Raw genomic sequence first — 72,089 nt, 5'->3', positions numbered from 1 at the left:
GGCGAACTATCACCAACAAATAATTTCAAAGCGGGATAATGCATTTCAGTCCAAACCACGACCAAAAAACTATGAAAACCTGAGATCCGTGCACTAATGTGAGGAGATAACATGGGTTCACCTGCAGGAACGATCTCCACTGGAGACCAGTTGCTCCACAGCGGGTCTTTGACCTTAGTGGACCGTTGTCTGATCTGAACCCAGTGGGTTGAATGCTGTGAGAGATTCTTCACCGTCACCTGGTCTGTGCAGATAAAAAAACAAAGGAGACATTTAAAATGTTCTAATATAAAGTCTTCATATCTAATAAATGATCAAACGACTCTGATCTGCCACCTCACAGTGTTAGGTAGTCCAAGGTTAGCCAAAAGTGTGTTAAAGCAACACTAAGCTATTTTTTAACTTTAAAATAGAACCTTCAAAATAAGCTTGACTTGGAATAAGGGGAATGGTTCCTCTTTTATTCCCACTTTTCACCCTCAGCATCTGTTCTCGCTCTATGTAACTTTGGCGAGTGGATACGATCCCTGTGAGAAGTGTGGAACTGAAACAGAGTCGCGGCTTCAATTGCCAGAATGAGACTCAGCAAGTTCAAGAGGAATGTTGAACTGTTGATCAGTTAAAAAGACTTAGAAATCAGTCAAAACACTTTTTTATCTCCAATATTCAGCGAGGAAACTTATAATAATGGTAATATCCACCATCGCAGTTATTCTAAGCTTGTTTTTTTTCTACATGAAAACAACTTTGTGCTTGTAATTGATCATCCATGTCGTGTTCTAGTTACTTTCTTCCAGAGGGTGGTCATGTGATAGGAGTCTGACGCTGTTATTACTCAGTAGCAGCTACATAGTGTTGCTTCAAACACTTTCAGCCAGGGGGGAAATGTGACTCGAGGGAATTCCAAAGTTGTCTTTAAAAAGTGTGTGTGTTCTTGGATAGTTTGAAAACAGAACTTACATTCAGAAGTTGCCGTTTTTTTCAGAGTTGGACAGTGTGAAGTCGGTATCTTTCCCAAATTGTGTGCAGTCACTGAGGAAAGGAGAAATCAAATTTTGCAAACTTTCAGTTAGTGGGATAAAACAGACAAAAACAGCAGCGTGGCCCTTCAGTGTGTTTCTAGAGGTATATCCACATCAGGTAAATAAATATATCACCCAGAGAAAACATGAAATAACACTGATCTAACATTTCATTCAAAAGATGTTGATTACAAGGACATGCGGACACTTACCCATGTATGTTGTGTTAAACAGCTGTAACAACATTGAAGGATAAATGGTTATATAGAAAAGCAAAAATATAAATGAGCAAATAGATTTGGTGACCAAACATAAATGTGCCTCACTTTTTTCCACGATTCTGCGGGCTGTCCATCTCCCCGCAGCCAGACCTCGGCTAAAGCTGGATGCTTCACTGGAGCCTCCCACATTAAGCTCAGGCTGTTTTTTGACCAGGACATTGAAATATTTTGTGGTGCATCATACTTTACTGTTGAGGAGAAGCGAAAAAAAAACCTTTTATATGTCATAGGATTTAGAACACGATATATTTTGTATTATTTACCATTTTTTTCTCCTTATTTGACAAAGTATTATGAACCCTCAAAATAAATGAGCACTGCCTAAACACATCAATTCATACCCATTATTTGGAAACCATTACATCCAATAATCATTGATTGATTAAGCTACTAATAAATCCAAAATATAGGTCTATTCCAGGTCTAATGTTCTGGTTCAGATCAGATAATTCAGGGGAAGCCTAACCCCTTCTTGTGTTCAGCCAGTCTTTTTCTGTTTGGCCAAACTTTTTTCTGGATACAGTTTTCACTGAATGAGCAATAGTCTCCCTTGCATCTTGTTATTTTATATCTGCTGCTGATGTGATTAAATGTCAGAACTCCTAAAGCTTGTCCTTCATTGGGAGTCCGGTCTTCCTCTGTCTGTAGATTGTTTGTCAGGACTTCTCTTTTCTCGGTGTGTGTGATTTCTGTGGCTGCACGTCTCCTGCAGTCACCTGCCATTTCATGGGGACTGGCAGGCCGTCTACCAATTCTAGGAACTAGGAACTTTCAATTTACTAGAACAATGACTGTCATCTTAACACGCGTGTCAACAATTCTGCGGCTTGAGAACATGTCACCAATCGGATGTAGAGATTTACAATTTCAGAGGATATTAGAGAATGAGGCCAAAGGTATTTCTCCCATTCTTCAAGCTGAAATAAGAGAATGAGCAGTTACCTATGTCTTTGAGCACCACAGACCTCCTGGGCGATGAGCAGCTGGAGTTTCCCACATGAGCTTCCACCCAAATGTAAACCTGTTTGTATTGGTACAGATCTTCCTCAAGGACCTCATGACAGGTCTTGTTAATGACCTCAAACTTTGTTTTACTGCGGATAAATATTCACATATGAGTTGTAAAAGTGACAGCAACTGAAAGACATCATCATTAGACCTGATGTTTACAATTAGCAGACTTGACACTACTATACCTCTATTACTAAATTTACATATTTGACACATTAACCTAAAATCTAGTCAGACTTATATGGTGTCTTAGGGAACTTTGCGATATAGATTTTAAAGTCAAGTTAGAACCTAAAGTATGACTTAAAGGGGAAATCACCATGTGTAAATTGTTAGTTGAGGGGATTTTTACACTTAAATAATACTCACTTAAAGTAAAGAGTGAACGTCACAATGCCATCAGTCGGGCTCATGCTCCATTCACAATTGTAAACCGATTCGCTTGCATCTTTCCTGAAGCACTCCGGACTTGTAGGAGCTTCACATGCAAAACCTTCAGAGAAACATGTTTCATTAAAATGATCAAAGTCATATAAAACTACTTTTCTACCTATTTTTACTGAAGAAATAAAGAAGTATTTTCTCTATAGGTAAACAAGAACAAATAACCAACCAGCAGCAGCAGTGTTCTCATTTTATCTAACTTTTTGTTAATGGTTATTCCGCTTTCAAATATACCTCTCCTTGTTAAATTGATGTTTGCAAAGAACTTGAAAATGCATTATGTATTAAATCAGTGTTGCCATTCTGAAGAGGGTAAAGTTACATAGTGAAATACAAATGCATCCAATCTATAAAGTAATAATTTGACAGTGTGTAAAGTAGCAGTTAGTGGAAACTACAGGCTGACACCTGAGAAAAGCTGAACAATGCCGTGCATCTGTTAGTGGAAACTACATGATGCCGATAGACCAACATTTTGTGGCTGATGTACTAGTTTAAATGCGGAAGTCCAGTATCATGCATCATGACATATGTTTAATATGTGTTTGATATTAAAAGTGAATGATAAACCAGATTAATAACACATAAGTAGTGAAATAGTAAAAAAGTTAAGATATATTTCATATTCCTTTACCTTTGCTAACTGTTGTGAGGAAGATAAACAAAAAATATCCACATAGCGAACTCCAGTTTCTCAAAGTCTCCATGAAGTGTAGAGGAAAGTAGAAAGAGAAGATCCTCCTCCGGTGCCTGAGAGCTGATTGTCTGCTTTCACGGAACTGTTTCTTTTTCAGAAATGTCACAGCGGTTTCAAGTTCAGGTTTAAGTACGTTGCAGCAAAACCACAAAGTCGGGGTGTAGGGGGGGGGGATGCTTTCGTCACATACACAACATCCGTTCTGGAGGTGACTGAACTTTGAAGTCCCTCTCTCATTTCTTTCTTATGTTTTATTTTCCCCCAACAATTGCTTTGAGTGGTCATCAAGACTAGAAAAGCAGTCAGTAAAAAGTCCTAAGAAACCACCTTTAAATCCACTAGATCCAGATTTTTATTTGACTGTAGCATTACTGCCATGTATTCCAGCATCGAACCAACCTAAAGAATGATATAGAAACAGACCATCCTGTACCCTGGATAACAATGGATGTAACGGATAGATTAGAGATTTCATGGAACGGTTAATTCAGGTATTTCTGCATGCGATGAACCCATAATCTCACATTTTGTGTTACTCTATACAAATGTAGGATTAGTGCTTTTAATCTGTCACTTATCGTGATACACTACTGAACTGTGATGTCTAAAAGCCAACCACCTCCTGGCATGTGTTGTGGTCTTCATCCACTTCATCTTACATCCTCATTCCCCCCCCCCCAATTCCCATTTATGCAAGTGACAGTTTCGTACTGGGATCACTTGCACTTTCATTTTGTAAAGGTGACTCCTGTTCACACTTTGTAAGATGTTCTCACATCTGCTCTTTTGAAGCCTAGACTTACTTGAACTTGTTTAACTACAGATTTTCATTGGTAATTTAAAAATAATTCAAAAAACTGATTAGTGTTATTGGGACACTTTCCATACTTTAAGCTATTTGATTTCTCAACATAATTATTCAACAGCCACTAGAGAGGCTCTCGTCGTGGTGCAACTCGTCATCATTAAATGAAAGTATAAGGCAGATTTTCTAAGCAGTATATTGTAGAAGTACAAAATATAAAAGTAAAATGGAAAACAAACAGAAAGATATAGCATTTCCTGATTACACGATTATTTATACCTGACACTCAAGGAGCATAACATGGGCCCAGATCTGCACCACTATAAGCACAATGTCAGCTTCACACTTTTTGCAAAACAAAGACACAGTGCTTTGCATGACACTAATCACACTTGTATGCATTAGACACAGAAGTATATGAAGATGTCACTTCCTTGCAATTCCTAAGCACTGACTGTCAAATGACCACCCTATGAGCCAATTGGTTAAACACAGCCATCGGGTGCGCAAACACAGGATTTCTTAATTGTAGACATACCAATCAGGTTTAAACACTATAGAAATGCAGCAGCTGAGTTCACCTGACTTCAAACAAAATTGAGCTTGTGCTCAAAAAAGAAGAAGAGTTAGTGTGAAAGGGGGAATCCACGGAGGAGGAGAAGGCTGCGGCTGCAGCATGGGTATGTTGAGGTGTGCATTGTTCTCTTTAGCACTGTGATGTTGCATACTGCACGGGTAACCTTTATCATGTAAATGAGCTGTATACCAGACCTTTGCTGAACTACACAATCTTGTCTTTCACTGTATTTCGGAGAATTTTACAGATGGATGCTGAGGAAATCCCGCATGAATTCATATATAGATGAGGCAGGGTTCAACCTGACAAAAGCAAGAAGGAGAGGCAGAAATATCAATGGCCACGGCACGGGGCTATAATCAATGCGCTGCCATTACACAGAATGGAGTCCTCCTCCGTCACACCAGTAGGGGCCCTTACAACACACCTCACATTCTCACATTTTTTAACCAATTGCACAACATCGTCACAGCAGTAAACCACATCCACCAGATGCAATACAGTGTCATCTGGGGCAATGTGTCATTCCATCTCTCTGCTCTAGTCCAGAACTGGTTTCAACACCATCCACAGTTCACAGTACTATACCTTCCAGCATACTCTCCGTTTCTAAACCCAATCAAAGAGTTTTTCTCTGCATGGGGGTGGGGGGTTTACGATCTCCGGCCCCAGGCTCAGGTACCCGGTTTCAATGAGGGGTACTGAATTTTCTGCTTGTCTGACAATTGATCAAAAGTTAATTGAAAGAGCAATTAGATTCTACTTTGACAATCGCATGAAGCATTTGAGTCAAATAATCGAGCAAAAAACTTGATTTTGACAAAAGGGCAGTTTAAAGATTATCTGAGAAACTGAGAATAATAGCTGTTCGGGATAATTGATTAAACAATATTAATAATCATTAGTTGCAGTCTAACTTGGTTTATTGTTTCATTAAAAAGGAGAATTCATCTTTACAGTAACAGGTACAGCAGTTTGGTTGCATCAACATTGCCAACAAATACTTTGAGGATTGTTTATTCATGTTTGTTTTCACAGCGATGAAACACTAAACCTTTACATACAGAACTTCAACATGTGTATAAACACACGTGTGTAGGGGACAGGTGATATAACATAATTCACCAAAGACGTAACACTAATGGGGTTTGCACACTTACTGTGGGGTTACCAAGGTAACGAGTGCACTGGCGGTGGTTAAAAGCGGATGTTTGTGTGGCACCCGGAAGTCGCTATGTTTTGATTTGTTTGTAAAATAAACGCTGGCCGCGAGGCACACAAACACAAGAAGATCTCAGGATTACGTGATTCCCTCGACTCCTACATTGGTGACCTTGACAACTCTGGACGTATCCAGAGACGGACATGGCGATAAACGCAGTCGCGCTTAAGCTCCCGGAGTTTTGGGAATCGCAACCAGCTGCCTGGTTTGCTCAGACGGAGGCGCAGTTTGAACTGAGAGACATTACAGCGGATACCACTAAGTATTATTATATTGTCGCGGGTCTCAATAGCGAAACAGCGGGCAGAGTGGTGAGCTTATTGGAACATCCTCCAGAGCACGATAAATATGGTGCGCTGAAGGATCACCTGTTGAAGGCTTTCGGGCTCTCCGACTCCGAGCGCGCCCGCCAGCTTCTGTCACTTGCCGGCCTCGGTGACTCCAAGCCTTCCGAGTTAATGGATACGATGCTGTCTCTCCTGGGAAACCACAAACCGGAGCTTCTGTTCAAGGAGCTTTTCCTGCAGAAGCTGCCGACTCAGGTGCGGTCTGCTTTGGCCAACACGAGCATCACGGATTGCCGGGCACTGGCTGAGGAAGCCGACAAGTTTTTCCTTGCGGGACAGCAGAGCTGCGCGGCAGCCTGGGACTCACCCGGGGACGGTCCATGGCGCCACGGGGACACGGCCGTGGTCAGCGCTGCAGCTGTGAGGCGGCAACAGAGCTCACAGCTGTGTTTTTACCATGCACGGTATGGTTCTAAAGCTAAACGGTGTTGCCCACCATGCAGTTACAGCAGGATGGGAAACGGCTTGGCCGGCGCCCACTAGCTGCCATGAGCGCCGGCAGGACATGCAGGTTGCTGTTTATTCAGGATTCCATTTCTGGGCGGCGTTTTCTGTGCGACACGGGAGCGCAGAAGAGCGTCTTGCCCGCATCACAAGTGGACATGCTGAGCGACAGGCACGGCCCCCCGCTGCAAGCTGCCAACGGCACCCCCATCCGCACCTACGGGATAAGGTACGTGGAGCTTTGTTTTGGGGACCAACATTTCAGCTGGGACTTTATAACAGCCAAAGTTACTGTTCCCCTGCTAGGGGCAGATTTCCTGTGCGCTTATGGGCTGTTAGTAGATATCAAGGGCCACCGCTTAATTGATGCAGTGACTTTTTGTTCTTATACCTGCTCAATCGGAGTATCAGACTTTGTGGGGTTGTCCAGCATTATACCAACCACGGATGAGTTCCACAGCCTCCTGATACAGTTTCCAAGCTTAACAAAGCCCACGTTCTCATCCAACAGCACCAAACATGGCGTGGAACATCATATGTCTACAGCAGGCCCGCCAGTTCATGCCCGTAGCCGGCGCCTAGACCCGATAAAGCTGCTTATTACTAAAGCTGAGTTTGAGAACATGGAGCGCCTCGGGATTATTCGTCGTTCCAGTAGCCCTTGGTCTTCACCGCTGCATATTGTGGCAAAGAAAGGCGGTGGCTGGCGCCCGTGCGGCGATTACCGCCGGCTCAATGACTCAACAACACCCGATCGTTATCCTATCCCGCACATCCAGGATTTTTCTGCCCGTTTGGCGGATAAAGTCATATTTTCCAAGGTGGACCTAGTCCGTGGCTATCACCAGGTGCCGGTGCACCCACTGGATGTACCCAAGACAGCGGTTATCAAACCATTTGGCCTCTTCGAATTCCTTCGGATGCCGTTCGGTCTTAAAAATGCAGCTCAGACTTTCCAGCGAGTGATGGATACAGTACTGAGGGACCTTCCTTTTTTATTTGTTTATCTGGATGATATACTGGTGGCTAGTGCTTTGGCTAAGGCGACGATGCTGGCACACCCCGCACCCATTGTACCGATATCCATCACGAGCGATGCTTCGGACTATGCAGTTGGAGCGGTGCATGAGCAGTGGGTCAAGGGGGCCTGGCAGCCGCTCGCCTTTTTCAGCAGGCAACTGCGCCCCAATGAGCGGATTTACAGTGCATTCGATAGGGAGCTGCTAGGCCTCCATCTTGCCGTCCGACACTTTCGTTTCCTGCTAGAGGGCCGAAGTTTCACAGCTTACGTGGACCACAAGCCTTTGACGTTCGCGATGGTTAAAAGTGGCAGAGCCATGGTCTGCTCGCCAGCAGCGCCAGCTTTCCTTCATATCGGAGTTTACAACAGATATACAACATGTGGCAGGCAAGCACAACCCGGTGGCTGACTGCCTCTCCCGAGCGATCACTGTCCAGCTAAGTGTGGACTATGATTGCATGGCAGCAGATCAAGTTTCGGATCCAGATGTTCAGGCACTGAGGACGGCTGAGACAGGACTGAGGTTGGAGGATGTTGCTTTTGGTGCTGCTGGCACTACACTCTTATGTGATGTTTCCACAGGCCAGACACGACCAGTCGTTCCCACAGGATGGAGACGACAGATTTTCGACGCTGTCCATGGCCTGTCTCGTGATACATGAAGCCAAAGTAAACAAGAGCATTAATAAAAGGAAACTATTTTACTACATAATAAAAGCATGAAGTTAAATGAAGCTGTTAACAACACAACACACAGAGTTTGTTGTTTTGTGACAGCTGATCAGGCAGTGCTGATGCCCGGAGGCCCGGACAGCGCCTCTGTGTTTCCTGAATGTCAAGCCCGGGCGCATGGGCTCTCCGGCCGGCAGGGACCGGGCTGCAGTGCCCGGAGCCTGCGGAGATTTCCGGCTAAAAGGGACCAGTCCCCAGCAGCGAGGACACAACACGTCCTTCCTCCGCGACACTCACCTGCTCTGCGAATGTTTCGAAGCAAAGTCCCCCCCGTCCGACTCCGCCATGTTGTAGCACACAGCAGCCCGCATGGGGCATCTTCACCAGCGGGGAGACGAGGTCAGCAGCTCGGCTGATCCGGTCATGGTGCTGGGAAAGTGTGGAGCTCGCCTGTGGTTCCAGGCAGCTAGGGACAGCAGCAGCCTGAGGTCCAGAGAAGACCTGCCTACCTGTCCTCCCCCTGCACTGAGGGCTGCTCACCACTGAGAGGCGCCACTGGGCCATAAACACACCAAGAGGCCTGAACTGGTTCCCATCACGGATGTATTGGTTCCCAAACAAACCGATAGAAGTTGAACAATGGGTCCCCCCAAACAGAAATAGGGCTCAAAACAACGTGAGGCTCCGTAGACAGGGTGCACTTGTGTGTGTCCGATTGGTCGGCGTTGCCAGATAGGAAATGTGGAAGTATCGTACCAGAAGATAAAAATCATCTTAAAATAGATTAAGATACATTTATTTGTCCCAAACACATGCACAGACATGCAGAAGCACACTCATGCAATTGTAGGGAAATGTAACCTCTGCTTTTAACCCATCTGGTGCAGGACACACAGAGCAGTGGGCAGCCATGTACGGCACCCAGGGAGCAGATGTTGGGGGAGTAGGGTGCCTTGCTCAGGGGCACTAGACAGGGTAGGGAGAATCCTCTTGGATTTTTGGACAGATCAATCCAGGTTCGTCTTTTTGTTGTTTCTCCGTGGAGTCGAACCAGAGACCTTTTCTGCCCATAGTCCAAGTTTCTGCCACTAGTCCACCGCCTCTTATTTTTGAGGAATGCACACGGCCACAGTATCAAGGCTACAGCTCCAGATTACAACTTATAATAAGTGTCACAAAATGAACAAGTTATCGTACATCATGTTTTATTAATCGTTTAGAGGCCAAAATAATTGTACAAATACGATAACTATCGTACATCTGTCAACACTGGTTTTTAAAGATGCGCTGAACTATGGATTAATCTCCTGACATTCTTCACAGGGGCTGTATGTGCAAATGCAAACATCCGAGTGAGAGTGTCCTGACATTTTGCGGACTTTCTCTGTGTCCAGTCCACAAGTATAAAGTCTGCAGAAAGTCCAGAGGAGACGATGGGAGAACACAGCAGGAGATACTACCCAGGTTAAAAACAAAAACATGGGATCTCTGCAGCAGAATTCATGAGTGACGTCCTGACTGTGTCTGCAGCAGCAGCTTCACCTGAACAGTTTCTGTGTCGTGAACGCGTCTGAGAGGCAACTTCTGCAGAAAGTCCGGACCCAAATTCTCTGCACAATCCGTTTTTTTGTGGGCAAAATTACACAAAAACTTCTGGACGGATTTCCACAAAACTGCATGGTATATGGGTCAGGGAACAACGAGATCAGATCGTCATGTGCATAAAGTACAATTCATCTCCATTTCTGCACGTTGTATATTGAAAGGTGTCATAATTGCCCTAATTCATTGTCTTTCGTCTGCAGATACAAATGAATGTTGATGTATGTGATCTTACAAAAGTGTCCCATCCAAACCAGACCTACACACACATGAGTTCTAGCACTGTTGTTAAAATAAGCTCGAGTCCAAAGGTGCGGAAGAAACATATGTGTACTGTATTTATAGACACGGACAACGCAATGTGGTGTCGCTAGATAGTATTCTAACCACAAATTGCATTCGTAAGATGTTAATCTGTCGTCTGTGGTTGGGACACATGATATTGATCTCACTGTGGTGAGAGATAAAGTGTGTGAACCTACAAAGGGACATACTTGCTGAATTGAAATCTTAACCAAAAACAGGAATGAGTTTTTCTGCTGAGAACATGTGAGTCGGTCGTCACTTATAATAAATCAGCCTGACATGCTCTAGTTGGAAACCCACAGAGCTCTCACTGGTTATGACTAATCTAAGTTTATTCACCTTGCATAAGACACTTTTTGGAAAGGCCATGGTCTCTCTGTCCTGACCACTTCCTGTCACAGGGTTACCTCTTCACAATCACTTTGTGCGTTGCTCAGCCCTCACACGCATTGCTTCTGCACCTTATGTTTCGTTTTATACTGACAATGGGACACAGTCTTTACAGTAAATAATAATAATAGTAAAACATTTTATTTGTATGCCCCTTTCACACCGGTCACCTTACAAGGCAGAGATGAAAACAGAAACAAACAAAAAGGGTTTCTGTCATTGTAGATGATTTATGCCCCAATGTGTATTTTCAACTTAGTTTGGTTTTAATTAGATATTTAATTCTACAAAACAACAGAGTGAAGGTCTGAACAATACCTTACCACAAAAATTGTGTATTGACAACCTGCAGTGACAAAGCCTGTGTGTGATCAACTCTGCTGCTTATATCATTATGCTGTTCTCCTTATGAAAAACATCACTGACAAAATACTTGCTACAGGAAAAGATTAAATTCTTCAAATATTGTTGTTTAAAAAGATACAACTTTCAAAATAGACTTCATTTATCCACTATTGGTGAACAAATATTGTAAAGATTTAGTCTTTACGGTGAATCTGTCTTTAGATCGAAGACCAAACCATTCCTGTATATCAGCAAGGCGATCTCGCTTTCCACCTGCTCCTGATCGGTTAGTTCTTTGACTCTGGACCTCTTCTGCTGCTGATCTGTGGATCCCGGACTCTCATCACCGCTCCCCTCTGACATCCTCGAATCCCCCTCCCTCTCATTGTCCACGTCCTCGTCGCTCCCAGCGTCCCACTCTCCTCGGAGGACGGTGGTTTCCTCTGCTTCCTGAGGGACAGTCTTGTGCTCTGGGTGCAGCTGCAGCAGTAGCAGGTCGTGCACCTCCTCTTTCCCCTCCAGCATCTCCTGATGGAGGTCACGTTGAAACATGACAGTAAGACTCAGGGGTGAGAACTCAACAAACTGTGCTGAGCTATTGAATAGGTCACTGTTTTGGTTTCTTGCTCAGGAATCACGCAAATGTCTCAGAAAATCTAATAACGCATAGAAGAAGTTCACTTTACTCAACTTGTGCCTGTAATTGATTGTAACATGTCATGATTTAAAGATCAAGATAAGCTTGAGTTAGGTTTTCATGAGCCGTATCATAGAAAAGGGGAATTACATTATCTTCAATGAGGTGAGTATTTTTTTAAACATTGCTGACACTTCCTTTGAGTAGTTATACAGTGTACTGTATATAGACTGCACTGATTTACTGTACACACTTTTTACTATGTCTGAGGGAATTAGTTCTGCTGTTTGATTAAAATATAGTTTTTAAATGAGAAAAATAAACCGCCATGTTTTCAGAAAGAGCAAAAACTTTGATATAAACAGTTCTGCAGCCTGTTTGTGGGATTTACCTGACCAAGGTGATTGGGTGAGAAATCTGGAATAAAAGGCTTCGGCACAGGAGGAAAGATCTTGTTTTGGATTCTGAGCAACAGAACAGAGTAGAAACAGTTAGGAATAGATAAATCCTGGGGGAACTAGAACACTCAGTAGATCATATATCTCCTCCAAGGCCCAACAGTTCTATTAAAGTCATTCGAGCTTCACCAAATTTCACACACTCATCAGCCCCCTGAATATATCCGATTTTTAAAATGAAATAATTTTTAATAAAAGTCACGTGGTTTGATTAAAAAAAACAAAAAACATAAATTCTCCTCTAAGGCCCAACAGTTCTATTAAAGTCATTCGAGCTTCACCAAATTTCACACACTCATCAGCCCCCTGAATATATCCGATTTTTAAAATGAAATAATTTTTAATAAAAGTCACGTGGTTTGATTAAAAAAAACAAAAAACATAAATTCTCCTCCAAGGCCCAACAGTTCTATTAAAGTCATTCGAGCTTCACCAAATTTCACACACTCATCAGCCCCCTGAATATATCCGATTTTTAAAATGAAATAATTTTTAATAAAAGTCACGTGGTTTGATTAAAAAAAACAAAAAACATAAATTCTCCTTCCCTACAAAGCGAGTTCACACTGTAGTTTATGTGTTTGTTCACATTACACACCAAAGTTTTGAGTCTTTAAAGTATGGAGGTCACCTACCTCTTCAAGATGACGGTGCACATTGTCGAGATGAAGAAGAACCCGATCAGCAGGCCCAAACTCAACCACACTGATTTGGGTGGAGAAGAAGGAAGACAGGGAAAATGAGTTTGCATCCGCATGTGGAAAAACTGCAAAGCTGCTTCAACGTGGGAGCTGGTTCTGTAGGTCGGATACCATTCACATGTTTCTCCTGCAGCGTGTTAATAGTGACTGTAGCTGCGGGTCCTGCTCCCGCTCGGTTCACTACGGCCAGGCTGATGTTGTATTTTGTTCCCGGTGTCAACTTTTCCAGACTGAATTTTCTCAATGAGGCTGATATGTTGTGGCACTCTGATGAAACAAGACGTTGAGAAATATCACAGTTAAATTCACATATCTGGTGTCATTTGGAGAGCTTCCGTGAAAGTTTGTCCTTTCATAGTTCAAAAGTTGTTCACAAATAATTCATCTGTGAAAAACCCTTTGAACAAACTGCTTCAGATGATGTAGTAAAGTGGCTCTCACACCTCTCATCTCATCCTTCGAACCCATTTCCACACTGCACAGGCTGTAGTGGGTGAGGAAACCTCGCTGGTCCTTGGAGGGGATCGCTTTCCAGGAGAGGTTCGCAGAATTGTGCGTTTGACCAAAAACTGTTATATCCTGAGGTTCTCTAAGTGGTGCTGACAAGGAAAAGAAAGACAGAAGGGTTAAATTACTTCTCTCTCATCTTGCGGTACAGGATACATGTTCTCTCACTGAGATGCACCGATTGGGGTCATCTCCTCAACAACCATCTCGTTACTGGGTTCCACAGGAAATCTTTCTCGTCTTTAACCTCCTTCGAATCTCTATTAAGACACATTTTCTGTGCTTTAATAGCATTTACCTTTTTCAAAGCATCGAGTAACAAATTATAACCTAATTTAACTGACAATTGTCATCAGAATGTTATTTTGTGCACTTTTACTTTTTTGGTTTCGTCCGTGTCCCATCTACTTACATGCAGGAGGTGTGGCTTATGACTGACACTGCAACCAGCCACTAGAGGGCAATCAAGATTAAATCTGGGTTCTGTCCCACGCCTGGCACCAAGCGTTTTAGGCGGACGCATTCCGGTCCGGAGTGTGCATCCAGTGCACACATCATGCAGGGAGATCTAATTCAAAGACACGTACCTCCCTCTTTCTTGTAGTAGAGGCACATCTTAACTGTCCGCGGCTTCCCAGCATCACAGATGTGTTCAAAGTAAAGGTAGCCAACGTAATCCTGTAACCAAGTTACGTCTGGAAGTGAAACAGGAAGTGTGTGGATCAGGTGTAAGGTACAGAAAATGTTTCCAGTGCAAGTGTGACACAACAAGAGACAATTAAAGTGGTATTTCTACACAGTGGAAAGTCCCCTGAGTTTAAACATTTTTTTTTAAATTGTGACCTATTTTTCAGTGAAATGATGCAAAAATGTTCTTTAAAATGCATGTTTTGAAATTGTCATTAGTTGGTAAACTACACAAAACCCTCTGCAGTTGTGTGTCAAAGTTAGAGTTGTGTGATTTAAAGTACTCACTCTTTGTTTCTTGCTCCCTTACTAGTTTTTTCTTTCTTTCTAAAGTTATCACATGGTTTGGCTTCAAACCTCCATCTTGAAGCTCGTACCATTGCTTGCAAGTTTTCTTATTCAATTTATCATCCACCGTTTTGTCACAAACTGTTGGGGAAAGAATGACAGAAAGAACATCCCACAGTGAAATTCTGCCTAACGATTAATACTCTTGAAATTTGAAACACACACACTTGGTCCTACTTTTTAAATCCGCAGTAGGTTCGGCTGGCACATAAACGGTTGCTGAAGGAGAACACCCTGCTGTGTTTCTGGCGGTGACAGAGATGTCGACGGGAGAGTATGACACATGAATGGTGAAGTTATTGGTTTTGAGGTGTTGTCACCTCTTCTCTGTCCTTGCACAAGGACAACCCAGAGAAGACTGTGTGTCCTCCAGTCGGTAGGTCACTCCTGCTGCTGCTGCTGCGTGGGACCTCAGCTGAAGTGAAACACAAAGTGAAGACAAAACCCTCGAATGATTGAAACAGCAAGTAGTCATTTTAAAATGGTCGGATTAGTTGATGCTCTGGTGTCGTTTTTCCTGTAACTGGTTTACCTTCCAAGTCACCGTCACCTCTCTGGTGCCATTCAAATGTTTGGTTGTCTTGTTGACTTCAGGCTCGTGTGCAAGCTCTGCAATAAAAAGAAAAAAAGAAACCAGAAATTCAGTTTCGTTTTTACAACTAAAAACTGTTTTGAAAGCACAATATAACTTCAGCCATGAGCGTCTCGGAATCAAAACATAATAAAAGACCCAGTTTGATGGTGACCTGAAGTAGGGTGGAATTATGGGAATTGCGGATGAAAATCTACCTGACCCGACTCGAATGTATTGAAGTTTTTATAATGTTACGCAATAAAACGCTAAATAATCGTGAGAAAAAACAAACCGTTGACAGAGAAAACGCTGACTGGCTAGCAGCACGTTTCTCCTTCGTCACAGGTTGATTGAAAGGCGATCAAAACTAAACATCCTAATACCTTAAATAAAATATTGAAGGTTGAAGTTTGAAACTTGTTGGAAACATTTTGGATAATATAAATGCACAAGTCAACAAAATGAGCTTGAGTCATTTTTCTGTCATTTTAATGAAGAAGTGTTACATCTTATATGTTTAAACATCTCAGCAATCCATCAGTTCATAGTTTTCAATCTCCACAGGTAGAGAAGAGGCCTCTGCGTGAACTTCAAGGAATTAAAACCTTGATGATTTAAAAAAATGATGGAAGGTGTTGGGGTGAGGGTGGTGACACATATTTAATCGCCCCTGAAACGGTCTGGGGATTTCATGTACGTCACTGTGTCCCTTTGTGATTCATGTATGTGAATTGATTTGACTCCTCTATTTCATCTAGAGCCACTTCATGATGACTGATCACTCGTTTTCTTGTGGCGAACTATCACCAACAAATAATTTCAAAGCGGGATAATGCATTTCAGTCCAAACCACGACCAAAAAACTATAAAAACCTGAGATCCATGCACTAATGTGAGGAGGTAACATGGGTTCACCTGCAGGAACGATCACCACTGGAGACCAGTTGCTCCACAGCGGGTCTTTGACCTGAGTGGACCGTTGTCTGATCTGAACCCAGTGGGTTGAATGCTGTGAGAGATTCTTCACCGTCACCTGGTCTGTGCAGAAAAAAAAACAAAGGAGACATTTCAAATGTCCTAATATAAAGTCCTCATATCTAATAAATGACAAAACCACTCTGATCTGCCACCTCACAGTGTTAGGTAGTCCAAGGTCAGTCACGAGTGTGTTAAAGCAACACTATGCAATTTTTTAACTTTAAAATAGAACCTTCAAAATAAGCTTGACTTGGAATAAGGAGAATGGTTCCTCTTTTATTCCTACTTTTCACCCTCAGCATCTGTTCTCGCTCTATGTAACTTTGGCGAGTGGGTACGATCCCTGTGAGAAGTGTGGAACTGAAACAGAGTCGCGGCTTCAATTGCCAGAATGAGACTCAGCAAGTTCAAGAGGAATGTTGAACTGTTGATCAGTTAAAAATACTTAGAAATCAGTCAAAACACTTTTTTATCTCCAATATACAGCGAGGAAACTTATAATAATGGTAATATCCACCATCGCAGTTATTCTAAGCTTGTTTTTTTTCTACATGAAAACAACTTTGTGCTTGTAATTGATCATCCATGTCGTGTTCTAGTTACTTTCTTCCAGAGGGTGGTCATGTGATAGGAGTCTGAAGCTGTTATTACTCAGTAGCAGCTACGTAGTGTTGCTTCAAACATTTTCAGCCAGGGGGGAAATCTGACTCCAGAGAATTCCAAAGTTGTCTTCTCAAAAGTGTGTGTGTTCTTGGATAGTTTGAAAACAGAACGTACATTCAGAAGTTGCCGTTTTTTTTCAGAGTTGGACAGTGTGAAGTCGGTATCTTTCCCAAATTGTGTGCAGTCACTGAGAAAAGGAGAAATCAAATTTTGCAAACTTTCAGTTAGTGGGATAAAACAGACAAAAACAGCAGCGTGGCCCTTTAGTGTTTTTTTTCTAGAGCAGGGGTGTCCAAACTACGGCCCGCGGGCCAATTGCGGCCCGCCATCCACTTTTAATTGGCCCGCATCAATGTCTAAAAATATAATGTATAAAAAAAAAAATTTAAATTTTTTTTTTTTTTGAAACTCAAAATTTAGTAGCGCTCAAATGGCACTTACTTACTTAAAGCACTTTGTTTTGCTTTATGGGGCCAGGCTTCTTCGACAGGGGAGAGGCCGGTGCATGCTTCTGCGTTTTCAGAGACACTTCTTTCGTGCTTGTGTGCATTCACCAATTTTTGTAACTATACGACAAAGCTATGCAGCGCGCAAGGCTGTGATTGGTCCGCTAACTACATCCTTTCCAGAGTCATATATCCGGTTTCATGCCCCTTAATACCGGCAGAAACCAAGGAAGATTTATTAGAACGGATATGGACCAAATAGAAGAGCACTTGGCAGAAGAGATCTGAAAGTATGACCACTTGTTTAACCCGACACTGACTAAATACAAGGACATGCAGATGACCTGCAATTCCTGGAAGATCTCGGCTGACGTCGGTTTGCAGGTCGACGAGTGTACGAAGCTGTGTAGAAAGATCAGGGACAAATTTGTCCTCCAGAAAAAGTAATAAACCGTCGACAAAGACTGCCACACAAAGAAGGTGTCTCTAAGGTTGTCTTCGACAAAAAACGTTACTACACCTAGTGGTCTGGCGGTGAATTGCTTTGCTGACTTGCTAGCTGTCCCTCAGAACGCCGCCACGCCCCCCCACCCTGAGCGACGCGACTGTCAGGGCAGGGGGGCGTGGCGGCGTGAGTGGCCCAGTCCTTGGTATTTTTTTCTGTATGTGGCCCTCGGGACAAAAAGTTTGGACACCCCTGTTCTAGAGGTATATCCACATCAGGTAAATAAATATATCACCCAGAGAAAACATGAAACAACACTGATCTAACATTTCATTCAAAAGATGTTGATTACAAGGACATGCGGACACTTACCCATGTATGTTGTGTTAAACAGCTGTAACAACATTGAAGGATAAATGGTTATGTAGAAAAGCAAAAATGTAAATGAGCAAATAGATTTGGTGACCAAGCATAAATGTGCCTCACTTTTTTCCACGATTCTGCGGGCTGTCCATCTCCTTGCAGCCAGACCTCGGCTAAAGCTGGATGCTTCTCTGGAGACTCCCACATTAAGCTGAGGCTGTTTTTTGACCAGGACATCGAAATATTTTGTGGTGCATCATACTTTACTGTTGAGGAGAAGCAGAACAACCAACTTTTATATTTCATAGGATTTAAAACACGATATATTTTGTATTATTTACCATTTTTACCTCCTTATTTTACAAAGTATTACGAACTCTCAAAATAAATGAGCACAACCTTAACACATCAATTCATATCCATTATTTGGAAACCATTACATCCATAATCATTGATTGATTAAGCTACTAATAAATCCAAAATATAGGTCTATTCCAGGTCTAATGTTCTGGTTCAGATCAGATAATTCAGGGGAAGCCTAACCCCTTCTTGTGTTCAGCCAGTCTTTTTCTGTTTGGCCAAACTTTTTTCTGGATACAGTTTTCACTGAATGAGCAATAGTCTCCCATGCATCTTGTTATTTTATATCCGCTGCTGATGCGATTAAATGTCAGAACTCCTAAAGCTTGTCCTTCATTGGGAGTCTGGTCTTCCTCTGTCTGTAGATTGTTTGTCAGGACTTCTCTTTTCTCTGTGTGAGTGATTTCTGTGGCTGCACGTCTCCTGCAGTCACTTGCCATTTCATGGGGACTGGCAGGCCATCTACCAATGCTAGGAACTAGGAACTTTCAATTTACAAGAACAATGACTTTCATCTTAACAAGCGTGTCAACAAGTCTGCGGCTTGAGTACATGTCACAAATCGGATGTAGAGATTTACAATTTCAGAGGATATTAGAGAATGAGGCCAAAGGTATTTCTCCCATTCTGCAAGCTGAAATCAGAGAATGAGCAGTTACCTATGTCTTTGAGCACCACAGACCTCCTGGGCGATGAGCAGCTGGAGTTTCCCACATGAGCTTCCACCCAAATGTAAACCTCTCTGCGTTGGATCAGCAGTTCCTCACGGACCGTATGCCAGGTCTTGTTAATGACCTCAAACTTTGTTTTACTGCGGATAAATATTCACATATGAGTTGTAAAAGTGACAGCAACTAAAAGACATCATCATTAGACCTGATGTTTATAATTAGCAGACTTGACACTACTATACTACTATTTCTAAATTTACATATTTGACACATTAACCTAAAATCTAGTCAGACTTATGCGGTGTCTTAGGGAACTTTGCGATAAAGATTTTAAGGTCAAGTTAGAACTTAAAGTAAGACTTAAAGGGGAAATCACCATGTGTAAATTGTTTGTTGAGGGGATTTTTACACTTGAATAATACTCACTTAAAGTAAAGGTGGAACGTCACAATGCCATCAGTCGGGCTCATGCTCCATTCACAATTGTAAACCGATTTGCTTGCATCTTTCTTGAAGCACTCAGGACTTGTAGGAGTTTCACATGCAAACCCTTCAGAGAAACATGTGTCTTTAAAATGATCAAATTCATATAAAACTACTTTTCTACCTATTTTTACTAAAGAAATAAACAAGGTAAAGGTAAACAAGAACAAATAACCAACCAGCAGCAGCAGGGTTCTCATTTTATATAACTTTTTGTTTATGGTTATTCCGCTTTCAAATATACCTCTCCTTTTCAATTTGATGTTTTACTGCAAAGCACTTGAAAATGCATTATGTATTAAATCAGTGTTGCCATTCTGAAGAGGGTAGAGTCACATGTGAAATACAAATGCATCCAATCTATAAAGTAATAATTTGACATTGTGTAAAGTAGCAGTTAGTGGAAACTACAGGCTGACATCTGAGAAAAGCTGCACAATGCCGTGCATCTGTTAGTGGAAACTACATGATGTGGATAGACCAACATTTTGTGGCTGATGTATTAGTTTAACTGCGGAAGTCTAGTATCATGCATCATGACATATGTTTAATATGTGTTTGATATTAAAAGTGAATGATAAACCAGATTAATAACACATAAGTAGTGAAAAAGTAAAAAAGTAAAGATATATTTCATATTCCTTTACCTTTGCCTACTGTTGTGAGGAAGATAAACACAAAATATCCACGAAGCGAACTCCAGTTTCTCAAAGTTTCCATGAAGTGTAAAGGAAAGTAGAAAGAGAAGATCCTCCTCCGGTGCCTGAGAGCTGATTGTCTGCTTTCACTGTACTGTTTCTTTTTCACAAATGTCACACCGGTTTCAAGTTCAGGTTTAAGTACGTTGCAGCAAAACCACAGAGTCGGGGTGTAGGGGGGGGGGATGCTTTCGTCACAGACACAACAACCGTTCTGAAGGTGACTGAGCTTTGAAGTCCCTCTCTCATTTCTTTCTTATGTTTTATTTTCCCCTAACAATTGCTTTGAGTGGTCATCAAGACTAGAAAAGCAGTCGGTAAAAAGTCCTAAGAAACCACCTTTAAATCCACTAGATCCAGATTTTTATTTGACTGTAGCATTACTGCCGTGTATTCCAGCATTGACCCAACCTAAAGAATAATATAGAAACAGACCATCCTGTACCATATGGATGTAACGGATAGATTAGAGATTTCATGGAACGGTTAATTCAGGTATTTCTGCATGCGATGAACCCATAATCTCACATTTTGTGTTACTCATATACAAATGTAGGATAAGTCCTTTTAATCTGTCACTTATCGTGATACACTACTGAACTGTGATGTCTAAAAGCCAACCACCTCCCGGCTCGTGTTGTGGTCTTCATCCACTTCATCTTACATCCTCATTCCCCCCCCCCCAATTCCCATTTATGCAAGTGACAGTTTCGTACTGAGATCAGTTGCACTTTCATTTTGTAAAGGTGACTCCTGTTCACACTTAGTAGAATTTACGTTTAATAAAACTGACCCTGTAAGATGTTCTCACATCTGCACTTTTGAAGCCTAGACTTACTTGAACTTGTTAAAGTACAGATTTTCATTGGTAATTCAAAAAACTGATTAGTGTTATCGGGACACTTTCCACACTTTAAGCTATTTTTGATCTCTCAACATAATTATTCAACAGCCACTAGAGAGCCTCTCGTCTTGGTGCAGCTCCTCATCATTAAATGAAAGTATAAGGCAGATTTTCTAAGCAGTATATTGTAGAAGTACAAAATATAAAAGTAAAATGGAAAACAAACAGAAGGATATAGCATTTCCTGATTTTGTAAACTTTTATGAAGCTCTTATTTTGATTTTATCTTCACTTCTCAATAGATGGTCAATGTCGCCTTTAATGTGTTTTATAGGTGTTCAGGTAAATAAATAAAAACGCCATCTTGTTTTTCCACTTATCTCAATCTATTTTCGTCCTTTAATTTAAAAGCCTGTAATATTTCAATGGTTCACTCTGTTAGATGTTGTACCACAGTTTGTCCAGCAGATGGCAGTGACCGTCTTCATACAGATGTCCACTTGTATAATTCATGATTCAAATAATGTCATCACGATAATAACATCTAACAAACTATTTAATTTCATCGTTTTACCTCTTGGTTGGTGCAATTATCTAACAGGATTAAATCTCTTCAACTGATTCAGGTCATTTGGACCCAGCATGTTCAGCCAGGTAAACACAGGTTGTGGAAGGACTCCACTGTAGAAATACTATATTTGTATTATAGTAATACTGTACGTAAATATTACTGTGACAGATGGCCTTGGTTTCATGTTATTACAATTACTTTTATCTTTTGCACAAATCAGCTCCTCATTTTTTCTGACTCAAGCCTTTAAGTTACATAAGCACATGTGTTTACATTTAGAGGCCTAGAGATGGCGCTCTTTCATTTAGTTCCATCATATTTACTGCATCAGCACAGAGAAAAGTGCAGCACATCTTTTCTTGGCTGGATGTTGTATTGGTATTAATGCAGGATGTCTGTGGGTGTGGGTGTGTGTGTGTGTGTGTTTGTGTAACTGTGTGTGTGTGTGTGTGTCTTGAAGGGTCTAAGTGAGCTCTCTCTGTAAAGAAAATGATAAATTAGATAATGGCAACAATAAGTAATACTAAAATAAATAATAATAATGTACATTTTTTATTCTGAAACATCTTTTCATTGAGACCAGAGGCCGCTGCTGTTTCTGCTGATGTCAAGTGGAAAACAGGATCAACAGATCTGCAGGGTCACACACCAACACAACACAGGTTACAACCACAATCTATGGTTTCAACCCAGATCTGTGTTCACTTAACATTTTACGAATCTCAGTTATGATGACAAATAGAAAAGGTTCATGTGGCTTTTGTTGAAACGGAAAAGGAAAAGTTAACTAGGTCACAATTCGAATCATGGTTTCACAAGTAGTTTACGAAAAGAGGGTAGAAAGGTGACGTGTGGGTGGAGGAGTCCAAGAAGAATCAAGACAAAAGCAGTGTCTCCACAGATCAATGTAAGATAAGATATATTTGGTCCTGGAAACAGAACAAAAACAAATCACAAAGAGAATCTCACTGTAATTTAACCATACAGCCGTGGCCAAAAGTTTTGAGAATGACACAAGTATTGGTTTTCACAAAGTGTGTTGCTTCAGTGTTTTCAGATCTTTTTATCAGATGTTACTATGGTATACTGAAGTATAATTACAAGTGTCAAATGATTTTATTGACAATTACATTAAGTTTATGCAAAGAGTCAATATTTGCAGTGTTGACCCTTCTTTTTCAAGACCTCTGCAATTCACCCTGGTATGCTGTCAATTAACTTCTGGGCCACATCCTGACTGATGTTAGCTCATTCTTGCATAATCAATGCTTGGACTTTGTCAGAATATGTGGGTTTTTGTTTGTCCACCCACCTCTTGAAGATTGACCACAAATTCTCAATGGGATTAAGGTCTGGGGAGTTTCGTAGCCATGGGCCCAAAATTTTGATGTTTTGTTCCCCGAGCCACTTAGTTATCACTTTCGCTTGATGGCAAGGTGCTCCTTCATGCTGGAAAAGGCATTGTTCCTCAACAAACTGTTCTTGGATGGTTGGGAGAAGTGGTTCTCGGAGGATGTTTTGGTACCATTCTTTATTCATGGCTGTGTTCTTTTGCAAAATTGTTAGTGAGCGCACTCCCTTGGCTGAGAAGCAACCCCACACATGAGTGGTCTCAGGATGCTTCATTGTTGGCACGACACAGGACTGATGGTAGCGCTCACCTTTTCTTCTCCAGACAAGCTTTTTTCCAGATGCCCTAAACAATCGGTAAGGGGATTCATCAGAAAAAATGACTTTGCCCCAGTCCTCAGCAGTCCAATTCCTGTACCTTTGACTGAATATCAGTCTGTCCCTGATGTTTTTCCTGGAGATAAATGGATTCTTTGCTGCCCTTCTTGACACCAGGCCATCATCCAAAAGTCTTCGCCTCACTGTGCGTGCAGATGCACTCACACCTGCCTGCCTTCATTCCTGAGCAGCCTCTGCACTAGTGGTGCCCCGATCCTGCAGTTGAATCAACTTTAGGAGACGGTCCTGGCGCTTGCTGGACTTCCTTGGGCGACCTGAAGCCTTTTTAACAATAATTGAACCTCTCTCCTTGAAGTTCTTGATGCTCCGATAAATGGTTAATTCAGGTGAATCTTACTGGCAGCAATATCCTGGCCTCTGAAGCCCTTTTTGTGCAAAACAATGATGACTGCACGTGTTTCCTTGCAGGTAACCATGGTTAACAGAGGAAGAACAATGATTTCAAGCACCACCCTCCTTTTAAAGCTTCCAGTCTGCTATTCTGTCTAAATCAGCATGACAGAGTGATCTCCAGACTTGTCCCCGCCAACACTCTCCCCTGTGTTAACAAGAGAATCAGTGACATGATGTTAGCTGGTCCTTCTGTGGCAGGCCTGAAAAGCAGTGGAAATGTTTTTTGGGGGATTAAGTTCATTTTCGTGGCAAAGAGGGACTTTGCAATTAATTGCAATTCATCTGATAATTCTTCATAACATTCTTGAGTATATGCAAATTGCCATTATAAAAACTGAGGCAGCAGACTTTGTGAAAATGTATATTTGTGCCATTCTCAAAACTTTTGGCCACGGCTGTATATATTTAACAGGAAGCTACTGTGATCAATGTATGTTATTCCTACTTTGACCAAGTTTGAAAACAGCCTGATGATGTGAACACTTGAATCAATTTGAAATGTATTCATGTTGGGGATTAAAAAACAATACAAACTCGAAGCACTTGTCGCATCATGACACCAAATCTTAACAATCAACATGTTTAACCTCAAGAAAGGTCATATCATGACCGACAGCATTCTTTTCTGTCATCACGTCCATTTAGCTTGCTTGCTTCTCCAGACAGATAGTTAGCTGGCTTGCAACATTTCAATTAACTTTGTCATTCTACATAGATAATCAATCCTTTTTTTATTGAGTGTTTTCACCACTGTGACCCAATAAGTCTTTGAACGCCGCCTCTGAAGGACGCAGCCCCTGAATTGAGACAGGGACACAGAGACAGTAAATACTTGGCATATATTTTCATGACCTGCATCTTGTTTGTCAAAGCCTGCATTTGAATGTTGCTGGAAGGATGCTGAAGCTCAGCATGGGGAAATGTGAGGTTTTGGTTTGTTTATGAGAAACTCTGGTACTGTGTGTGGGTGTTTGCAAAGTGTCTGCATCTTATTTGTTTGTGACATTGCAACAAGCTGAGTTTATCGCTGCAAACATGCTCACTAACAGAAGTGAATGACGTCAGGTTTGAATTGATGCTTGGAATACTTGTTTTGCTCTGAAAATGGAGGCAGAGATTAAAATTCTCTCCCCAAAAAATAGCTAGTGTTTTTTTAAGGTGTTATTGAGTATCATTGAGCAGAATGATGTTCTGCATGATCAGATACAGGTTTTCTGTACATTGTTGTGCATATTAATGACCACACAGTGAGGTTCTCAGATGCGGAATTCCCCAGTTAGTAAACCAGCCTCTTCTGGAACTTTTTACTTTATTAATTTCCATTATCAAAAGACTAATAATAAATGAAAGAGAAAGTAATGGCATTTCAGTATTTTCATGAAACAAAACTGACTGAATGAATTTGTTTCGGTAGTAATGGATGAACCCACAATAGGAAAAAAATGTAATAAAAGTTCAGTCAGGCAACTCAGGCTTGAAAAGTTTATTGCAGTAGAACATAGTTAGTGTTTAGCGTCCAGGCTCCGACTTCAACACTCCCCCAGATATGATTACATAGACATAATGGTACTGACGAGCAAATATTTATAACCCCCCTAGTTGGGCTGCTGGGGTGGGGGGGAGGTGCTGAATCAACCAGCAGCAATATGTGACGCAGCAGCGGGGGGGTGCAAGCGAAGGGAGTGATGGGAAATCACTCTACAGCTTTAACAGGCCGCCAAACCAGGAAGGAGGATTGTGGCGAATTAGACAAACGACATAATTTGGAGAAGTTCACAAGCTCAACTTGACTCAAATAAAAATTATTGATTAAAATACATTCAGCACTGATACTAAAACATGTGTGCCTGAGGAGCTTTTGGCTTCCTTACAAAGAGTCATCAGACGAAACTGATACTCAGACTAAGAGAGACCAGCAGGTTTACATTCATCTGTGCGTCACATTCGTCTCTTTTCGGTGAGATAGCCGACAGCGGCGTACTCTGTGTCATTGGGCCTCGTGTCCAAAGCTGCAGGAGGTCTTTTGGCAAAGTCCAGGACGCTGTAGATTAGTGAGGGTGGAGGCCCGGTGCTGGACCCAGCAACTGTTTCCTAAAAAACACAAGTAAAGTAAAGCTGGAGCAGTTCTGCACAAATATTCACTTTGACGTGTTAGTGGGAAACAATCCCAGTTCTTACCTGCACTGTGGGATTAGAGTTTGGTGGTGGTTGTTGTTGTTTCTCTGTATAAGAAGAAAAACGTGAAAGATGGGAAATAATCAGCATCAGAATCATCTTTAATATTATAGCCTCCTCCATATTAACAGATGGGACATGGACCAAACTGATAACTCACAGTACGTGTCAAGTAATTTTTTGAAGTAACAAGTGAATTTCCTCATTGTGGGATCGATATTAATGTCAAATTATACAGACTTTTATGAAATCGAGGCCAATACGCTTAAATTGTGGTTCAAGAATGTGAAATTAGAAATTAAAACTTATTGATCTCTTATAGTTTGATCAAGTCTGCCTTACCAGAATTCAGAATCCGAATCCGAATGCTTTTATTTGCCAAGTACATTTTCAAATACAGGAAATTGACTCATACACAAGCGCACCACTCGCAGAGGCGTGTAAAAAACATCCTCCTTTATTATCTGACTGTGGGTGATCGCGGTGCAGAAGAGCGCTTCTTTATCTCCACTATCTGTGAGTTTGCTGATGTGTGATATTTTTTTTTTCAGCTGAACGCTTATCAGCCCGTAGGAGACGTGCTCTCTGTCGGACCAGGTTAACACGACACGACACAGGAATACACAGTCAGCAAAAGCCTGCATTTGTATAGATGTACGGGAAACTCATCAAATGTGGTTTCTGAGGTCACAGGGACTTTAGATCAGATATTTCCAAGTCATAATGCTCCTACTCAAACTAGGCAGTGTCTTCTTTTTCTTTTTCAAGTTGTTCTCCTCCACACATCCTTCAGTGATAGTAGACACTTTTACATGTGCCTGCTCTGAGGGAGGAACGGTGAATCACCCCATGAAGCAGAAGGTTGTGAAACTGCAATTTAGTGTGTATCTTTTTCTGAGCATCTTACCACACAAATGCACATATTTTCCACAGTGTGATTTGGTTTTAAGATAAGACTCATTGTAGCCCTGAGTATGTAACTATCCCTACACTGCATCTGCACTCAAAGAAATTATGCTTTATGTGTTTAAATTACATATTATGTTGAGTCAGTGTGAATGAATCTGAGTGTTTTAAATAAAAAGTTAAGCATATACATGAATATATACATTAAATAATGTCAACTATTGTCAACTATTAATTTAATCCAATCACTATTTAATATATATATAGTCACTGTTTTAGGCATTATTATTTTTGGAGTCTGGTTTCAAAGTAGTTTCATGAGAATAACACAAACACAACCTTGGATTGTATCATGTCAAACATTAAAACGATGTTTTTTGTTTTTCCGACACTTATGTACAACGTGAGATTAGGTTCATCAAATATCGATCAATATCGAGAGCGATATTCTGACAAAATACATTATCCCAGAGAACTATGATTTAAACAGTTATGTCAGACAAGTAAAACAAACACAAATGAGACGACTCTATTCGGAGGGTGAGCAGTAAACTACCTTTGGTTTTCACCAGACACCAGATCAGCAGTGGAAGTGCCGCAGCCAGCAGCACGACAGGAGCCACAAGGACGGGGACGACGTAAAGGGAAAAGGGAGCAGGACTTCCTGAGGTTATTGTTTTGTTAATCGGCTGAGGAGAAACTGTTGGAGTTGAAGGGAAATAATGAAAACACATGCTCATGTCTTTGTGTAGACATAGAATCTCTTGAAATGTCTAATGTAAAACATGCAGTGACAAATTAATGCCACAATTTTACTGTAAATCCTTTTTTAGATGACATACAAAGTGGTCCATAGAGAAACACTTTCACAGTATTGAAAATAAACATTTGTTCGCATGCAGGATCACTTCATTGGTTTTAGTCTTTTTTTTGCCATTTTGTGACCATGCTTATCCTTTACAAGATTTAATGGCACGATCTGGTCAGTCATTGTAGGTTCGAGAAAATGTTCACCTGTGTTATGGGACATTTCCTTCTGTTTACATATGGTGATGGGTACCTGTGCAAACTGCAGTATATGAGAATGAGGTTGTTAATCTGAAATAATTGTAAAATAAAGCTGAATTTTGTAAATGTAGGTAATGATTGATTTTTAATATGCATTATTATTATTATTATTATTATTATTAGTAGTAGTAGTAGTAGTAGTAGTAGAAGTAGTAGTATGTCAGTCAAAGACTGACAGTGTCCTCCTCCTCATATTGATCTACATTGGTGTCATTTCTTGTGAGATAATGCTAAGGTAATTTTACCTTCGACGCTTCTGTTCCCATCTTGGACGGACAGCTGCACCTTGTTACTTTTTGTAACAAGTCCCTTGTCAGCAAACAACGAAGCCCAATAAATTCCACTGTCATTCTGTTTAAGTTTTTCTATGCGGTACAGAACAGAATGGTTTTGGTAAATGTCAAAAACACCTCCTCCTAAGTTGCCTTTCTGCCCTCGGTGCTCTGCAATTTTTTTTTCGCCTGTTATGTAAACACCAAAACGACTGCTCTGATTAATGATAGGGTCATTAAATCTAAAATGGAAGGTGAAGTTGCTGCCCAGGGTCCCGGTGAACTTTGCTGGACTGGGGCCTGTGTGAGGACAAAACCAGAAATGAGTGTGAGTGGGTGGACGCAGGGAACAGGATCTTTACTTTCTGTGAAGGTAAAAGCAACTTAAAAAACAAGTAAACCACAGTCGCAGAACCCAGACTGTGTGGCTGTTGCTCTCTGACTGTCTGACTTCTGTCGGCTTTACCAACGCTTCATTGCATGTACAACCCTCTGTGCCACAGAAAAACATTCGAAAGCCACTGTTAGCTTTGGTTAAAACTAAATGTATTAAGTGATTTTGTTTTTCCCTAACCAAAATGTCCACTTTAATGAAGGACATCTGAATTAGTCAGTTTAATATCAACATTTCTGAATGAGGAAGCAGCTGAATTCATCACGATGGGGCTTAAAAGTTTTTGTAATATATCTAAATGTATCTAATAGGAATATTGGCTGGATGTACAGACAGCTTCTGTAGCTAAACTGAGATAAATCTCATCTCTACGACTTTTCACCCGTAAATGATTTGATTGGAAAATCCTTTCCCTTGAACTTCTGCGAGGAGCAGATCAAACTCTCAGTCTCATTGTTTTGTGACTCAGCCTGGAAAAATGGAAACCCTTCATTTTCTAACTAGTGTCAATGTGTTTTCTCGCATGTGAGGACGTATGCCATCGATGTCAGTATGTTTTGTTTAACCACATTATTAAGTAGTAGTAGACTCTGTCTGAAAAATAAAACTAAAACCTTTTCTGGACACGTTTTCACGAGGATAGCATTGGCCAATTTGTTTGTGTGATTTCACAAGTAATATCTCAAAAGGCATTAATGGAATTATTGGTCAGTTCCTGAAACATCTTCCGCTATCTCCAGCCAAGTCCAGTTTCCCTTCACTCAACTCCTCTCGAGTCACAAGATCAAAGTTCCCTCATGGTAAAACTCAGATTTATCGCAAACATGTAATAGTTTTATTAAGATCACTGCTTACACATTATTGTATATTTACATTGAATTCACATAACTTTAATCATAATATTAGTTTTTAGCAGTAGCAAAACAACAGACATCGTTCAAAAGACTATGCGACAACATTACATTAGTGGAATGATAACCTGTGTTTTCAAAACAGGCACTATGATTGTAATAGAATAAAGAAATACCAAAATAGGTTTTGAAAAAAGAGTAAAAATGGTGATAAACGCTCAGACAGTAAAACATCAGTGATGAAGAAGCTTACCCCCGAAGACCATGTGAGCCGCGGCGAGTAGAACTAACCCGATGGGCTTCCTGACGATGTTGTCAACCATGGTGGAAGAAATGCTTCGCTGACTGGCCTGCTGAGGTGGCCCTCGAGTCTTTGGCCTTACAGATTTCTTTTTTTAATGTTGGTTGGATCCTTTCGATTATTCAGCTAGTTAGTGTGTGTCTGTCTGTCAGGAGGAAACTGTCGACAGGAACCTGCACGAACACAGATTTATAGCCACAGCATCAGAGGCGCCTCCTGTAACGGAAGACTTAAAAGAAGTTCATGGACATGAGGGGCAGACCGTGGAGAAATCGGTGGAGGAGGATTTCACCCACATGCCGTTTGCAAACTGAGGAAGTGAGAATAGTTTCCTCATATTTTTTTTCATATTAGATAAAGCTTTACCGGCAGAAAGAAATCGTCTGACTCACCATACAGCAGACATGGGATTGAATGAGTCCTGATACAAAGCTTGTTTATACTATCGTTTATTTTTCCCCCAAATACAAGCTGGTGAGTTGAAGCCGTTCTTGCTGTGCAGTCAAACGGCTGTATCCTGTTTTGTCTTGAAAGGAAACTTAAAACTGCACAAGAAAGCACCATGTTTCTATTTTTAGATAGAGTTTTGGTTTTGCCTTCATCTTTGAGAGTCAGCCACGTGAACATGATTTTATTTGTGTTCATCGAAGTCAAGTCAGGTTAAACTTAACGATAATAAGATTTTCTTTTTATTTACATAAATTCCGCAACAATTAGGCGCTAGAGAAATAGTGTCCCTGCTTAATGGACAGTTAGTACATACTGCTTTTGTCTCATTGATCACACAAGGAGCTTTACCATAGATTTGATATAAAGATGGAAACACGTCTCCACTCCCACCACTATCTACAAATGAAGTCAAAAATACCAGAATATTAACATTTGGAGCCAGAGTCAGACCAGTAGCGATCATGGGATAAAGCTGATAACAAACAGTCTGTCGCATCAAATAACTAATTAAAACCAAACTTACCAGAAAAATCTGTGTGATACAAACTACCCAAAATTACACAAAACATCTTTAAGAAAAATATATTTGGCTTCGTAGTTTGGTTCATGTCCCATCTGCTAACATGGAGGAGACATGATTTATGACCCATACTGCAACCAGCCACCAGGTGGCGATTGAGACTTGTCGGCTCAACTTTTGTGGAGTGGTAATGTCGTCCATCTTTCTATACAGTCTGTGCAATTTACAATACAAGTCACATCAACTGTGTATATGCTACATTTCTTCATATTACACATCCTTCATACACATCGATTCCAGTGACTTGCCCAGGGACACCCGGGAGCCAGTTATCAAACCACCGACCCTCTGGTTAGTGGACCAGTAGTCCACAGCTATAATTCATAGATCCGATACTTTTATAAATGAAACCAAATAGATGGTCACAGAGACAGTTGAGCTTTAACTCAGTGTTTTAATTCTTATTTCGATGAGTTTCTTCATAAACTGTGTGACTCAGGATGTTGATTTTAATATCTGCAAAACACAGATTATACCCACTGTTTTGTGTTCAACAAAAATAATCAGCCCAAAGTAAAGACTAAAAATATTAACTTCAGATATTACTATGCTAATAACGGTATTGGTATACTGGTTAAAGAAAAACATATTATACACACACACACACACACACACACACACACTGCAACACTTTAACCACACCAGAGGAAGTTGGTGTATAAGTTAAGGATGAAACACTGCAGTTTGTAGCTCGGGGGGATTTGGTTTGTTGGATGTTTGGTTTCAGTGGTTGACGGAGGTGGTCATTCGCTCGCAGCTCCTGCTCTCAGTCTTCCCCCAGAAAAACCCACCAGACAGTGCAGAGGAAGACCCTGTATCCAAAAGCATTAAAGCAGATGACTCAGGGCCTTCAACGATTCACCTTCTGTAAATCACAGCTAGACGTCTGGACGTGAATGTGTTTCCAAATGCAGCAAACGTCTGCTGTTTACCTGAAAACCCTGAGAAACTAATGAATCCTCAGTTTTGTAAAATCTCGTGGTTACTTACACAACTGGCAACAAGATGACACAAAGAGACACAAAATAACTACAAAAATGACCACACAGTCAACTCGTACATTTCATTCAATAGAAATTATGTGATTGTTCGTTGGTGTATTTCCACGCCATCTTGTGGACTGAGCCGTGTGAAGCAGATGCTTGCAAGGCCTCAGACACGTGACACACACGCACCTCCATGTCTTGTTCTCCCTTCACCCTCACACAAACACGCTGATACACACACACTCACCCTGTGGTGTTATTTTCATTTCCTGTGTCACAGTTTAGTATAAAACAACTTCCTCTGTGTCTGTGCATACAAACTGTGTTATACTGTATATACGGTTGTCATCCTTTTGTTCATATGTTTTTTTCTTACTTGCAACAGGCTGGAATTCTGTGCTTTAGTCATGGTCAATGAAGAAGTTAACCAAGGCCTCAGAAACCAGAAATTGTGTGTGTGTGTGTGTGTGTGTCTGTGTGTGTGTGTGTGTTTGTGTGTGCGGGTGTGGAAAACAACATGCTTTCATGCACAGGTGACTGGGTCGTCTGTGGAAGACAATGGCATTCGACACGTTGCTGTACTGCTTGTGTGTTACACCTGGTTACACGAAACCCGTCTCTATACACTGTTTCCACCTGGTGAGAGTTATCAGCTCAGTGAGCTGTTGCCGTCACGTACTGTGCACAGTCTCAGTTTCCATTCCCCTGCCTCCTCTGCTCCTCTCCGCTCGTGCAGCAGCAGCACCGAGCGAAACAACCACATATTTCTCACGTTTTCCTTTCTGACAGTGACTTCTGCTTGAGTCCTCTCACTTGTTACTGAAGCCTTCAGCGTCTGCGGGGGACATTTTGGATGTGTGTGCGAGCCTCGATCTACGAGCTTCTTATTTACTGTGATGCAGCACACCCACATTTTTACTATGTCGTTCCCCAGCTTTTTATTTTGTATCAGAGGTAAGGTGTTAAGACTTTGCAACAATTTGCTGTGATCTCCACGCTTGCACGGCAATTCACTTTTTATTTTTACACACAGCAGAGGAGACAAAACAAAGCGTGATGGAATGTTAAGCACCGTCCTGCTTGCTGGTGGTGGATTGAATCTGCCATTTGCTGATGTGTTGAAACGACGCTTAGACCGAAGCCTCATCTTACACAGCAGAGATCGAAGGAAGCACACGGCCTGATGTGAAGGGAAGAGCAGGAAAGCCCCCGTTGCCATGGCAACTGAGACACCGACTCTCCTTTTAAAAGCTGCTTCAACAAAACAATTACCGAGCAATCAGGAGCGGGAATCCCCCTGAGGAGGCTGTATTTTCCTACAGGACTGATTATGACTTTCTGTGCAGACTTATTCATCCGCATTGGTTCACTACCACAGTGCAGTTGTTCAGAATAAAATCTTTAAAAACACACTGGAGCTGGTGAACATAGTGGATCATTTATTAGCGGTCAGATACTCACCAGGACAATGGCTCCAAGACGATGAATGTGTTTCTCAATATTGTGAAATCTTTTCTAATAAGTTTGGTGAGGATTTATACCGTGCCCCCTAATTAAAAATTACAAGAGCAAAAGACGCTTTAGAGAAATTTAGAAAGTCACACAATGCAAATCACTATTACTGCAACCACTACCAAAGTGTGTATTCAGGTGTGTGTGTGTGTGTGTGTGTGTGTGTGTGTGTGTGTGTGTGTGTGTGTGTGTGTGTGTGTGTGTGTGTGTGTGTGTGTGTGTGTGTGTGTGTGTGTGTGTGTGTGTTTATAAAACCCTACTGGTTGATAACTGTTGTACTTGTGTCGGCCTAATGTTCATAGCAACCAGGCAAACCATCACAAGCTCCCTAGCAACCGGGAAGACACTGGTGTCAGTGCAGTCACCGGTTGCCATTGGAGATGCAGGCATTCCATAGAAACCAAGCTGAGGTGCAAACACACACATGAGGAAAACACACACAGCTTATGGACTGGATTGGTGACAAATTGACTTTCAAGTATGCAATTATCATAAACCACGCACACACACACACACACACACACACACACACACACACACAAACACACGCACACACACACAGGCTTACCCTGCTGTATAAGTAGGCTGCAAGAGAATTGACTTTCAAGCACGCACTTGCAAACACACACATGCAACCACACACAAACACACTCCTACACGTGCATGGCAAGTCTACTTTCAAGCATGCCGCACAAATGTGTCAAAACCACATGTCTGCACGTGCTGGCACATTCTCCGGCTTACACTGCAGATACTCCTTTAAGTGATATAAACATGGTGCACACACCCACCCACACACACGCGGTCATGTCTCCATGCCTTTAGTGGACCTCATAACCCAAACCTCATCGTACAACCTTAAATAATTTTCTCACCTGGAAATTAAATGATGTGGAGACCTGCTCGAGGAAGAGAATGTGTGTGTGTAATGGGAATGTGTCAACAGATTCAGGGCCAAAAAACAAGGTTAATATATCTATCTCAGTGAGGACAGTCGTTGGCATGAAGCTTTCCCCGAACCACTTATCTTAACCTCAACCACACAGCAACAAGTCCAGTCCCACAGAGTTGATTATAACACTTTTTGAGGGTTGATATAGCTCCACACTTTACAGAGTTTTTCTATTTTCAAATTAGGTTAAACATTTAACACAATGCCAGAACTCGTAGACGTATAACACTGCAGTGACTAAAATTAGTTTTACTATTGGGTTTGGAACTGGTTTCACTCCCTAAAGTGTGGTGCTGTCTACACAGGAAAAAAACGTATAAAATGAATCACAAGGACGAATTCCAAAAAACTAAATCATTTCAAAGACATTGATTTTGGCCTTTTTACCGTTGTATGAAAACTTATGTTGCATGCTCAAATTGTATTGAGTCTTGAGTCCTGGTGGTGGAAGGAGAACTATCACAGACAACAGGGGGGGAGCATTTCTTGGTCGTAGGCTGCGGGCAAAGAGTCACAAGAATTAACGGAAAACTCGTAAGATTTAAAACTGTTCAAGTTCTATTGAGAACACGGCAGCATATTGTTCATAATCATCCCAAAAATCTGAGACTCAAACAAATTTAGCTCCCAACATCATGAGTAATATCTGGAGCCCACACAAACACACACACATGCTAAAAGTGTTTTTGGAAATACAGAAGGGACACATACTTAAATTTCAGGGACGCAGTAAGGTAGTAAAGTAGAAAATATTTTTTCTGAAGTGTGTTTAAAAAGCACGGACACACAAACGATAATTTGTTCATCTTCTTAGGGTCCTTAGTTCCCCACAGGAGACAGCAGGTGGTTTGGCCTACTGGGTAGAGTGGTCGTTCGAAGGTCGCGGGTTCGATCCCCAGTCTTTCTTATCTTCGTGCCGGCAATATACTGAACTCTTAAAATTGGCAAGATTTCAAGCACCTATTAATTGCAAAATATAATACACTATGTAAATTTAAATTAATTAAATATAAAAAAAGAAAAAAGAAAAATCAAATTAAATTAAATGGAAAAAAAAAAAAAAAACCTGTGCGCGCTATTCCTGCGCAATGGGCTTGTGCGCAGGATGTGCACAGTAGGTTGCCGCTGCCTGTGCGAACATGGGCGAGGAAATTAGGCGGACCGCTTTTCGCGGCGCTTCTACCTCCGGTGCGTCCCGGGGTTAGAGGATGATGGTGTGACGTTAATATATTGTTTTACATTGCATGTGTCACGTCATGATAATTCAGTCTCTTGTGCCGCCCTCTCGGCAATTTTCACCATAGGCAACCGCCTATGTCGCCTGTACCAGGAGCCGCCGCTGGGTGGAGGTGTTCCCCAGCCTCATCACCACCACCAGCAGCAGCCTGTTCACTCCTGATCGGCTAGAGAGAGAGAGACTGGACTCCATTAGCACGAAGCACGAAAAACACACTGGGAACTTATATATATATATTTATTTATATTCTCACGTCGTGAAAAACACGCAAGGGGAGAAAAACACGCAAATCACCAGGCACCACAATCAATTACCTCCCCATGCTGCTAACCCTGTTCACACGCGTAATTTGGATCACATCTCCGCTCCACCACCCCCCCCCCCCCAGTCCTCACCCAAACTCACCTCTACTCACTGTCACCCCCCCCCTCTCTCTCTCTCCCCCCTCCCTCCCTCTCTTCCCACCAGTCACATGGAGGTGACCAGTCGCTCCCTCCAGTTCCGTGCCAGTCGCTGCTCAGTGCGCATTGGGGACGGACGAGGAGCGCGTCACCATTATTATTATTTATCTCTTTACGTATATGACTTGTTTATTGTAGCGTGTTTATTACATCTGGAGTAAACAAAAAAGAGGATCCCCCAAGAATCTGCTGAAGCCGCCGGTAAAGGATCCGCACACGCAGCCGGTGGAACGGGTTATTTATAGTCCGTCTGCACCGCGGGGATGAGCGGCTCGGATCCGGCTGTGAGAGGAGAGGAGCACCGCTGATCCCAGCCCCCTGTGTCCGGGGAGGATGAAGTCCAGGCGAGACAAGCTGAAGATCCCCTCTCTGACTCTGGAGTAAGTTTCACTGTTTGTTGTTTCTCATCCTCATGCAGCAGATGTGAAAAGCGCAAGGCTGCCATGTGTGAGACTGTTGTTTTGTAAAGTTGAGTTGTTTTGTGGCCATGTTTATGCCTCCTGTCCCTTTTTTTAAATATTCATTCATAGTTCAAAGCCACTGTCATCTGTTCAATCTTTGACTGATGGAAAAGCCAATAATCCCTCAGGTTGATGACATTCGAGGCTTCATTGTCTATAGTCGAGGAGCCTCACTTTACTCTTCCATGTAGGTGTCTGGCCAGAAGCCTGTTGCTTGACAGTTGGCATGTTTTCCTGCTAATCTGTAAACACCGATTGCAGACTCCAGCTGTCATGGCCTTGAGCTGCAACTGTGTTTGCACAATTCACTGGTTAAACTTGTCGAAACCAAACAACAGGAAACTTAAGGACTTTGAGTACATTTTAGTTTAAGGCACATTCAGGCTTAAAAAAATAAGCAGCTTTACAGAGAATGCCGGACTTTAATCAAACCCAACGTCGCACTTCTAGTGCAGCTCATGCATCAGTGGGAATACTGTCGTGATGATGATGTGTTGTGTTCCTCCAGCCCTTTTGTCTTCTCGCTCCACGATTCCTGCATGAATCACACGCACACCCTCACAAAACAAACACACACAAATGCCTTTCACTCTTTAAAGGAACATTATTTCCTTATAAATGCTGATTTCAAATTCTCGTCTCCACCAAACGACATGGCTTCAGTTTAACATCCGCCCACTGATCAAGGCCCTAGAGGGAATGATTTTTTTTTATTTTGCTGGGGAGGGAGGAGGGAGGGGGGGGGGAGGGGGGGGGAGTACCTGCTGCCCACTATATAAGCTGATCCATAAGGCGTAGGAGCTCCCCGCTCACATCCCCATCCTCTGATCCATCCAGCTGCCTCCACCGTGGATCATCTCAGCAGAGCATGCACTTGTTTTCATTTGAAGGCGTTTGTTTGCTCCTGCTCCGAGATACAGAGGAGGGTTCAGGTTGAGACTCAGCCAGCAGGGACTGGTTCATGGTCTCACTGGGGGCTGTGGATGGATGCATCGCTTCAGACACTCATTTGTCTCAATCCAACCTGTGATGTTTAGCTTTCTGGATTGACTCTTAAATCACCAGCAGAGACAAAATGATAAGCGTACCACAATGTTGTTAAGACACAGCCTTGTTTATTGCAGATAATTATTATTCATGTAGATAAACCTCAGAAAATGTAGTGTGAACATGAAAGCAAATATCCTATTTGTTAGTTTAAGCCCCTTTTTATTTCATGGACAATATGAAGGACAGTAATATGACTAAAATGTGCTGGAATAGAACAATCCTTTGGAATAAAAAATAATCCTGGTTGTTATTTTTGCAGTAAAGACAATCCTGCTGCCATTTTGCTATCTCAGGGCTGTAGGGCTGCCGTCGCACTTAGTGTCGTGGTCTCTGTGAATGACCTTAATATCTGAGCAATTCACAAACTCAGTGGGAATGTCATCAGTGAGTCAGTCTGAGATTTTCTACTTGGTTTACACCAGTGGACAACAGTGTTCTGTGAGGGGCTGTCAGAATAAAAATGTCAAATGGAAATGACGACAGGACAATAACTCACTCAAGCAACACATGGAGGAGGGGGGGGGGGCTCTGTGTTTTGAGGAATCTGAAATTCAACGTACTGAGCTGCATGTGTTGTGTAATTATGAGTCCACACCACTTAACAAGGAGCCTCTGGTCAAGGAATGGTTTTCCCTACCATCCTCCCTGCATTACTATGACAACACGTTCATTAGTGTGTGTTTAGCATTGAGATGCCTCCACAGCGCCGAGACAATAGCAGCTCTGTGGTGCCCACAAGGCAGAGCTTACAGTAGAGCAGGAGAATCAATAGGAAACCGCTTCAGTGCTGGGTCAGCGTCATGTAGATGTAGACCTCAGGATGGCTGAGCATGCAGGTTTTAATGCAACCAAATAAACTGTGTGTTAAGATGAGAGATGGTAGAAATATGTATTTTAAAAAAGTAAAAGTCCAGGATTTTGTGTGCACAGGAAAACAAATGTTTGTATTTTACGAAGGACAAAGAATGTCGTAGAGCTAGTACATGATAGTTATGACTAATTACTTTACAAATTAAATGAATGAATTAATTTGTAAATAAATCGACTAAGTTACAGTTTAAGTCATCACAATGAAAAGGGGACTATAAAAATAATTTCTAAATGTTAATAATACAAATATTAATAAGTGGGTTTAAAAGGCAATATAAAAACAGTGAATAAGAACATATTTTAAACAGACATTTATGAATTTATAAATAAACCAACTGGAGTAATACATTCTATTAAGAATAACTCTTTAATCCATCATTTTAAGGAGTGATTTCCTCTAAAACCTGATTTTGCATTGTTGTTTCCTACTGCTTTTTCTTTTCTTTTCTTTAATTATTATTTCTGTGAGACTCGTAGTCCTCCTTAAAAGTGTGTTTTTCCTTCATCAATCAATTAGTTAAATTAAATTAGTTGTTGGCTTTCTTCTAAAGTCAAGCTCATGTCAGCAGAGCCTGTCGTCACATGACAGAGGCTGCAGTCATTATTAGGAGTTCATTAAACGTGTGCTGGATGACAAAACGTCCTGCCTGGTATGTTGACCCCTAGCTGTCGACTTCCTGTGGTGTACAAGCTCAAGAGAGTGTATATGTTCCCCATTATGTTGCATCCAAACCTCCCTGAATCAACAGCAAGAACAGAAGAGAGGCGTCAGTAGCATCCCCCCCGCCGACAGACGCCGAGTGTCTGTCACCATCAGCTGGGGGACGTCGTCCAATGAGGGGCAGACATCGACCTCTTACCCGCGACAATAGCTTTCCTGCCGACTGTTGACAGACGCGGCACGCTGTGGTGCTGAGTCATGGCACTAATTCATGCGTGCATTTCTTTCCTTACAGTTTGTCACCCACTTGCCAGAGCCCCACCCTCCTGAGCCCGTGCAGCCCCTGCAGCCCCTGCAGCCCCTTACAGACCCTTCATCCCTGGAGGTAAGACCAACAGGTCACGCACAGAGAAAAGCAACATCATTTAGCCGGGTCAACACAAAACTAATAAGCAGCTCATCCACATAATAGGTGTCATTTGTAGACAAAGCTTGATTATTCCTCTTTGCCAGAGAGCGCCACAAAAACTCTTCAGATATCCACAGTGTTGCTCCGTGTGACAAGTCCTTTCATTAGCATGTACATGGGACTCATGTCCCCAAAGATTACATAATACACTGAAGTACATAAACACTACAGCGCTCATCTATTATACTGTATTATTCAGTATTGTTTAAAAGTGAAAATATATATAATTGTGGTCTTTTTTTGTCAAAATTAGAGTAGCTCTCAGTATAATGCAAACCCCCCCACCATGGCACAACAGTCCCCTTCAATTCAATCAAGCTGCAGCACTTTGACATTCAAAGTTCAGTCGTGGAAATAGTAGATAACAAATATTCTCACCAGGAGATCTGTGTAGCGGCTGTTCTGCTGTCGTTTTAGCTTCAGGGTTTCTTTTTAGGTTTGGTTTTTATTTCGTGTTTAAAATAAATATATCTATATAAGCTGGCAAGTAAGGAAAAGGCACAGCAAGCCTAAGTATTATTTCCTGAGTGTCTCTTCCATTGACAGATAGTTGTGTTCGAAAGTGGGAAATAACCGTAGAGAAAAAAGGAAATACACAGTAAGTCAGAGTTGTTCTTTTGTAAATGAAGGTGCGTCTGTATCACCAGTGAAGACCGATCATTTATTAGTTGTCTCTAAGTCTATGTTGGTTGCCTGGCGACGGCGCTGGGAGCTGTGGAGGAAGGCAGCACAGAGGCGGCTGCATCCAGCATGTCTCTGGATGTGTGAGCAGTGCGAGGCTGTCGCCGTGCAGTAATGAATCCCATTTTTCTCCCTTTGACAAATGAGCAAATTTTCACTGCGAATAAACTTCGCTGTCTTAACGAGACGCAGTTTTCACGCGGCCGCTATCTCGTGCCACGGTACAGCAGGTCGCACGTTTGCTGGCATCAGTCCCTACAGCATTCAAAGCCCCCCCCCTACACACACACACAGACACACACAAACACACACACACAGACACACATGCCACCACCACCACCCTGTTGTTTCACCAGCCAGGAAACAAGCTTATCCTCTTGCATCAAATTCTGTCTTTGTATGCAAGTAAATTGCTTCACTGCATCAGCGTCTGAGTTTGTGTCTTCAACCTGGAGCAGGATTCATTTTAGGTGCATGATATATTTTGTTATTTTATTAGTACGGCACCTTCACTGTGTTATGCAGCGGCTTTGAAACAAATGCAAAATCCTGCAATAATGCAAAGTACAGACAAAACACACGAGAAAGAGAGCAATGAATCAAGTGTGTACAACGCTACTGGTGGAACGTGATACTGATGACCTCTAGAGTGAGAAGTGCCAGAGGGTAAGAAGACTCCATGTGATATTTCATATTTGAGGCCGAGCTTCCTTGAGGCACAAACAAGTCTCACTGGGGCGGGGTCAGGTTTAGATTTCTCACAGACCAAAGCTACAAGACGTTCGTTCTATACTAAGATGGATTTGTTCCACTCAGGACAGTTTGTTCTTGGAGAATCAAAATGTTCATTTGTGTATCTGAAAAAGTTGTGTACAGCGAACATTTGATACAATTGACACCATTGAATATTAAATAGAAGAATAAGGCTCATAATAAAAACTAAAACACATAAAATGTGAGAAGTAAAGGACTTTGACAGTCTTTCCATTAAAATTTGATTAAAGGATTATCATCAAAGAAATTATGATAATCATACAAAGCAAATAAACAGTTCTCCTCCCACTGCAAACACATCATCTACGACCTTTAAACAGTAACTGGTAGAGAGCATAACGTGTTACTTTTGTTTTAAATTATGTTTAAATATATCTGTGCCAATTCCAAAAGTGAGAGACTAAGAATGTTCCCTTTGAAACTTATAAATAATGACCTCTGCATGAAATAACTGGATTGTTATCAGATGTTTCCATAACAACCAACCATCTACACTTCTATCTATAATATGAAAAAAACCTTTTGACCCAGACTGACCCAAACCCTAACCACACGTTGAATAGACTAAGTAAAAATAAATAAACTTATTATAGTTTTATGTATTTTAATATGTATTTACTTATTTATTAACTGTTGTTGTGATTTATTGTCAACAACTATTATTTTAATGGGCCACAATTTTTTTACCTAGCATCCAGGGAGAGCTAAAACTGTCCCACTTGTGCCTGTGGTCTTTTAAAACCTTCCCTCATTTGACTATTGTATCCACTTAATTATTCATTTATTCTTCTAACGATGGCATTTGAACAACTTAATCATAGTTTCAATGAGGGACTTTTTAAATGTCTTTAACACTCATTCAGAACACTGTGTTTTAACCCCAATCTAACCCTAACCAGTGCAGAAGTGAAACTAGTTTTTTTTAAACAACCATAAAAATAGACATTGAAAAGAATGTGAATCCAAATAAATAAAAAAATAGACTTTCTTTAGATTTGGTTTTCTTTTAAAGATTTAGCGTTCACTGTAAACACTGCATAATGTTTCCCATGTAAAATATGAAATGTAAACACATACGTGCTGGGTACTCATCCACTGGAGGTGGTATATGCAGTGGAATGTACCACTGTTTAAAAGTTTGGATAGAATCCTCCCTTGACCAAACTCCTCATGGTATAATCCAACAACATCTTACGCTGCTTTCACGTGCCGTAGGAAATTTGCCACTGCATTGTGTGAATAAATGAGGTAAATGTGAAACCAGTGTTTCTATGGCAATGGGTTTGACTATTTTTACACTTTGACCAAATAGTCAGACAGTTTAACCCCCCCCCCCCCCCCCACACACACACACACACACACACTATATTATAAGCTGTACTAAAAACATGTCCCATCCTAGTTTGCTCTCATAAAATATATAAACTGTATATATATTTTTTTAAAGTATTGTCTTAATTAGGCAATATTCTTCAGGATCCTGGAAAAATTTGAAACTATTGAACAATAACCCATTAAAGAATATATTGTTAAGTTCAAAGAGCAAATTGGACTCCAGCTGCTTCACAATGTCTCTAAATCTGCAGGTGCAGTTATGTGCCCTTATCTTATAAAAAGGTTTTACATACCAATACATGCAAATTAACACAAGTCCTCATGACACATTATTAGCAGATCATCATTCAACAGAGTTACTACTTTTAAAATACAAATTTACCCGTAAGACACACATCCATTGTTCTCTAGAAGGTATAATCCATGTTATATGTTTTACTTGTTATTGTATTTTTGTTTTTTTCACTTTCACTTTTACAGTGTATGGATCTTGATGAAAAAAATCTGTCATGTTTTGGGGATTGATATTTATGACTGTGTGCAATTTGCGAAAAGAATCTGGATCTATTGAATTTAAATTGTGTTTCTCCACTCAATTGAAGAGTGGAAGTTTAACAGCAACACATCCTCTGCATTATTCAGGCGAAAGGTGGAGAAGCAGGCAGAGACAGGATGTGACGTTTTAACTCCACAGCAGAGATCACAAGCAGCTATAGGCTCATACCCATAGATATATATAAAGACTAGATGTCTCGTTCGACGGAGCCGGACGTCACCACATGGCGGCCATCTTGCCAGAGGTTGCACGCTCACCCATAACATTGTGTTGGTAGTGGTAAATAACCATAACTTGCTCAATTTTCAACCGATTTTGAAACGGTCTGGTTTGTTATAAACGTCAGAGATGTAGATATGACACTGCATACTTATGAATAATTATGTTATTTTCTAAAAAAAATAATAATTTATGCAGTGTCATAACTACATCTCTGACGTTTATAACAAACCAGACCGTTTCAAAATCGGTTGAAAATTGAGTAAGTTATGGTTATTTACCACTACCAACACAATGTTATGGGTGAGCGAGCTGCCCCCTAGCAAGATGGCCGCCATGTGGTGACGTCCGGCTCCGTTGGCCGGCAACGCAGACGAGACATCTAGCCTTTATATATGTCTATGCTCCTACGGACATTCTCCGGAGTTTTTTCAAGGAAAATATTCAGTGGCGTTCAGTGCAAGTCTGAAAGCAGGAGTAAGGGGTCTGTTGACGTATAGGTTCTCCCTGATTCTAGTCTAGTTATGGGCTGTTGTTGAGTGGTCCAAAACAAGACTTCAGAAGACGTCACCTTGGACATTTATGACTTTAACTAATAAAAAAAAAGGCAGTAGCTGCAGCCTCGAACTTGGTTGGTCTGTTGGCAGCAGCGTGGAAGCGGTTGTAACCAGCTGCACCTGAACGCAGCAGCAGCAGCAGCTTCCTCACACGCAGCCGGCGGAGGGTTTGTTTCCAAAGTGACGGAGGCTCCTCGACAAACACGCCGACATGGAGGTGCTGCAGCCGGGAGAGGAGCACCACAGCCGCCCGGGGGCCCGGAGGCTGTAACCGGATTCACCGGGAGCCACTGGGAACCACCGGGAACCACCGGGAGCCACTGGGAACCACCGGGATTCACCGGGAACCACTGGGAACCACCGGGAGACGGTCGGTGTGAACACAAAAGGAACCGCCGGGAGGGAGAGACGATGGTGGGGACAGCCGCGGGAAGAGCAGCGGGAGGAGGCGGAGGAGCAGACCCGGGTTCCACCTCGACCCCAGCCGCGGGGTTCTGAACATTTCCCCCAACTTCGAGACCACGTTATCCGGGGGAAGAGGCCTCCAGCATGTCGGACCCGAGCCACTGGTCCGCTGGGCCGAGCCACAACAAGTCCCACTTTGTCTCCGGGGCTCTGCTGAAGCGATCAAAGAGGTAGATCTCAAAGGGACCCGGCCAGGTCCAACTGGTTTCACTGGTCCTCTGTGGTCACTGGCTTTGTGTAGCTGCTGGAAACGTGTGTCCCAGCTTGTTTTCTGATTGAGCTTTCTCTTTATGTTACAACCACAAAACAAGCTAGCTCCACAGAAAGCTGCTCCAGGCTTAATCCTGTGCTGGGGCAGTTTGAAGCAGGGGTTTGTGTTTATACCTTTTTTATACAGATCATCGAACGCCTCCAATATACTGAGCCCACTACAGTTGCTTTAAAAATTCATATTTACGAAAAAACATCCAATGCAAACGTGCAGGTTTTTTCTGCAGCAGGTTATTTCGAAGCCAGTTTTACAGTTCATGCAAATAACCTCTGGATCTTCCCATGCAAGTTGTATAAATACAAACCCAAGGTCTTTTTAATGTGAGGATACTTTTCTAGTTGTACTGGTATGTAAACCCAGTTCATACACAGCTGTTCAAACATCATGGAAAGCTACCACTACACTCTACTGACAATATTCGCTCCAAAAACGTGATATTCTCAAATTAAATTACTCACAAAAACCAGATGCAATGTGCGGAAATTAGAATGCCGTGTTTAGACCCAGGGGGTTGTGTTTGTACACAGCTTTTAAAACATCATTGAAAGCAACCACTAAGTTTTACTGACTATTTGCTCTAGAAGTTGCTATTCACAAAGAAAATGCGACAAATATCTGGTTTTCTTTGGTGGAATTGGAGACAACGCTGCAGCAGGTTGTTTGAAGCCAAAGCCTGTTTTACAGTGGATCTTCCAATGCAAATTAAATAGATCCACACAGACGTCTTTTAACTGGGGGATACTTCTCTTTGTGTGCGAGTGTGTTAACCCATGAGTTTGTTTATATTTTCTAAAAAGGTTTACTCTTACATGAAATTATGCAAATATCACACGCAACGTGCACTTTTCTTTGGCCAGTTTACAGTGGATCTCTCAATTGCGACCGCTACTTCCCCTTTCAGTCGTTGCAAGTTGGTTGAACTGGTGTGTGGTGAGCTCTGCCATGTTGAAGATAATAACCTGCAGCTTTTAACTGTCTCATGCAGAGTTGACTCTGAGCTGAAGTGCACCTGTAACTGTTAATTGAAATTATTTGCTAAAATGTCTGAAAATAATGAAAAATACTCATCTCAATTTCCTATAGAGATGCTTTTGTGTCTTCAGAAATGTACATTTGTCTCATCAACAGTCCAAAACAGCGAATACTCAAATTACTGTCATACAAAACAGAAAAAAGCAGCAAAGGGTCAATTTCAAATCTCTGGAAACAGCTGCAAATACTGAAAGTTTAATCTTATCGCATGATAAAGTTCTTGACTCATCTTAGGTTTATAAAATGTCAGGAAAGTGTTCATCAGAAATTCTTATAGCCCAAAGTGTATTCTTTACGTTGCCTTAAAGATTTTTGAGGATAGACTTTTTATTTTACTAGATCTGTGGGCTGGTCACCCTGGTGTCACAGCCAAAGCTGCTCATTTAAATGCTAATGGTCAAAGTTTGCCCATTCTTTTCAAGACAGGATTATTTAGCACTCCCTTCCCTCCCTTTACTCACACACAACACAGAGACACACACACAACACACACGTCCCAGAGTTGTGGACATCTGTGGCTCAAGCTGGGCCTGCTGTTGCTGTCCTCAGACACACTACCTCCAGCTTTGTGTGTGTGTGTGTGTTGACAAGAGGTTTCCTCTTTGTGTTTTTAACCATCATCGTCTTCTCTCCTCATCTGACATGGCCGCCGCGTTGGTGTGTCATGCATTTGCCTGCAGATTAGAGTTGTAGTTACGTAAACGTTTCTCAACGCAGTGCCGCTCCGAAGGCGGAAATAATCTCATCCGTTAAATCTCAGTGGGAAGAGACGATGCGCTCTCAGTACTTCTAGTTGAGAATCATAAGCCTCATGTGCACTCTTATTTGCCATATACACCAGTAAATGGAATATCTTTGGGTTTGGGACTTTTGAACAGACAAACCCAACATTTGATCACCAGGTTTCTGAAAAGCTTATTGTTGGCATATCTTTTCCTCACAATTTTTTAAAAAATATCTCTAATTTATATTAACCAATAATAAAAATAAGCATGAGTTTCAGCCCTTAAATTGATTTAAAAAAAACCACGACTCTCACATTCATGTATCATTATCACAGAACACGATATGTGCTGCTGCCCTAGTCTGGCATTGTCTCATGTGTTGAGTTAAGGATCTTCGTTACACACCCTTGTTGACCTGGTTCTTTGAAACCAGTATAATTTGCAGCCTTCAGCTGAAGACAAACTGGTTTGCTGTCTGAGTAAAATAATTATATTTTGAAAGCTAAGTTAACATTTAAATGTACTGAAACAAACATAATCATTTTACTGACTTTCTCTTTGCCAGTGCTAATTGAAAATAGGCTTTTAAGAAGCTATTTCAATAATTCAGGAAATGCAAAAAACGAAAGTTAAAAATGTAAATAGTGCAAAAGAAAACCCCCGACAACATACATTTAAAATATCATGAAATTATAAAAGTACTCCCATTACAATTGGGAGAATAGTATGATCCGGAAAACTAGACGTTGCTCTCTATTGTCACCACTCCCAGTTTGTACCCAGCCAGTTTGCACACAACACAGTGTCATTGTGTTGTGACTCGTTCCGACGGTTTCATTCAGCTACAGGAGTCAGAGATTAATGGATGACAGTCTGCTACTTTAGAGGTCAAGTGTCTTCTTAATCTTTCCACTGTTAACAATGCCAGAAGTCCTGTTCTGTTCATAAAGCTTCTGCGCAACACAAACAAACACTTGGACATACACACAACCTGAAGCACTGCATGAGTCAAACCTGTAATTTTAGGTGAGTAAACCCAGGGCCAAAATTATAATTCTCAGTTTATAGGGATTTATTGTTATGATTTTGACAGTTTAGTGACGAAAGGAAACATGAGAATAATCCGTTTTAGCTTCTTTATGCTAAGGAACATTTTGTTTTCATGATTTTTAAAATGGAAAAGATTTGCTTTAAGCAGTAACTTGCAGGAATCCAGATGATAAGAAATAAGAAAACACAAAGGGGGTAATACACTGCCTCAGTTGTTCATTTGACGCACTTGAACTAATGTTGAGTACTGCAACTGAATGGACCCTATTCAAAGAAGTTAGGGAAAACAATAGCCAAATTGACAACAGGCTTACGTCAGATGCACGCCCTTATAAAAAACAATCTATGTCAAGTATAAGTAGATGCATCCAACGTAGGTGATGACAACTGGACGTACAATTTAAATAGGTCTTTCGTGCAATTTAACTCTAAATTGCAACATGAAACCAAAATGAACTTGATCCAAAGTTTACAAAGAAGCCGAGACGTGAACTTTGGTTTAGATCATGGTTCAAACTTACAAGTGTGAAAACGCCCTTGTTTGTCATGATTTAACACTGTCAGAAAACCAGCTTATTTTCTAACTTCTGCTTCTTAATGTTAAAATTCCACTGTGGACGGTTGCAGCTGAATTAACTGGTCCACAGTCCCATGACAGTCACTCAGTATACAAAGCCCCAGAGAGACATTTTAAACCAAATCTTGATGAGAGATGCAGATGTGTGTGTTTAGGCTTTCAGCCAATTTTTTTTTCTACTCTCTTTTCTCTGCTCCAGCTGTCGCAGCAGCAACAGGAAGAACCTCGGTGTCGGGACGCCGTCGCCCACGCTGTCCCGGCCACTTTCTCCACTCTCTCTCCACACCGGTAAGAACCACTTATGCGTCTTGTTACCTTTTTAATCACAACGTGTTCCAACAGGAGAACCATTGCAAAAAAACATCTGAGGAGAAAAGCATGTTAGTATTGGCATCGGCTCAACTTTACCTCCATTATGGTGTCTTCCAACAATATATTGGCCTGGGGTATGAAAAACTTTTCACTGTTTTTGATTGCGGCGGTTGCTGGAGAAAACATTAGTGTTTCACTATTGCAAGATCAAGCTAGTTGAAGACACCAGTTCTGAGCAGCACCACACCACAGTGTGTGGTTGACTCTCTGCAGAACATTCAGACTTGTTGACCTGGAGGACACAGGAGACTGTTAAAAAATATGACACACTGGGTTTGAAGTTAGCAGTAATGAAGACTGAATGTCATTCAAATCAGAATTGTATGGTGTTAACTGTTTATCTGACAAAGGAGGACTGAAGTCAACTGCATAACATGATCCAGTGTTTTATCAACTCACTGAAGAAAATTTCACATTGTCAGTAATGGGAAAATCTTTTAATGCTGCAAAATGAAGATTTCGTTAATAACACGTCACTTTTCCATCAAACACAACAATAAGGAGAATCATGATATGGAGCCTCCATATTGGAGTGTCTTAAAATATTATGAGCAGTAAACATATGGATGTGAGCAAGTTATTTGCAGTAAGTGTTTCTAAATTACCTCAAATCAGTTTTGACATCTCTGTTCTGCCAACAAATCCACATATATAAATGATTTCAATAAGCTGATACCAGCAGATATATCAATATGGCTGATTTATGGTTGTCTTTCTACTTTGTGATCAGAATAGAAAATAAAGTGTTTTACCTTCAACACCCTCAGCCAAGGTTCCTCTTCAGTAAAATATCATCACCCATCAGAACTGCTTCCTTCAAGTTGGGAAGTTTATCTGTAGATGTTCAGAATTAAGACTTAAGACACACAAGTACAGAAATGTACTGGAAGAGAGTAGATTTCTAAATTGGTGGCATCCTCCTGCTTTGTGAATCAACAATAACATACAATGTGAGCCTCTTAATGCCATGAGGCAGCTGCACTCTATGAAAAGAGTTTGGCTCTCCAGCACTATGTGGACACGCTCCCTTTTCAACTCAATCAAACCCGAGGATCATCTAATCACAGAGAGGGTATAAGGCTCTAATTGGGTGCTCAACCACGTGCGTGTAAACAGATCAGTGTACCCAGACCCCCCGACCCTGGTGAGACCAAACTGTGTGAAGTTTTCCCCGTAATGAAGAATATTCATAGGAAGGTGCTGTAGTATTTGGAAAATGTATTACCAAGATGATATACTGGACCTTTCTGAGGTGCTGGTTAATGCTGCAGTGATGGAGTTTTCCTGCATAGAAATGATGTCATTCTTTTTTCTGAAAATGTTCCACATGGAAATGCAACCATATGATCATCTCTGTTCTATTTGCAGGAGTTTATTATTACAGTCGTAAATAGTGCTTGGGAGTAATTTTGTCTTTCCTCTTTAAGCTGCAAGCAGCCCGCTAGACAGCCCCCGAAATGTGTCGACCAGCGCCTGCCTCAACTTTCCATTTGCCAGAAGGTACGTCAACACTGCACTTACAAATCATTGCCCCTGGACGGATAGGGTGTTGTTGTCACAACTAACGGTTAAATTTGGTCAAAATACTTTTTGTTGTTGATAAAATGTCCACCATGCAATGAGAATTGTAGTTTTGTTTTGGACTTTAAATAAAATGATAGTGTTTGTTTTAGTCTGCAATTTCCTTATAGTTTAATTTGGAATAATTTGGTACCAAGTAGACCTAAAAGTTTGCTTTAAACCCAATTAAACATTCATTGATTATTCAAAGAATATTGGATACTTTTTTTTCCATTTATGTTGAATTGACTGCAGACAACTTTTACAGTTCAGTTCAGTTAACCTGTACACTGACTGTACACAAGTTACTCTACAAGTTACACTACATTACCAACTACTTTATGGAGTTAAATTATAGCCCCTCTAATTTCTTTATAATAAGGTTCTATTTTCCCTTTAAATTATATAAATTCCTTGGAAAATTACAGAGCTGTCAGTAAGTGTTGACATAAAAAATTGCAGCATTAAGAGGTTTTCAATTTGAGGCTTTCTTATGCTTTATTATACTCTAATTTATTATACTATACACATAAACAAACACTGTTTTCAGCCATTAGCAGCACGTATTTACTGCACTGCATGAGAACACAGAGTGAAAATATGAACTGGAAGAACTTTTATTTTTGTTATTTATATTTGTTTATTTATCTGGCATCTCTTTCTGGCTGCTATATAAATATAATATTTTGAGATTTGCTTGATCAAATCTCATTTCTGATACCACGATTTGCAATATCAGGAACTACAGTCTGTGGGTGACTGTTGTTTACCTTCCCCTCGATCCTTTTTAATTTAAGGGTACAAAAAGCCAAATGAACCCCAAAACAACATTTGATGATCTGAGGGTTTACTGTGAGATTGGTTGTGTGTGCTGGGACAGAGGCAGACAGTCAGCAAGCTGTAGGGAAACAGCAGCGAGGTGTCTGAGGCTGATTCAGCCTCGAGCATTCATGGAAGCACACACACACACACACACACAGACACACACATACATATACACATACCTCCCCCGCCAGGTCTCCTTACAGCCGACTCCTCCTCAGCAGGATCAGGCAGATAGGTAGATGGTACCCCCGAAAACCTACTCCCACACCTTTCAGCCTACAAGTGAGGCGGCACCTTAAAGACACACAAGACCAGTCGTTAAAAACTCATGAGCAGCTCAGAATCTTGATCCTTAAACACAATGCAGACCAGACCGAAATATGACACCTACTCTTAGTAACTTTGTATAGCTTACTGTCAACATTAAAGTAAATGAATTCTTTAAACTTTGATTCCTTCTAAAATTTTAGATTTGCATTTCTAGTTCTTTTGTCATAAAACATCAAAGTTTACAGTTCTTTTAATTTCAGTGTCATTTGGACAGAACATTAAATGGCCTTCGTCTAATGTAATAACGAATCAAGATCTAATTCTGCACACATAAACTATAACTTCATGACCACATATTATACAGGGGAAAGTGATGAAGCACCCATTCGCTGTTGTGCTGCAATAATGGACTCAAAGCTCAAACCTAATATAAACCCACTAGAGGAAAGACAAACCTGCACAATATGTCTCCTTCAATAAAGGATTTTGTCAAACTGTTCTTAATTAACCCTTTCTCATCTTTAACATTCTTGTTTTTAACATCCCTCTATGAGCCTCCTAACTCAAACTATCACTGTAAATACATGTCATTTTCTAGAAGCATTCACTCACCCTGTAAGTTTCATTGATTTTTGTTAAAATTTGAATGCGGACAAAATGTAAAATAGAACAATAACACCAAAATCTTAGCTGCAAAAACGAATGCTTTATTTTGCGAGTTATGCCTTAAAGTGCAGATTTGTTTTTCTTATGTAAACGCTGGCCTCAAATTAATTTAGCTCGGTCGCCTCCCCTAGTATCTGAACAGATGAAAACTGGCAAGGAAGGCAACATTGTCAGGACTAATCCCTCATCTGAATGCCAGGGGTCACAGGGTCACTTGTGCAAGATTCACAAAACTCACTAAAGCCGGTTTCTCTTTCTCTCTGTTGCTGTCATGGTCTCAGTCACTTGGCTCGTGCTGACAGGTAGTTTCTTTCATATTCTTGCACCATTTGTTTTGTCTTTTCAAGTTTGTGTTTTTAATACTGCAATCCTGTATTTGCATTTATATTGGTTTTCCAGAAAAAAAATGATACTTATAAGAATCACTTGTGATAGATTTTTTGAGGGACCGCATAAGGCCTAATGCTAACGAGCTGCTATGAATATAATTACTCACAGAACTCTTTTGTATATGATTAAGGGAGGAAAACCAGTCATTCATTTCACCCTCTTGTAGTCACAGATCTCCTACGTCATCGTTATGTACTTTCACGTATGAAATGCTATCTAATGCCTACTTTGCCGAGGCTTATGTAACTCCCATGTCTGTTTTTCTAAGAGCTGAGGGCCGGAGATGGTCTCTGGCATCCCTCCCCTCGTCTGGCTATGGAACCAATCCTCCGAGCTCAACAGTCTCGGTAAGTCCCCCCCAAAACACGACACTGCCCCCTCCTCACCAGTCGAGACGTGGCGGCCAGGAAATTCTAACACCTCCCTCAGCCCAAATAGCACATTGGTTTATGCAAAGAGGGACAGCAAATGCCGAGACCGAGATGACAAACCACTAATTGTTTTCCTCTATCATCTGCTTGAATGAGTCATTCTCCCAAGTCTGTGGAACTGTGTGTGATGTAATACTCACAGTATGTGTGTTTGCATGTTGATGAAGAGATGCAGCAAGAAGTCTCCGTTTTATGAGTGTCTTGAACAAAGCATCACAACATCACACGTTTGTCAGATCAGGAGTTATCTCAGGACACTTTTCATGTAGAGAAGGTCTAGATGGCATTTCATTGTTGTGGCTTGGTTGGTTGTTTGATTACTTGTTTGTGAGGTTGGTTGGTTGCCAGCATGCTCAGTTGGTTGGTTGCTTGTTTGTGTGCATGGTTGTTTGGTTGCTTTTCTGGGTTGCTCGGTTGGATGATGATCCAAAGAAGAGATGGTAGAGAGGCACCCAGTAAGGTTGGGTGATGTTACTAAGAATTTGGCGATGGCATGTACAAGTTAACTCAGCTCTGATGCTGATCATCTTTATCCCAAAAAATCCACCAGCCAGGAGCAATCGAGTGTAGAAAGCACAGCTGCAGCTTCTTGTTTCTACCTGGTGCTGCTGAGCTGTCTGAGCTTAAAATAACCGACGGTTCATCGTATCAGCTGTAGTTAATTAACTGTTGACAGGTCTAATTTAAAATGGGCTGTGTGCTCACTACATGCTGCCATCGAGTCATAGATAGCTTGTGAGTCAAGGACCACCACTCTGGAACTTCACTGTACAACAAATCTTGCTACAGTCCCCAAAAAAAAAACACAGAGTGAGACATCATGTCATTCTCCAAAATTAACTAGATTTTGTATTAAATAATTGAGCTCAAAGGCTTTATATCTTTCACCCTTGGCCTTCAATTCATAGTTGGAACAAGAAATCTCCTACAGCTGTGCTATTTCAGTGTACCAGATACACACGTATTCCAATCAACATTTAAGTAACATAGATTAATTATAGGATCTATAGGACAGAAGACACTTGGCCTAGTTGCTGTTATTCAAATTGGTGTCTGTGGCGGGCCCGGCCACTGACCAGCATTGTCGTTGGAAGGAGCAGGAAATTTGACTCCAAGCTGCTTTTCACATCAATATACTGTGCACATATTTTAAGAGGGGAAATATCTAAGTATACTAAGTAAGTAAGTTACATCCTTTTTTAGAATAAAACTGTAATTATAACCGTTTATAGAATGACCTAAGTCCACAGTGTTGAAATGAGCTGTGTGTGTGTGTGTGGGGGGTTGGGGATTGGTTGAGTCTGTGGTGAAAGTCTAACATGTGCCGCTATTATAAGGAAGTTTATTGGGTAGACCCAGAGGTCAGTGGGGACAATGGCACTCTTCAGGGGCTCTCCCTGGCCTCTTTGTACTGAGTCATTAAATGAGACTTCACAGATGCTGTCCCTCTGGCCGTCCTATGTCCTATGTCCGGGACGCAGGGGCTGCAAAATTAAACAGCAACGTAAACAGTGTGAAAAAGAGTTAACTTACTGCCGCAGTAGACATTGAAAAATAATTTCTTTATGTAAATGAGGAAGCCTCTGTGGGCTTTATTACTGTTAACATCATCACCTAAATTAGATGGAGAAGTGTTAAGTTCTCTTCAGTATTCTAGATTCATACACTAGCTAAACACGTGTGCCGCAAAGAAGTCCTCCACAGGTGTGTAACCAGTGGTTTGGCCTCACGATGGCTTCTTTGCAGCTGTCGTCATAAACCGTGTTATATGGTGCTATGCTGTTATTATGTCAAAAATGCAGGGTTTAGTCGTAGAGCTTCCTGATTTGAGAGGCATTGAAGCTAACTCACAGTAAAGGATCTGAACACAACTTCATTGCTTTCGCTCTTTGGAGACTTTTGTCTGCCCGGTTTTAATTTCAGGGTTGTCTAACTTGTTTGAACACGTTTGCTTTCTCGTTAACTGAGCACTGCTACTGAAAACTCACGACTGACAAGTAGCAATTATGTCTTCGCAAAAGGAAGTTGCGGCGTTGACTAGGTCTGTAATCTTGAGTTTGACCAACACAAAATTCTACCTTTTTAGCACCTTTTAAATCTTTGGCTTAATTTTGCCAAATAGTCAATTTTGGAAACAGAGCCTGGATGAGCTCTGCTGGTGTTTTGAACACGTGTCACACCAAAATGTGTCATTCTGTTTTCTTTCTCTGCAAGGATGTTTGAGTCTTTGTGTATCAAAGCTTTTATAAATAAATGTTCTTTTGAGCGTAGATATCATCGTTTGCTTATGTGCCACTGCTGCGACACTTTTGCAGCTGTGGCTCAAGAAGTTACAATTACACAAATCTGCATCGGGCTTTTTATTTGAGATGATGGATGCAGGAGGTGGAGACACATGGCAACGCCTGGCCATTGAGAGACGGAGAAATAAGTTAAAAGAAAGAGGAGAGATGAAAATGTCTAACTCTGACTGTGAGTGCACTATCCAGAAATCCCCTCACAGTCGGAGTAGCCGTCGGGCAAACCAGGATAAATCCTAGTGGGCTTTCAAAAATCCATAATGTTTTTATCGACCCCATCAGTCTCTTCACCATCCCTCCCCCTGTACCTCTCATTCAGAGGGTGCATATGTTGGTGTGGTGCTTCCACCAGAGATGATATAAATGTCCAAACATTGATTTGTGGTCTTTTTATTTCATAGCTTTCAGAATTCACCTTGACATTTGGCCAATGTAGAAACAAATAAATGTCCGCGACTCATAAATCCATCTTTGTGTCCGCAGTCGTCCTCGTCCTCCCAGGAGCGTCTTCACCAGCTGCCGTACCAGCCGACACAAGATGAGCTGCACTTCCTTTTCAAACACTTCCGCAGCACGGACAGCATGACCGATGAGGATGTACGGCCCTCGACTGTCATGCGACCTCGCTCTCGGAGCCTCAGGTACCTGATCCTGAATTCACAATGAATCTAAATGTGTCTTATTGACAAATGGATTGTTTTCTTGCAGTTGTTATATTTATTCGTGCATATTAATTTCGTAAAAATTGAAATCTTTATAATTTAAAATGTATTGTGACCCATTGAGTTGAAAGCTGAGATATTGGTATCCATGATTATAACGTCACCTCATTTTGAATGCTTTGCTAACATGGATTCAAGGCTCTCAATTTATTCACCTACTCTCTACCCTATGGCAGTTCTTTTAAAAGTGAAGCGCATCGTATTCACATAGCCCTATCAGCTGTGACACTGAATTGTAGTGTCTTGTTTTCCCACTATAGATCCTCTGTGAGATTCCATTACATTTCTCAAATCACACGTTTTACAACCCATTCTGACCAGACTCTGAAAATGTATCTGTTGTTTCTCAACCTAGTGAAATCAGTGTACAGATTAAAATCCAGTAATCCTTCCTAAGGGATTAACTCCCTCTTCGTTTAAAAAAAACAACATTTCAGATTTTGACGGCGAGTGTCATTGCAATGTTCATGAAGTCCTTGGTGACGTAATGTACTGGTAGACTGTCTCATGTCAGGATGCCTGTACATGGATGCGCTTGGCGTCTGAAGCGCCTCTCATTAATTACACATGCCTGTTGGCTGGCAGGTGGAGCTCTGACTCCAGAGCTGTTTGGATTTGACAACTTTTGTCTGTTGGCTCTGCTCTGCACTGTTTGTGCGATGCTGTAGAGCTCTGTGTTCTGGCACCATGGTGTGCCGTGCGTAGGCGTGCTAGCTAACAGCGCCTCAGGGATCTAGCTGCTGAACTGTAGTCGAGGGTGGCAAAGGGGGGAGTGGGGGGGCGCTTGATGCAGAGAGCCACGGTGAGCTGCATCCGTGTGTGTTGGGCTGCAGCCATCCAGTCTAACAGAGGCATCTTTTCATGACAAAAAATGGCTTAGGGAGCCTGTTTTCATGCGATAGGTTTTCCCTCCATCTGTTCCCTTTGAAGCTTATATTTTTCTGTAAAAATACACTCGTCTCTGTCGTCTAAATACTGCTGGTGTTGCAGTAAATGAGTAATTGAGTGATGTTGGTGAATCACACATTTCGACCAGAAGAAATGTACGCAGTCTGCAGAGAAACATCAAAAAGTGACAGTGAAATCCATCCTGATCTCAGCTCTAGCAGCTGAAGAGCCACTGAAATCAAATGTTGGCTCACAATGTTGCTTTGGTGAGTTGAGATTAACACAGCAAGTGTAGATGACCGATCTCAAAAAGATATCGACTTTCAGTCAAACCGCGAGTGGATCGTTGATGATGCATGTTCGGCTTGACTGAACTGAATCGATTGTTTGTCATTTCTTGATAACCATGACATAACCACTGTCACACTCTATCCCAACGTAATGGCTGAGAGGAGAGTTGAATTGGATTGAGTATTGATAACTGTCATAATACATTTGTTGACCACTTAGAAAATACTAAAAGCTTGTTTTGTTTCCGTTGCAGCCCCGGGAGATCAAGTGTTTCTTTCGATAATGAGATAGTCATGATGAACCATGTTTACAAAGAACGTTTTCCAAAGGTACGTACTTCATATCTGTGAATTTGTATTTGAATTGAAGTCATTCTTGTTTATCAGTTTGTTGTGGCACTTAAACAAAACCAGTTTGGTTTGTTAATCCACCTGATAAATATAGTTGAATCAGGAGCATCTTGAAAAATATTTATTTATTTATAAGTTCATAACAGATTACATAATGGCAGACATCCCAGCAGGTGGCAAAATAATCACTGGTTAAAAATCAACAACCATATGAATCCACCCACAGAAACATTATGGACATTTGGTTCTGCGAAGAGTGAAAATCCTAACTGCTCCTTTAAATGCATTTTTTGTACTTACTTACTTTGCAGGCCACAGCCCAGATGGAGGAGCGTTTACTGGATATCGTCACCCACTGTTCTCCAGACAGCTCTCTCCCGTTGGCTGACGGGGTGCTGGGCTTCATCCAGCACCAGTTGGTGGAGCTGGTCAGAGACTGCCTGGATAAGGCCCAGAAAGGCCTGGTAACCTCCCGCTACTTCGCTGAGCTGCAGGAGAATCTGGAGAAGCTGCTCCATGAGGTGGGCAGACATCCAGATGATTTGGACCCATGGGGGAATTTTGTGGGTCAAAGTTCCAAAAAAAGTATTTTAAATAAATCAAGTAGAATCACATTGTGCATCTTTAGCCACCATCTGCTAGTGAGCTTCAACTTGTCAATCTGATGAGATGACGTTATAAAAAGGGATTGATTGATGGAGGCAGGAATGTGCAGTCAGCCATGTAACTCAATAACCGTCTGATAGCCAAAGGCACAGTCGATAGATTTTGTTGTGGAAAATGACAGTGAAGTCGAGAGGTACTTTTGTCGGAGGTCTCATCTGTGCTGTGATAAAATGTTAGTTTCTATAGCAACCTCCCCCTCTGGTCCTGTGCATGCTGTCAGACAGAAGGCAGGGCCGACTCGCTGTACCTCCAGCTGAACTGATAAGTCTGTTCCCATACAGTGGAACAAATACTGTCACACATGCACAAACACACTCACTCTCACTTTGTGCACTAATGCCACCCAGTTAATAAAATGAGTTTGAGTAATGAAGTGCATTGATGCGTGAAATAGTATAAATTACCTTCAGTTTGAACAGGCTGCAACCTTTTTTGTTTTTAAGCAGACATATTGCTTTTCCAGTGTGTCTTTCCTTGTGGGTGTTATAGTTTTTCATACAAATGTAAAAGGTCTGCAAAGTTAGAAATCTAAAGCCCATGGTCAAGGGAGCTGTGTCAAATCTCTACAGTTTGACCTTTCGCTTTGTAATAACGAGGAGTACCCACCTAGTTTAATGGACAGATGGAAAACATATCTTACATTACATTTACTCATTTGGCAGAGGCTTTCATCACAAGGAACGCACAACTGAAGGACAACACTGAGCTTCAGTACAGTAGGAGACCATTGAAGATAGTAATACGTGCTCCATCTGTTCAATAGGACAAAGTGTCTGATATCAGGTAAAGAAATACACCACAAAGTGCCACTCATGGTGTTATTGTGCTAGGAAGAGCTTAAATTAAAAGCACTCAGTACGCGGCCCCTGAATAAGGACATACAGTAGCTGGAGTGGGACATCCCTGCTCTGATTGCATCTGGCAGCTCACTGACACCATAGAGGAACTAAAAACAATCGCACGGGAAAAAAATAAATAAGAGCACTTAGAAGATATTTAACACTGTTTTACACTTCTGTGTGATGCTCATATCCCCACTGAGCTGACACTAAGTGAGCATGTGAGGATTCTGTGTTTGCAAAAGATCAACAGGACACACTTGTGACTTTCTAAAAGCCACATTGTAATATTCACAGTAGACCATGGTTTTGATGGAACCAGAGGGAAAGAGGATGACCCACATTAACTTGCACGAGTTGGGAAAGACTGTGTTAAGAGATAGCTTGATAGATTATTTTTGTACCGAGATGTTTTGCTAAGCTAAGCTACCTGGCTGCTGGCTTTAGCCTGATGTAACACACAGACAACAGGATCAGTCTTGTCATGGTCCAGGCTCCACATGCAAATGACGAATGACAGAAATGTATAGTATACCATGCAGCCACTGTTACACACACTGTCGCTCCAGCCGTCTAGAAGAAAGACCACAGATGACTCATTCAGACTATTCACACCCACCCAGTGATTATTCTAATACTTCCTCCTCCTTTAACGTAATTAAGTCTCTGACGCAGTTCTTTTAGACAGCGTCTGTTTTCATATTTCTCTTGGTGACATACCCATCTGCTTTGAACACACTGTATGCATATATTTGCATTTCCAATTTTAGTACTAAGCAGTGCTGCTACTGGAATATTTATACTATCTTTTTACTTTCTTTAGCACCTCTCACTCAAATCAAATGTAATTCAAAGTGCTTTACAGGTGCTTGACACAACATTAGATATTTAAAATAATTTCACCATTTGGTTGTAGAGACTACTGCATACAAAAGAAACCAAAAATTGAAAAGACAACAATAAACGTAAGTTAAGAAAATGAAAAAATTTCATTTTAAGAATTTTGCTTGAATATACTCCCATGCAACAACAAATTTTAAAATACCTGAAGGACATTCAAACTTTTACACAGCTGCAGTATCTTTTAAATTGTTTCCAATATTTACCATCTATTCTTATTTGCTTGTTCTTTTCTAATGTTAACGTTTTAAAGTTTAGCCTCTCAGGTTGCTTTGTGATGATCTTTTTTGGTTGAGAGTATTTCCCTACTGCAAACAGTCAAACCTGGCTTGTTGTTTTACGCTCCCTTGCTGTTTTCCAGGCTTACGAGCGCTCTGAAAGCGAGGAGGTAACCGTCATCATCCACCTGGTGAGGAAGATCCTCATCATAATCTCCCGGCCCGCTCGCCTCCTCGAGTGTTTGGTAAGCCTGGCAAGAGAAAATCACGTTCTGATTTAAAATTAGATTACTTTGATTGAGGTCAGTTGTTAAGTTGAGATTCTGACCTTCAATATCTCATGGGAAATACATTCATGTTCATCACCAGAACATGAATCTGATGAGGGAGGAAAATATTATTAAACTTTCACTATGCTTCCCTGTCAGTAGATAAGTTTCCAATCAAAACTGTTGTCAGTGAAGTATTTTTATTTCCTACAGTGAAAACACATTGTTAAGATTTGTTATTGTATTGCTGTGGTTGAATAAGGCTAACCTGCAGACACCTCCGTAAATTAAGACCAAGAAATCCACATGATCAGAAAGGCCTTGAATATATTTGATCTGTCTGCCGTTTATGTTTTGACATAAACTTTAGATCATCAACTCTGATTTCAACAATTAAGATAATTATATGTCTTCCAGCTAATTGGATAAATGCTTATTGAAAATCAAAAGTGACTAGAGTGGAAGCGCTGACACGCTGAACGTGTTTAAGATTACATCTGCCTTTGACTTCTACCACTGATACAGATGATACACTTGCCTTTTCTGTTACCTGCTTTAAGTTTCAGTCCATTGGGATATTGGCTTCAAATTAATGGGTCTTGGATGCTGTTGACAGGAGTTTGATCCAGAAGAGTTTTACCACTTACTCGAGGCAGCAGAGGGCCACGCTAAGGTCGGCCAGGGAATCAAGACGGACATCCCGCGGTACATCATCAGCCAGCTCGGTCTGACCAGGGACCCTTTAGAAGGTAAAGGACTCATGAAGTAAAGCTTTATATGTGATTCACATATCCAAATCTTTGAATAAACAGGTGCACAGTTCTTTGTGGAGCAGCGGTGGTGCAGCTTCAGGGTTCTGTATCCGAGTCCTGCAGCAGGTCTTTACTCGCTGCGGCTCAATGACTGCAGGTCCCTTTTACAGTTTCAGAAAGAAAGCTACAACCAGCATCACCACAGGACAAGGATACAGCCCATTACATTCAGAAAAACCTCTGCACTGTATTCCTCATGAATAGCCTATTTTGTATAATGATCATCAATTCATTTATTTGCCTATGTTTCTTTTTTTAACCAAGCTGCTAATTGTAATACTTAGTTATTTTTTATACAGAGAAAAACTGACTCGGTGTTACAGTGTAAAAGCGAGTGGGGAAATTACAGAACACAAACATGATTGTTCTGGCGCAGTTGCTATATCACTCACTTTAATCATTTATAAACAGAAAAGAAAAAATCTTCATGAGTTGCTGCTGTCACCACTGTGAAAGCTGTAAAGCTCAAAAGGCATTCAACACACTCAGAGCTTGTAATTAAACACTTGAATAGCAGTTTGTTAGTATTGCCATGGCAATGAGAAAATCATAGATCGTTTGCTTGAGATAATTGTGAAATTGCTGGTACGTGACAGCTTGAATCAGCACGAAAGAAAAGTGATTCAACAGTTGAAACAAAGCCAAGTAGTTTTGTGTTTTCTGTAACAGAACTGTGTATACAACCTCCTCTAAAACCTTTTATAATTTGCACTTGATCTACATTCAGTTCACTGCATATTGGACTTGGTTTATGTTCTATAAAATAATTATTAAAGATGTAACAGTTGAGACTCAGGAAACGCGTCCTTAACTGGGAATGCAGCTTGAAATATTAAACTGTTTTTCTCTCTTATTTGTAGACATGGTGCAGCTGGAACAGTACGAGGCCAGTCCTTCAGTGTCAGTGGAAGCAGATGGTCATGCTGAGGTAATTTTTTCTAAAAACAAAGTGCACATACACCACTGTGCTCAAATGTGTAGCTTGTCTTTCTGAGACACTTCTGACTGACACATCTGGAGTAAATGCATTACACTTAATGCAGCAAACTGCTGAACCGGCCCGGAATTTTTACTTTTGATTTCTGATTTTAAAGTAATAATCTGAGTGATTGTTTCTACTGTGTCTACTTGTGAACTGTCTTCTAAGCATCATGTTTGTGCGTCCTCTCGTCAGAATAAGGCTCCACAGACTCTGACACCCACACGAAGGAAACCTCTCGAAAGAGATTTTGAGACGATCAAACTCATCAGTAACGGAGCTTATGGGTAAGAAGATTCCCAAAGATGTATTACCTCACCCAAGGAGGTTATGTTGTCACCTGGGAAAAGGATAACGCAAAAATGACTCAAGGGTTTTCCAGGATTGTTTTTTTCCACTGTCTTTAACACTGTGAGAGGGCGTTTTCCAACATTTTCATGGATTTCTCTGAGAATAATTCATTGGTCTTGATTAAACAAATCAGGCATGTTTGGGGGAATGATATTTATGAGTGTGTGTTATGTGATGCAGAACCAAATCCACATCTAGTGAATTTGAATGTGGTTTTATCCTTTAATAATATTGGGTGTAATGTTGTATTTTGATAGGGCTGTGTTTCTGGTCCGCCACAAGGAGACCCGCCAACGATTTGCTATGAAGAAGATAAATCGTCAGAACCTGGTCCTTAGGAACCAGATCCAACAGGCTTTCGTGGAGAGGGACATCCTGACCTTTGCTGAAAACCCCTTTGTCGTCTCCATGTTCTGCTCCTTTGAGACACGACGCCATCTCTGCATGGTCATGGAGTATGTAGAAGGTAACGTCAAGAGAGGCTGTTGAGTTTTCCATTCAAAGCATTTAGTTAATTCTAAAAAAAAGTGCTTTACTCTGTGTGCTTTGTTTCTGAGAATATAAACGAGTGTAGCCCCTGTGGTCTTAAGGTTTTCTGCTTTTCTTCTTAAAGGTGGAGATTGTGCCAACTTACTGAAGAACATGGGTCCACTACCTGTAGAAATGACAAGGATGTACTTTGCTGAAACAGTCCTGGCTCTGGAGTACCTTCACAACTACGGCATCGTGCATCGGGATCTCAAACCTGACAAGTAAGATCACAGAATGTCACCTCACTCCTCTTTGAGATTTTAAGATGTACCGAGTCTTGATTGGCTCTGAATCAGCTCTTTGATTTCATTCAACTTAACGTTATTAAATGATTAAATAGACATCTGATCGGTGATTAGACAATCATGCCGTTGTCAGACATTAACTCCCCGAAAATATCCGGAAGATTTTGTAAATTTGTATGTGTTTGTATTTCACATGTGAAGAACACAGCAGTTTGGAGGTCAGATGTGTTCATTGGAACAGGAAAATGTCTGTTAAATGGGTAGTGCATGCAGGAGGCAGGACATGAGGCGTGAATTCTGTTGCAAAAGTCATGTTTTTCATGAATTAGACCTAATCACCAAAAGCTCTTGAATCTCATTGTTTTTCAAGTTAAAATCTTCGTCTGCGTCTTCAACGTGTATGTTCCCCTTCTTCATCACTGCCTATGTTTATGATCTACTTAATTTTTTTCTTTTTACACGCACCAGCTTATTAATTACATCCATGGGCCACATCAAGCTAACAGACTTCGGCTTGTCTAAAATTGGCCTCATGAACATGACCACCAACCTGTACGAGGGTCACATGGAGAAGGACACAAGAGAGTTTGAAGACAAACAGGTGGGACAGTTTCAGAAAAAATACAAAACCTCTTCATACATTGCAGGACCATTGGAGTTGTGACAGCTTTGATGATGGAAGCAGTTGTTTCTTTCTCTCACCTGTGTTGATTTTATTTCTTTCCGCAGGTTTGTGGCACTCCAGAGTACATCGCCCCGGAGGTGATCCTCAGACAGGGCTACGGAAAGCCTGTGGACTGGTGGGCTATGGGGGTCATCCTCTATGAATTCCTGGTCGGCTGTGTCCCATTCTTTGGAGACACGCCCGAGGAGCTTTTCGGTCAGGTTGTCAGTGGTGAGTGATGAATTGACAGGCCTTGAGAAGAAATGTACCAGGGTAACTACCCATGTGATGTCAAACGTAGAAAACAGAAGCTGAGATTTATGTTTTTCTAATATAAAATGTTCCCATTATCACATAATGTGCTTGATATTGCAGTGCTGGCTAGCATAATTTATTTGTTGTATTTATTACTTAAAATGTTTAAAATAAAGTCATATAAATTAAAAGAAATGTATCATTGCCAGCTAGATTCTATTTAGATTTCCAAACATGCTGCAAACAGTATAATTAGACTGTTAGTGAAACAGAAGCTGTTTCATTGTTATTTACTGCTCCTTAGTTTTTGCTCCTCTGACGTACTTATATTTGTGTGATTTGCAGATGACATTATTTGGCCTGATGGAGAAGATGCTTTACCGTCTGAGGCCCAGGACCTGATCACCCGCCTGCTGAGGCAGAGTCCCTTAGATCGACTGGGAACCGGTACGGCTGAGGGCGTTTTATCCAAAAATCTAAATCCAATGCAAGATTTATGTAGCTGGTGGGAAGATAAAATAGTGACTCCCTCCTCAACACATTTAGACCTATATTAAACTTTATAAAGTACTTCGAGAAAAGCACAATTTAGAAATGATAGGAACAGGAAAAAGAAACACATGATGTATTAGAGGGCATTTTATACAATGTTTATCACCGATCATGATCCAGTGTTCAACTGACGGGGAAAACTGTGTTTGCAGGTGGAACGACAGAAGTCAAGCATCACGCCTTCTTCCTGGGCCTGGACTGGAATGGTCTCCTGCGGCAGAAAGCTGAATTTATCCCTCAGCTGGAAGCAGAGGACGACACCAGTTACTTCGACAGTAGGTTAAAGTTGAGATGATATATAATGTCTTCCAATTAATACTACAACCTGACTACAGGCTTAATGAGTGTTTTATTGTGTAAATAAAACAAATGCAGCGCCAGGGTGCAGCATTTTGCGGTGGCTGATTGACAACATAAACACACAATGAATTATAAATAAAGCCACTTAAGACTCTATGTGTAAAAGATTTCGAGCTTAATTCTCTATACCTGTCTTCAGCTCGATCAGAACGCTACCATCACTTGGCGTCTGATGAGGATGAGGAAACCAACGACGAAGAGTCTTCCTTGGAAATCAGACAGTTTTCTTCCTGGTCGCATCGCTTCAGCAAGGTAAGGACTGGTAGAAGATAAGGGACGTGGAGGTTTAGAGAAACAGGTACTAAAGAAACTTGCAGGGTTATTTCTATGTATATTTACAATGTTTACTGGAGGCATATTTGAAAGGTAAGAAATTACCAATGTTAATTTAGTGCTAACAAAGTAGACTTCCAATATCCTGACAATGCCATACAAATCATCTGCAAGGTCTTCAGTACTCGGGCCCTATTCTTCAAAACAGCTCCCTTGTTTTTCATCACAGGTTTACAGCAGCACAGAACATCTGGCGACACCTTCCAACCTAAGTTTCTCCTCCGACCGCAGCCACAGTGAGGATAAGGAGGACCGCAGGGACATGGGAGGATTCAGTCTCTCCCCGAGCCCAGCAGATGGCAGTGTGGAGCGCAGACATGCTGAGCGTATGGCAAGGTGGGCACAAGTAAAACACAGTACTTCCTAACTGTCATAACCCGCCTTGATTCCACGTTTTCTGTGTTCTTGTTGTACACCTTAAGAAAAATATAGGAATTTAATTGTTCACAAGTCCATCGATCATTCTCTTGATTGTGTGTGAAAACAGAAAGTCATTAAAAACAAGAGTGTTGGTGTGATCACTTTGATTCACTTGTCCAACTGGTGTGTTTGTAGCCTTCGCCCTCGAGCCTCCTCCAGCTCCTCCCAGTCTGAGAGGAGCCCCAGCCCTCTGGTGATGAGCAGCACCCACAGCCTGGAGACGATGCCTCGCTTTGCCCTGTCCACTGATGACGAAGGTAAATCCAGAATGATCCTTTTTCTGCATGTCTGTTCACATTTATTAGTGATTCTATTAGAGTTGTGACCAGAGCATTTTCACATGTTGTTTGCCCTTGAATCTGTGTTACCTGCAGCCGAGGTTGTCGTCTCCAACCTTCGGAGGATCAGGATTCGCAGTAACAGCACCGGGGCCAAACACTCATCCCCCAAGGACCCTGTCGGCCCTCGGCGCTTCGGTAACCAGCTGGATACACCAGATAGACAGAGGCTTCCCTGTGGAGGGAAGGTCCCAAAGTCGGCCTCCGTCTCAGCCCTGTCTCTCATCATCACTACAGGTTCGGAAGGCTTTCATCAACAAGTCCATCAGAATTGACTCAACAGTTATCTGAAGTCAAAACCTAGATTGCTTTCAAATAGAATATCATGGACAAAAGCTGGTTAATATTTGTAAACTATATTTATTTACATTAAGATGAATACAAGCTGCTCTTACTGTTTTTTTACATGTCAAATTTATTTGGTCAGCAAGTTAACAAAAACCGTGGTGTTTTTGTTGTAGATGACTCACCCGGGGGCCTCCAGCCAAGTCCCATCTCCCCTCGCTCACTGTCCTCCAACCCCTCATCTCGTGACTCATCACCCAGCCGGGACTTTTCCCTCGGCCCTGCCAGCCTGAGGCCGCCCATCATCATCCACACCTCGGGGAAGAAGTTTGGCTTCACCCTGCAGGCCATCCGCGTGTACATGGGCGACAGTGACTTCTACACAGTGCATCACATGGTGTCGGTGGGTGTCTCCACAAGTTTTAAAACTGATTTGACTCACAAACACACGGCGTAGCTCGTAATTGTGTGTTTTACATGTTGTATCTGTGGCAAGTCTACTTTTATTCCGATGGAGATAAGCCAGAGGAGAACAGTATTAAAAGGTGGTTATGTAATACTCTGAGAAAACTCCATCCACTCTGTGTTTCTGTTTTTAAAGAGTGTGGAGGAGGCCAGCCCAGCGCACCAGGCAGGACTCCGCACTGGAGACCTCATCACACATGTGAACGGAGAGACTGTCCAAGGCCTGGTCCACCCTGAAATGATAGAACTGCTACTGAAGGTACAACAGTTTAAAAGTTTAGTTTAAGTTGCGTCATTTGTCCCTAGCACAAATTAATGTTTTTTTCCACTCCTTTGCGATGAGCAGAGCGGCAGCAAGGTGGCGCTTCAGACCATAGCGCTTGAGAACACGTCAATCAAAGTCGGTCCAGCTCGAAAGACCAAACACAAAGGCAAGATGGCTCGTCGCAGCAAGAAGAGCAAGAGGAGAGATAATTACGACAGGTGAGAGTCTGAGCGTCGGTTTCCTCTCACTCGCTGCAGTGTTACTCATCTGTTGTTTACTCAACAGAGCAGCAGAAAAACTCTAAATTCAGTCATCTGTCTCCCTCTAGTGTCACACACTGCTAAGTCAAATCAAAAAACAACTTGTAACAACTGTACTTTGATTCACTATGATTTATTCTGTCTGCCACTAGGCTTGAAATTGCCATGAAGTCTCAATTTATAACTCAAAGGAATAGCGTCTGTGACCAGCTACAGAACACGCTGTGAAAATGAATTGGATTCACATTGTCTTAAATACTCCACTGGGTCATTAGAACACACAGAATAACTCCTGAACTCACTGAACTACACAGGATCAGATCTCTGACTCGTCCTCTTCCTTCTCTCCAAGGCGACGAAGCATCTTGAAGAAGCTGTCCAAGCAGAGCACGGTGATTCACAGCAGCCGCAGTTTCTCTTCTGGTCTCCATCACTCCGTTTCCTCCAGCGAAAGTCTTCCAGGCTCCCCGACACACAGCCTCTCCCCCGGCCCTTCCACTCCGTGCCGTAGCCCTGCACCCGACCATCAGGCCTTTGGTGAGTTAAGGATTGCTGATGCGGAAAGTTCAGGGCTCTTCGACGTAGATAGGTCGAAGGATCAGGAGAGAATATTTTGCGGCTTGTTGTGGAAGTATTTTGAAACTGTTTTCACTTCTTTCCAGAAACGAACTCTCCTCAGAGCACATCTCCATGCTCCAGCTCTCCCAGTTCTCCTGCCGCACACATCCGGCCCAGCTCGCTCCACGGCCTGGGCTCCAAGCTCAGCACGCAGCGCTACACCAAGGTGGGCCGCCGCAAGTCCACCAGCAACATCCCGCCCTCACCCCTGGCCTGCAACTCATCATCCTCCACCCAGCCCCTTTCACCACAGCGCTCTCCATCCCCGCTGCCAGGCTTCGCTAAAAGCCTCCACTCCTATCACGGCAAAACCCTGTCACCGCCCACCATCGTTCGGCACATTGTTCGTCCCCGCAGCGCCGAGCCCCCCCGGTCACCGCTGCTGAAGAGGGTGCAGTCAGCTGAGAAACTGTCGGGAGTGTATCACACGGACAAGAAGTCGTACGCGCCACGCAGGCACACGCTGGAAGTACCGTTTTACGGGGAGGCCGATCTGCTCTGTGACTCCGAGGCAGAGGGCACCTGTGGAGGCTCCTACCTCGGGGCCGAGCACAGCAGGCTGGGGGGCTACATGGGGAGCCAGCGGGTGAGGGACTCTGAACGATCCGAGCAGCTGGTAGTGATGAGAAAGCTCAACCTATCAGAGCGCAGAGACTCCTTTAAGAAGCAGGAGGCAGTACAGGAGGTGAGCTTTGACGAGCCGGAGGAGAAAACCAGCACCGCGGTCAGTGTGACCACCACAGCACCAGCAACCCAAACACAATTTACGCAGCCGCAGCAGCACAGGACGGCTTGGGTGCTCACTCGACCCCAAACAAGTGAGGAGGTGGAGCTGGAAGTTCCGGCGGTGAGGAGGTTTACGCTGGTGCCCCAGATCGCCGTGCAGGGCTCCACGGAGAGCGAGGAGCAGGACGAGTGGGAGGCGTGTTCAGACAGCGAGGAAACCACAGAGAAGCAAGAGCTGGAGATCACCGTCACTTCATCTCCGCAGCAGCAGGTGGGACGCCCTCTGACCGAGTCAAGCTGCACTCAAGACGCAGAACCCACTTCCTGTGGTTCTCACATCGGGGCGTCAGCAGAGAAGCCACAGTGCAGAGAGGAAACTCAACTAAAAGGCCATCAGAGAAAGTGACGGATCAACACTTATCTCTCATTGCAGCTGCTCGTTTCTCGTCTGTCAACACGCGTCACCGCTGAATGAAGAATCCCTGGTGGTTTTTTGTCTGAGCCAGACGAACTGGAATCTGAACTCTTTTACAAATGGAAGGACAGTGGGAAAAGATTTTACTTGAATTGTTTTTTTTTTTTTTTTTTTTTTGTAAATATCAAGGACGTTCTGGTCGTATTTATTACATTTGATGAATTAGTAACAGGGAATGAGGGAACTTCTCATTGGTTGAGTTGCCAAGGCTCAACGTTTTTGTATCCATAAAATGTGGCTTTATGTCTTTTGACTGGATTTTTTGCTATAAATGTCTATTTTTTAAAACAATAGTTATGGCACAGAGTAGTTTGATAATGCTGAGCATAACTGTTGCAGGACCAAAAGGTACGAGAAGTGTTGGTTCCTTTTTCCCCCGTTCAGTCTCTGTTTTTAATCTGAACCCTGCAGCTTCCAGGAGTGTAAACCTGCTACAGTATGATCATAGTCTTCATAAACGTAACAATGACTTTTAGTTCACACTGTGAGAAACTCGTCATTTCCTGATAAACTCCGTCTGAGAGTACAGATCAGCCTTCCATAGCACTACATCCTTCAGAGCAAGCATTCACACAAAAGCTACTGGGCTTTAATGAAGCCGCAGTAAAAATTATTCACGATCGCACAACTGGAATTCTTCCATTTTGCACTTGTCAGACCGAACAGTCGTCCATAATATCGAGTTAAGTTTGTCTGACAGAAGACGACCAGGAAAACTTTTTGTGGCCGGGGTTTCTCTGGGAAAGTAAAGTACTTCCTGTGACTTCTTGATCACGATCCTCACAGTGTGAACTCATGGTGGCAGCTCCTTTTTGTGTAAAACGTGGAAACCAGTCAGAGCAGGGTAACGCAAATTACCCAGGTGTGACTTTAAAGTACAATCTGTTTTGTCTGCCATATTTGTGCAGCGTCCTCTAAGCCATATCTTTTTTTTTTTTTTAACAGTTTATTGTGTTTCCCAAGTATCTCATCTGCAAATATCCCAGTCTTGTTGACGTCTCACGGAGAATGAAGATGTCAGCCTCCACACTTCTTCCTGCTCACCTTGTAACATGTGTGCACACTGATGCGGCCCAACTCTGTGTCTGAAAGCATGCACGTTGCAGGAAAAACCCTGAGCAGCCAAATCGAGGTTTACATCGTCTGCTGAGCCTGGAGGGAATCACAGGAATATCTTTCTGTTTTTTTTTTTTTTTACTTGTGTTATAGTGACTTCACATTTTGAAAAGTGTTGCATCCTTTAGCGTTTTGTCTTCTTCTCCCCCCTCACAAGCATGTGAGAGACCCCCTGCCTGAAACAACCTTTTCTTACTTCATTTACTGTGTAGTGATGTTTACATCAGGCGGGGAAAAATGCACTAATGTAGTTTGACACGACTTTTGTAACCGAATGTTGAAGAGGGATGCATTTACACCGAATCCAAACCCAGGGCTTCATTGAACAACTGTTTTGTGTGTTTGTATTGTTCAAATATTGATGTTTATTTTGATAACAAGGTTGCGTTGAAGGTCTTGAGAACGCACGATGATAACTTGTGCCACCGGGACTTTGGGGAAGTCTGCTCTGAGGGATTGGGCTCTTTTTAACAAAACACCTTGTTTGGATTAGTATTGCACATCCACTTAAGCCGGGTTGTGCTTCAATTTGTCCCTCAAGACAGACAATGAGTTTTGAGGTTGATTGTCTTATCTGTCAGTGTCTGTTGCTGGATTTTGTACTGACTTTATCTCCGGTTTTTATAGCATCAGTTTTGTTAATGTGGTACTTAAGCCCCCCTCTTCCACCTTAAGAAAACTCCCCTCCTGTTGTCGTGTCAGTGAACAGCACAGGCAGATCCCCGAATGGTTCAGTCATTTTTGCAGCGTGACAGAATTGTTTACAATGAACAAACATGCTATGTACTGTACGAACATTTTTATATCCTTTTGGTTGTATATGATGAAACTGCTCACTTTAATACCCTTTGAAGAAGACGACACTCGAGAGAGTTGCATATCTGTTTTTGTCTTTCTTTGAAGAAACGGTCCATGAAGATGAATTTAACACCAAGCTGAGATTTGTTCAACAATTTGACATGCACTAAGGTAAAGACTTCTTAGCTTTTAGAAAGGAGAAGAAACTCTTACCTGGATAAATGGACGAGGGAGAATCAGGCTTTTCAGAGAAACAGAGTGATGGTCCTGATGTATACACATGTATGCTGGTTTATAGTGTGGTTTCTATAATGTGCGCATCTGAATGAGAACAATGTCTTTAGAAATCTCATTACTCCAGAGGTGAACTCATGTATGTAAGATAATAGGATGCAAGTCAAACTACCCAGTAGAGCAAAATACCTCCTCCAAGGATCGACAGTTCCCCCATGAAGCCACTTTTAATTCACTTTGTCACTCAAAGATACCAGCCCCCTAAACATGCCTGATGTTTTTCATCTAGCTCCATGAATAATTCTCTGAGAAATTAATGGAAATATTGGAGAAAAATAATCTTACCTGGTTCCGCACCAATTTAATGGGTCCTTAACTGACCCATACGTCATCCTTCCACCAAGTGTCTTCCAGTAGATTATGTGTAATGTTGCTAAAATACAGAAGCTCTTTGGCAGAGGTAATACCAGAACTAAAACCACTGATTTCCAACAAAGGAAGGGACAAACCATTGAAAAGGCTGCATCCCTAAAGAATTTGTTGAAATTAGGATCCTGATAAGTGTGCAACTGCATGTAAAAATATAAATAAATCCTATTCATACCTATTTATCCCTCTGGAAAAACCTGGTTCCTTGCGTGAATGTAAAATGTGGCTTTGCTCGTCTCTCCTGGTAGAAAGTCCCGTGTCAGAGCAGCTTCCGCCACCAGAGGGCAGCACAACACTCAGCTGGTGTTAGACTCAGGTCTTTACAGAACTAACTGGCAGGTCCGACTGTTGTACAAGTGCATGTGTTCTCCTGTGGACTCTTCTGTTCAGTGCATGCTGCATGACACAAGCACACATCTGTAATACTTGACTGCATGGTATACCGGCGTGGTCGCCCCGTACTGTGTTTTCTCGTGTAACAAATAAACTTTGTATTTCTCTTTGACTCGTCTCAAGTCGAGTTTTGTGGATTGCTGCAATGGATCATGCATTGTGGGTAAATTCTGAGGCCATACCGTCACCATCAGTTTGATTAGTTGTCTTAACATGTCGGTAAACAGCCGAGTCCTGTGAGGGTGCAGTGTAAAAAGTGTGAGACGACGGGTAAATGCCATATACAGTCTATTGTAAATACAAAGACGCTGCATGAATCATGTAACTTTGTTTGCAGGAGCATTAAGATGACAGAAGTCGTTAAACGCAAATAGTAAACTGTATTGACATGTGGTAAGTGTGTCTACGCCTCATGTTCAAACATTTACTGAAACAGAACAGATTAAGTGTTTTTAGGGCTCCGCTCCAATTTAACAATTTGTGGCTGAGTGGTAGAGCGGTCGTCCTCCAACCTGAAGGTCGGCAGTTCGATCCCAAGTCTTCCCCATCTGCATGCCGAAGCCTCGGG

The 72,089-nt window shown here is 41.7% G+C and overlaps 3 protein-coding genes and 1 pseudogene across 3 annotated transcripts in view; 1 reads left to right on the top strand and 3 right to left on the bottom strand.

Moving 5' to 3' along the window:
• The window catches only part of LOC133010895 (interleukin-31 receptor subunit alpha-like), a 7,081-nt gene extending 4,818 nt beyond the window's left edge, over nucleotides 1-2,263 (bottom strand). Inside the window, exons 1-5 of the mRNA XM_061078547.1 lie at nucleotides 2,246-2,263; nucleotides 1,349-1,491; nucleotides 1,235-1,256; nucleotides 961-1,032; nucleotides 122-244 (exon numbers count right to left, since the gene is read on the bottom strand). Of these exons, the coding sequence (XP_060934530.1) occupies nucleotides 122-244; nucleotides 961-1,032; nucleotides 1,235-1,256; nucleotides 1,349-1,462 (331 nt within the window). The 5' untranslated portion in view covers nucleotides 1,463-1,491; nucleotides 2,246-2,263. The remainder of the gene's footprint in view (nucleotides 1-121; nucleotides 245-960; nucleotides 1,033-1,234; nucleotides 1,257-1,348; nucleotides 1,492-2,245) is intronic.
• Nucleotides 2,264-10,949: 8,686 nt separating this feature from the next.
• On the bottom strand, nucleotides 10,950-18,006 carry LOC133010622 (uncharacterized; annotated as a pseudogene).
• A 7,224-nt stretch (nucleotides 18,007-25,230) lies between these two features.
• LOC133010835 (uncharacterized) lies at nucleotides 25,231-29,876 on the bottom strand. The gene is made up of 5 exons (XM_061078486.1): nucleotides 29,682-29,876; nucleotides 28,157-28,483; nucleotides 27,400-27,543; nucleotides 25,941-25,984; nucleotides 25,231-25,853 (listed from the first exon to the last, which is right to left on the bottom strand). Exons 1-5 carry the CDS (start codon nucleotides 29,749-29,751, stop codon nucleotides 25,701-25,703), a joined length of 738 nt encoding a protein of 245 aa, XP_060934469.1. The 5' UTR covers nucleotides 29,752-29,876; the 3' UTR covers nucleotides 25,231-25,700.
• A 6,364-nt stretch (nucleotides 29,877-36,240) lies between these two features.
• Nucleotides 36,241-68,804, top strand: mast3b (microtubule associated serine/threonine kinase 3b). Its single transcript, XM_061078016.1, has 28 exons — nucleotides 36,241-36,287; nucleotides 39,245-39,334; nucleotides 47,860-47,948; nucleotides 49,460-49,532; nucleotides 51,635-51,655; nucleotides 52,012-52,090; nucleotides 54,958-55,115; nucleotides 56,629-56,704; nucleotides 57,037-57,246; nucleotides 59,492-59,593; nucleotides 60,234-60,366; nucleotides 61,290-61,357; nucleotides 61,604-61,695; nucleotides 62,017-62,225; nucleotides 62,373-62,511; nucleotides 63,004-63,136; nucleotides 63,265-63,430; nucleotides 63,800-63,901; nucleotides 64,159-64,281; nucleotides 64,506-64,618; nucleotides 64,869-65,035; nucleotides 65,255-65,376; nucleotides 65,494-65,694; nucleotides 65,919-66,145; nucleotides 66,344-66,466; nucleotides 66,554-66,690; nucleotides 67,085-67,269; nucleotides 67,395-68,804. Exons 1-28 carry the CDS (start codon nucleotides 36,241-36,243, stop codon nucleotides 68,480-68,482), a joined length of 4,473 nt encoding a protein of 1,490 aa, XP_060933999.1. The 3' UTR covers nucleotides 68,483-68,804.
• Nucleotides 68,805-72,089: the final 3,285 nt, after the last annotated feature.

Source organism: Limanda limanda, chromosome 9 (genome assembly GCF_963576545.1).
Source record: "Limanda limanda chromosome 9, fLimLim1.1, whole genome shotgun sequence".
Taxonomy (NCBI): Eukaryota; Metazoa; Chordata; class Actinopteri; order Pleuronectiformes; family Pleuronectidae; genus Limanda; species Limanda limanda.
Note: the sequence above shows the minus strand (reverse complement) of the source record. Positions and strands in the feature narration are given on the sequence as shown.

Coding starts and splice junctions, on each gene's coding strand:
- LOC133010835 (XM_061078486.1), bottom strand. CDS start 29,751: ATGGTTGACAACATCGTCAGGAAGCCCATCGGGTTAGTTCTACTCGCC. Junction 28,484..29,681: donor GGCTCACATGGTCTTCGGGG/GTAAGCTTCTTC, acceptor GTCCTCACACAG/GCCCCAGTCCAGCAAAGTTC. Junction 25,854..25,940: donor ACTCTAATCCCACAGTGCAG/GTAAGAACTGGG, acceptor TGTGTTTTTTAG/GAAACAGTTGCTGGGTCCAG.
- mast3b (XM_061078016.1), top strand. CDS start 36,241: ATGAAGTCCAGGCGAGACAAGCTGAAGATCCCCTCTCTGACTCTGGA. Junction 61,696..62,016: donor ATCAGTAACGGAGCTTATGG/GTAAGAAGATTC, acceptor GTATTTTGATAG/GGCTGTGTTTCTGGTCCGCC. Junction 63,902..64,158: donor CTTAGATCGACTGGGAACCG/GTACGGCTGAGG, acceptor CTGTGTTTGCAG/GTGGAACGACAGAAGTCAAG.